Here is a 72,089-nt window from a genome sequence, read left to right as displayed (position 1 = left end):
AAACATGGCTAAAATTTTCAAGATAGAAATCATGACAATATTTTAACAAATACTTAAATGATTTCATGGTTTAATAAGAGAGTTTAATAGATATCTAAATAGTAAGCATTATAAGTGCTTTTTAAAATGTAATTAAAAGTATAACTCATTTTCATTCTGAGAATGTTACCACTTAACTACACCTCACTTAAACATACATACAAAATCCAGAAGCCCTACTCTCTTCTGCTTGTCAGTTACTTTGGAACAAATTACCCCAAAACTTAATGAACAAAAGTGAAAGTGAAAGTGTCAGTCGCTCATTCCTGTCCCACTCTTTGTAACCCCATGGCCTGTAACCCACAAAGCTCCATGCCCTTGGGATTCTCCAAAGAATAATAGAGTGGGTAGCCATTCACTTCTCCAGGGGATCTTCCCCAGTTCAGTTCAGTTCACTTGCTCAGTCATGTCCAACTCTTTGTGATCCCATGGACTGCAGGAAGCCAGCTCCCAGAGTTTACCAACTCCCAGAGTTGACTAAAACTCATTTTCATTGACTCAGTGATACCATCGAACCATCTTATCATCTGTCATCCCCTTCTCCTCCTACCTTCAATCTTTCCCAGCATCAGGGTCTTTACAATGAGTCAGCTCTTCACATCAGGTGGCCAAAGTATTGGAGATTCAACTTCAACATCAGTCCTTCTAATGAATATTCAGGACTGATTTCCTTTAGGATGGACTGGTTGGATCTCTTTGCAGTCCAAGGGACTCTTGAGAATGTTCTCTAAACCACAGTTCAAAAGCATCAATTCTTCAGCACTCAGCTTTCTTTATACTCACATCCATAGCAACTACTGGAAAAATTATAGCTTTGACAAGACAGACCTTTGATGGTAGAGCTGGTTTTAGAAAATGTAGAGGAACCAGAGATCAAATTGCCAACATTAGCAAGGAGTTGATGCAAGGGAGTTCCAGAAAAACATCTATTTCTGCCTTACTGACTATGTCAAAGACTTTGACTGTGTGGATCACAATAAACTTTGGAAAATTCTGAAAGAGATGGGAATACCAGACCACCTCACCTACCTCTTGAGAAATCTGTATGCAGGTCAGGAAGCAACAGTTAGAACTGGACATGGAAAAACAGACTGGTTGCAAATAGGAAAAGGAGTATGTCAAGGCTGTATATTGTCACCCTGCTTATTTAACTTACATGCAGCTTATATCATGAGAAATGCTGGGCTGGAGGAAACACAAGCTGGAATTGCCAGGAGAAATATCACTAACCTCAGATATGCAGATGATATCACCCTTATGGCAGAAAGTGAAGAAGAACTAAAGAGCATCTTGATGAAAGTGAAAGAGGAGAGTGAAAAAGTTGGCTTAAAGCTCAACATTCAGAAAACAAAGATCATGGCATCTGGTCCCGTCACTTCATGGAAAATAGTTGGAGGAACAGTGGAAACAGTGGCAAACTTTATTTTTTGGCCTCCAAAATCACTGCACATGGTGATTGCAGCCATGAAATTAAAAGACACTTACTCCTTGGAAGAAAAGTTATGACCAAACAAGGCAGCATATTAAAAAGAAGAAACACTAGTTTACTAGCAAAGGTCTGTCTAGTCAAAGCTATGGTTTTTCCAGTAGTCATATATGGATGTGAGAGTTGGACTATAGAGAAAGCTGAGTGCCAAAGAGTTGATGCTTTTGAACTGTGGTGTTGGAGAAGACTCTTGAGAGTCCCTTGGACTGCAAGGAGATCCAACCAGTCCACCCTAAAGGAAATCAGTCCTGGGTGTTCATTGGAAAGACTGATTTTGAAGCTGAAACTCCAATACTCTGGCCACTTGATGCAAAGAACTGACTCATTTGTAAAGGCCCTGATGCTGGGAAAGATTGAAGGTGAGAGGAGAAGGGGACAACAGAGGCTGAGATGGTTGGATGGCATCACAGACTAAATGGGTATGATTTTCAGTAAACTCCGAGAGTTGGTGATAGACAGGGAGGCCTGGTGTGCTGCAGTCCATGGGATCACAAAGAGTCAGATGCAATAGCGTGACTGAACTGAACTGAACTGAATGTCTCTGCTTTTTAATATGCTGTCTAGGTTGGTCATAGCTTTTCTTCTAAGAAGAAAGCATCTTTTAATGTCATGGCTGCAGTCACCATCTACAGTGATTTTGGAGACTCCCATAATTAAGTCTGTTACTGTTTCCAGTGTTTCCCCATCTGTTTGTCATGATGATCTTAGTTTTCTGAATGTTGAGTTTTAGGCCAACTTTTTCACTCTCCTCTTTCACTTTCATCAAGAGGCTCTTTAATTCTTCTTCACTTTCTGCCATAAAGGTGGTGTCATCTGCATATCTGAGATTATTGATATTTCTCCCAGCTATCTTGATTCCAGCTTGTGCTTCATCCAGTCCAGAATTTCACATGATGTACTCTGCATATAAATTAAATAAGCAGGGGGACAATATACAGCCTTGACATACTCCTTTTCCCATTTGGAATCAGTCTGTGGTTCCATGCCCAGTTTTAACTGTTTCTTCTTGACCTGCATACAGATTCCTCAGAAGGCAGGTCAGATGGTCTGGTATTCCCATCTCTTTCAGAATTTTCCACAGTTTGTTGTGATCCACACAGTCAAGGCTTTGGTATGGTCAATAAAGCAGAAATAGATGTTTTGCTGGAACTCTCTTGTTTTTTGGATGATCTAACGGATGTTGGCAATTTGATCTCTGGTTCCTCTGCCTTTTCTAAATCCAGCTTAAACACCTGGAATTTCATTGTTCATGTACTGTTGAAGCCTGGCTTGGAGAATTTTGAGCATTACTTTGCTAGCATATGAAATGAATGCAGTTGTACAGTAGTTTGAGCATTCTTCCTGGAGGAGGAAATGGCAACCCACCCCAGTACTTTTGCCTAGAGAATCCCATGGACAGAGGAGCCTGGCGGGCTACAGACCACAGGGTCACAAAAAGTTGGACATGAATGAGCAATTAATACATACTTGAGCATTCTTTGGCATTCCTTTCTTTGGGATTGGAATGAAAACTGACCTTTTCCAGTCTGTGGATACTGCTGAGCTTTCCAAATTTGCCGGCATGTTGAGCGCAGCACTTTCACAGCATCATCTTTCAGAATTTGAAATAGCTCAACTGGAATTCCATCACCTCCACTAGCTTTGTTCATAGTAGTGATGCTTCTTAAGGCTCACTTGACTTCGCATTCCAGGATGTCTGACTCTAGAGTGATCACACCATTGTGAATATCTGGGTCATGAAGATCTTTTTTGTATAGTTCTTCTGTGTATTCTGGCTGCCTATTCTTAGTATCTTCTGCTTCTGTTAGGTCCACACCATTTCTGTCTGTTGTTTTTTATTGTGTCCATCTTTGTGTGAAATGTTCCCTTGGTATCTCTAATTTTCTTGAAGAGATCTCTCGTCTTTCCCATTCTCTTGTTTTCCTCTATTTCTTTGTATTGATCACTGAGGAAAGCTTTTTTATCTCGCCTCGCTATTCTTTGGAACTCTGCATTCAAATGGGCATATCTTTCCTTTTCTCCTTTACCTTTCTCTTTTCTTCTTTTCAGAGCTATTTGTAAGATCTCCTCAGACAACCATTTTGCCTTTTTGCATTTCATTTTCTTGGGGATGATCTTGATCCTTGCCTCCTGTACAATCTTGCAAACCTTTATCCATAGTTCTTCAGGTACTCTATCAGATCTAATCTCTTTTAATGTCTAATCTCTTAAATCTATTTCTCACTTCCACTGTGTAATCATAAGGGATTTGATTTAGGTCATACTTGAATGCGTTAGTGGTTCTCCCTACTTTCTTCAATTTAAGTCTGAATTTGGCAGTAAGGAGTTCATGATGTGAGCCACAGTCAGCTCCCAGTCTTGCTTTTGTTGACTGTATAGAGCTTCTCCATCTTTGGCTGCAAAGAATATAATCAATATGATTTCAGTATTGACCAACTGGTGATGTCCATGTACAGAGTCTTCTCTTGTGCTGTTGGAAGAGGGTGTTTGCTATGACCAGTGCGTTCTCTTGGCAAAACTCTATGAGCCTTTGCCCTGCTTCATTCTGTACTCCAAGGCCAAATTTGCCCATTACTCCAGGTGTTTCTTGACTTCCTACTTCTGCATTCCAGTCCCATATAATGAAAAGGACATCTTTTGGGGGTGTTAGTTCTAGAAGGTCTTGTAGGTCTTCATGGAACCATTCAACTTCAGCTTCTTCAGCTTTATTCATCGAGGCATAGACTTGGATTACTGTGATATTAAATCGTTTGCCTTGGAAATGAACAGAGATCTTCCTATCGTTTTTAAGATTCCACCCAAGTACTGCATATCAGACTCTTTTTACTATGATAGCTACTCCATTTCTCTAAGGAATTCTTGCCCATAGTACTAGATATAATGGTCATCTGAGTTAAACTCACCCATTCCAGTCCATTTTAGTTCACTGATTCCTAAGATGTCAATGTTCACTCTTGCCATCTCCTGTTTGACCACTTCCAATTTGCCTTGATTCATGGACCTAATATTCCAGGTTCCTAGGCAATATTGCTCTTTATAGTACTGGCCTTTACTTCCATCACCAGTCCCATCCACAACTAGGTGTTGTTTTAGCTTTGGCTCCATCTCTTCATTCTTTTTGCAGTTATTTCTCCACTCATCTCCAGTAGCATATTGGGCACCTATCAACCTGGGGAGTTCATCTCTCATGTCTTGTCTTTTTGTCTTTTCATACTGTTTTGGGATTCTCAAGGCAAGAATAGTGAAGTGGTTTACCATTCCCTTCTCCAGTGGATCACGTTTTGTCAGAACTCTCCACCATGACCCGTCCTTTTTGGGTGGCCCTACACAGCATGGCTCATAGTTTCACTGAGTTAGACGAAGCTGTGGTCCATGTGATCAGATTGATTAGTTTTCTGTGATGGTGGTTTTCAGTCTGTCTGCCCTCTGATGGAGAAGGATAAGTGGCTTATAGAAACTTCCTGATGGGAGAGACTGAGGGGGCAAGTGGGTCTTGTTCTGATGGGCAGGGCCACCTTGGTAAATCTTTAATCCAATTTTCTTCCATCTTTTTTCTTCCATCAATTTTTTTTCCCCAACTAGGGATCAAACCCAGGCCTCTTGCATCTCAGGTAGATTCTTTATCATCTGAGCCACATGGAAAGTCCTAATGTACAAAGCAACCATTATGTCCAGGGATTCTGCAGCTCAGGAATTTGGGCAAAGCTGCTTTGTCTCTGCTGCAGGCTGCATAAGGAATGGGAAGCACTGGAGGTGGGGGATTGTGAGCTGACCTTATCTGAACTATCATTTGTTCATGCATCTGTTAATCAATATTTGCTGTCAGCTGAGAAACCTATGCATGACCTCATGTGGCCAGGACTTCAACAAAGAGGCTGGTTCCAAGAGTGAGAATCCTCAAAGAGAACGGTAGGCAGAAGCTTTATTATTTTTTTGTTTTTGTTTTTGTTTTCTGACTTAGGCTCAAAAGTCACACAACATCCGTTTGGCCACACTTTCTCAAAGCATCACAAAGGCCCCATGTTTGAGGGAAGCTGAAGCAGATTCCACTTTGAGGAGTGGCAAAATTCTAGAAAAGAATGTGGGACTGAAAAAATCATCTTGGCCATGAAACTATTAATGAAATTACCTTATTCCCTGAGTTTCCAGGATGGCAAAACCGAGCTGGAAATCTCTGACATAGACTTAGGGTATCCTACAAGAAAATCTGAATTTCATGCTCTATATTATTAGCAATGTCCAAAGCAGACAGACAGCTCATTATTCCCTGTGAATCCCCTGTGAAGGGGACTGTTATAAAAGTTGGTACCAATGTGATGACCTCCACAGCTCCCTCTAACTCTTCAATTAGACACGTCTTTGACTCAGGGTACTTTAGTGGTTCAGAGGGTAAAGAATCAACCTGCCAATACAGGAGACTCGGGTTCGATCCCTGAGTCTTGAAGATTCCCAGGAGAAGGGAATGGCAACCCACTCCAGTATCCTTGCCTGGGAAATCCCATGGACAGAGGAGCCTGGTGGGCTATAGTCCATGGGGATCACAGAGAAGTCGGCCATGACTGAGCTACTAAACAAGAAAAACAACAAACCAGCGTTTACCTGCAGGTCTATGCCCCAAAGCAATGCATCTGGCTAAAGACAATTCTTGGTACTTTCAAGTAGCTTCAGCCACTCAACAGTAATCTGTTCCTCTGGTCTTATTTCTCACTAACCACTATAAAACTGCAAAGTCTATGGACAATATGTGTGTTCTACAACAGATGAAATAGTGAGACCTATAGGAGTCCTAAGAGTTACTGAAAACTATGAGAACTCTACCAGTCTCTCCCAGCCCCTTTGAAGACTATGCAGTCTTATATTTTAAATGGAACTGGTTTGCAATTTGTTGTGGTTTGGAAATCATAAAGGTGCCATTAAAATTGGAGGAATATCCAATACCAGTAGTAATGCTGAAATGAGTGGATTATTCCTAGTTGCTAGACTGCCTTCCATTTTCTGCCTCAGCTTTAGTCTAAGAGTTGGCTTTCCTTGGATGTCTCTTTATTTAGGGTAAGTGTGAAACTGAATACAAACATCTTTTGTATTTTAAGATGACATTTCTCTCCCTGCGAGCAGCTTAGCCACAGGCCAGGAAGGTCACAGTTCATGGTAAAGGGCCAGTCTCCTTACAGGAATCCTAGAACAATGCTCAGCCCTTGCTTTTCTGACCACAGTTATCTTTGATATTGAACTTTGAGGTGACCCTAAAGACAGAAACTGCTTTTGCTAAGTTACAAAATAACTAACAGTTGACAAAATGATCCTACAGGAAAAAAAATCAACTGGGCCTGATACCTGATTTCATCTTTGGCTTCGTCTCTTAGCTTCAGTTTCTTTTTCCTCTCTTGATCCCAACACAGCCACTTTGTGTGCATGCTCAGTCTCTTCAGTCATGTCCAGTGCTTTGCGACTCTATGAACGGGAGTTCACCAGGTTATTCTGTCCATGGGATTCTCCAGGCAAAAATACTAGAGTGGGTTGCCATGCCCTCCTCCAGGGGATCTTCCCAATCCAGGGATCAAACCTGCATCTCCTGCTTGGCAGGTGGATTCTTCACCACTGAGCCACCAAGGAAGCCCAGCATAGCCACTAACTTCCCTTTATTGGTCTAGAAATCTGCTATAAGCTCCACAGCAGATTTTGGTCCTGAAGCTTTCAGATTTAGATATTGTTCTAAGAGAGGTACAAAAATACCTAAGTTGTGACCAAAAAAATATAAATAAATAGAAAATGGGCATAAAGAAAAATAAATGAATAAAAACTAGGAAGAGCTGAAGGCAGTGATTAATATGCAATATGAGAAATGAAATTATGTGTTACATATAGTTTAAGTGTAACTATAGTCCTGATTCAGTGTGATCTCAGAATCTGGAGCTATGAATCAGAAGATGGGCAAGATAATAGAAATAAATAAGAATCTAAAATGAAGAAAATGTGTGTACATCTTCAGAAATAATCAACTTCTGAAAAGAGAGCTTCTAAACAGATTTTTTCAGACTAAATTATCTGCATCTCAGTGCCCAGGCAAATGATAATTATCATTAGAGAACCTGCAGTCCAACTAATGGAAACATGTCAAGGGTAATGTAATCTTTGCAGAGGGGTGGAGGCCTGCAGGCATTCGATCAGCCAAGCAGATGTTCTTATTGTTCACTGGGTAAATGCATCTTTTTCAGACATAATGAACATGTCATTCAGATAATCCAATCCTCCAACTAGACTCTTCAAGTAGAATTCTGATATTAATTTGGTTTCCCAATTGGCCTAGCTTCCTAGAAATGCGAGGCACTAAGTATCCCTGTTAGCGCAGATGGTAAAGAATCTGTCTGCAATGTAGAAGACCTGGGTTCGATCCGTGAGTTGAGAAGACCCCCTGAAGAAGGAAATGCAACACACTCCAGTATTCTTGCCTGGAGAATTCTATGGACAGACCACGGAGTCACAAAGAGTCAGACGCAAGTGACTAACACGCAAGTATCCAGCACCAATAAGCTAATCTGATTTCAACGTGAATTAAATTGTCACTCTTGTTTATATATCAGTCTCTTTCAAATTCGGCTAATGTGACTCAGTCCTCCAGAGCCTGCTAACCTGGGGTAAACTAACAAAACCAAAAGGCTCAACAGGCAAAGCTGAGGGGCAGACTCTCATCCTCTGCAACTCTAATCAAAGTGCAGACTCCAGTTCCAAGCTGGATAGCTGTTCTGCTTCCCTCAATGACTGAATCGTTTTACCAGCAGCATATAGAGGCATGCATTTCATTAACAGGTTATTTCTAATGTTACCTAATGAAGTCCTGCTTCCTCAAGTACTTTTAGCCATAGAATTCTCAAGTTGACTGTTCTAAGTATAGCAGAGGTTGGACTGACTAAATGACCTCTATGCAAAGTGGCTTCCAGTTTTCTCATTGTTCACTGCTGCATACCTAAATATCACACTAAGTTAATTGAAATTATTTCTTGTATCTCCCACTGCATGTCTATTCTTTCATATTTTAAGTATCTCCCTCTTTGGTTACTAACATCACCTATCAGGGGCCAACCAAAGCATACTCTAGTAGTTATTCTACGATCTTCCATTTACATACACACCTAAACACTAAAACCAATTGGCCCAAAAAGTTTTTATGTCACAGTGAGCTGCTTGGAAAAAATATATATATACATACTGCAATTTCATTTTCATTTAAGCTAAGACACAATTTAAATAATTCGTTAGAACAATGACTGTTCATCGCACATCTGCTCTACAAATGGATCTTCATTTATCTTGCTCATCTATTAATTGCTCACCCTTCTTAAGGCAGCACATTCAAGGTACACGTCAAAAGTTCCACAAGTTTTTTCCCCCGACTTTCCCACTGACTCATCGCCTGACCAGAGGCTGCTCACTGAAACTCCCTGGGCTGGTTTCATGATCATGTGTAAAACAGGGTTAATGAGATCTACTTCCCCAGGGCTCTGCAAGAACCAAGTTATGGTTTGCAAAAGGCTTTGTGATTCATACATAAAAGGCTGTACAAGAAAGTAAACTGTCATTGAGCCTTACAAACAGTTTTCATCCCAATTATCTTAAAGTCAGGAGAGAAGGCTATCCTAAGCTTCCAAAAGATAATTCAATTAGCAGGAAGTTCTGAGAATTTTCAAAGCTCAGGTGGGCAGTTGCTAACTCAGGTTTTTTGGTTGTTGTTTTTTGTTTTTTTTTTCCTAAGAATCAGAAATGTCATTAACAGATAAGCGCAGGGAGGAGCAAAACAGAAAGACAGGAAATTCTTGGCTCTGGGATCTGGTAATAAGGGAGTCTGCCACTTTCAAATTACCTGCTGGAATCTGGCTTAAGACAATTATAGATGAAAAATCTTCCTGGTCTTCAGGAAATTGATGCTGGTTTTACACTTCCTAAAGTTGGAACAATGATTTTCATGACTTAGAGGTAAGTAAATTAAAAGTTAATCCTATTAGGCTTGTTGTTATACTCTGTGTGTGTGTGTGTGTGTGTGTGTGTGTGTGTGTGAGTTGCTCAGTCATATCTTTGAGACCCCATGAACTGTAGCCCTCTAGGCTTTTCTGTCCATGGAATTCTCTAGGCAAGAATACTGGAGTGGGTTACCATGCCCTTCTGCAGGGTATCTTCCCAATCCAGGGATCAAACCCCAGTCTCCCAAATTGCAGGTAGGTTCTTTACTATCTGAGCCACCAGGGAGGATACTAGACGATAGTAAAACTGAAAAACTAAATTCTAAATTGTATAGAGCAATGGTGAGATAATTATGCTGTACTTTAAATTTCCTACAAACATCTTAGGAGGAGGCTCTGGGGAAAGACATTATTCATAGCTTGTAGAGTTACAGTGTTTGACATCAACTAATAATTCCATTTAGCTGCACTCTACTTACTTTCACCTTTAAATTATAACCACACTGGGAAGGAGTAAATTTTTTCCTGTTATCATTTGGTGGATTTCCATATTAAAAAGGCTCCTGGGCACTCTTGGCACTGAAAATATCATAATAATAATTAAAATGATTAACATTCACCCTCTTCCAATTAAGACGGTGCCTTAACTGCACTGATCCAGTGATGAATGTCAATGTCTTCGCTATGAAAGACAGACTGTGGCTAAAAGTTAGCAACAAGTAACAAGTGAAAACAAATTTTTTCAACAACCAAAATAAGATGTTCTTGGCCACTAAAATTAATTTTTTTTAACTTTTAAATCAAGGAAAGGCTTCCGGTAGGTTCAAGAAGATCAGGAAACTTCTCCTGGAAAAATGCTAAAATTCCAGTTTCTCAAAAGTCTTGCCAGATTTCCACTACAGGAAACCTCATTGTCCAGGCAATTTTCATAATTTAGATTAAGCAAGCAAAAACATGTATTATCTCAGTTTGTGAAGATTACATACCAAAACTAGACTCTATTATGTAACTAGCTGTGTGACCTTGAGCATTAACCTCCCTCAGTCTCTTTCCTTGTCTGTAAATGGAAATGATTAACAGAACCATCTGGGCTTCCCCTGTGGCTCAGTTGGTAAAGAATCCACCTGCAGTACAGGAGACCTGGGTTCGATCCCTGGGTTGAGAAGATCCCCTGGAGGAGGGAAAGGCTACCCACTCCAGTAATCTGGCCTGGAGAATTCCATGGACTGTATAGTCTATGGGGTTGCAAAGAGTCAGACACGACCGAGCGGCTTTCACTTCACTTCTTCACTTCACTTCAATAGGGCCTGGTGAGGAGACATTTACATGGTCACTAAATAGTTGTTTTTCACTCCCCTTTCTCTTTTATTTAAATTAAATCAAGCCTCTGTTGGGGTCTAATTTTCCCTAAATAAAACTTTCCAGCCTGTTAAAATTATAGTAGATTCTTAATCACATGTAACTTATATATACTTACATGTATATAGCAAGCAATTAATGAAATATAGTGCCCAAATAACTTAGAATACTTAATAGTTACAGTTCCACACTTTTAGATCATGAATGGGACTCAAGTTTCCAACACAAATCCTCAAATTCCATACCAGCTATAATTAAAGTGCATTAGATATATTGCTTCATAGCTATGAGGACCATAAAACAAGAACAAAAATATTTGTCTCACTGGGTTGTTGCTATCACCATGATGACAGGGGTAAAGATAGTCCTTCTAAACTTTATGACCTAAAGTTCTAAAAGAGGATTCCTTAGGTGGTAAAAATTAATACTTCCCTTGGGGGTTTTCAAACATGTCCACAGTCATTCTTTTGACAACAGAGAATAAATAAATGTCCCTAGGGAATATTGGTAGAGACCATTAGGGAGTAATCTAAAGCAGCTGAGAGCCAACACAAAATTTTTTTGAAGATTCATGTTTGGTCTTACTAGAGTGGCAGAACCATCATTATCCTAACAGCCAGGAGCTGATTCTTACTGAAGAAACTTCCTGTTGGGGAACTGCTTTGATAAGCTCTTGGGGTTGAAAGATGACACTTTCAGAGCACCCTTGTCAGCAGAAGCCAAGGCAACAGACAGCTAAACTTCTCTGCCATGTGCATAAGAGGACTTGCTGGGGAGTGGAAGGGGGACATGGAAAGAAAAGGGAGAAGGAAACCACAGAGAACCCAGGTAGGAGGGAAAGAAATTAGCCAACCCAGTATGGCAAGGCTGAGGCATCTCACTGAACAAGAACACAGAACTTCCTCCAAAGATGGTGATGTGAAGGAAACTTCAGGGAGTATCTGTTTTCCAATTTGCACTTGTCCAGATTGTTTATTTATAAAGACCTCTGCTCACTTCCTCCCCCTTTTATGCATCAGGACTTCATACCTGTGTGTGATGCATGGTGTGTGTGTGTGTGTGTGTGTGTGTGTGTGTGTGTGTTGGTAAAGACCTGATTTTCACATATGGTCAACTCAATGTTGACAAAATCAGCCCACATTGGATACTTCTGAAAACAATTCCTGGAAATGGGGTCCCAGAGTCAGGTGTGACCTGAGAATATAGGCCTTAGAATACATTATCTTGTTGTAAATATCTCTGGACTTTCACAAGGTCAGAATGAACTGCTCATAACTTGGTATCAAGCAGCTTTTGAATTTCTAATGTTTTGATTACTGAAGAAGCTTGTTCATTTACTGATAATGTTCATTAAATTTTGGTGAATTGTCTGCCTGCATCTCTGCCTAATTTTTAAGGCACTTTTAAAAAAATTTATAACAGCTCTTTACATATTAAGCATACGAGCTCTGTGACAGAGCTTTGCAATTTTTTTCCCCTCTTTGGCCCTTGTATTTCGCTAGGATCACTGTATTACTGATAAACATTTATGAACTATTTTTATAGTTTTTAGCTTTGTTCTTATGTTTAAACAGACCTTCCACACTCCAAAGGGTTTATCCATATTTTTCACTAGTTTTGCAATAAACTTTTATTTTTAACTCTAGAATTTTTCTGAAATTTAACTTGCTATACATTTATGTAGAATGTTGAGACTGTTTATAAAGGAGGTTAGGTTTTCAGCTCTCTGTTTTGTATCTTCATAATCACATTTGAGTAATGCTAGTTTGTAAAGTGATGTCGGCCCTTTGTGTACCGTCTCACAACTTATGGATCACAACACTGATCTTCATTCTTAACCTGTCCTTAACAGAGTAGGAGAGCTGACAGCTCAGTATTCTGGGCCAAAGCATTTTCAGAAAATAATATTTGACAAACATTTTCAATATTTAGCTCAATTATTTGTTCATATGCTCAGATTCTTTTCTTCTTCAACCCTTTTTCATGATTTATATTCCCTCATATTCAGTCATTTTTTGAGATTTTAAAATCATAATTTTAAATTTCTCATTATTGTTATTTCCTTTTTATCTGGACATCAGTTCTTTTATTTTTGTATTTTCTAACTTAATTATAGTAATTTTTGCCCTCTGTGTAATTTTTCCACTCTCATTTAAAGTTATATACCTTGTTATTCTTTACCTAATTATTAGCTTTTATTTTTATCCTTTGTTATAGAAAAATAGCTCAATATATATCAAATAAATAGCCTAGTTTATTATATTATTCGGATGTGTCTTTGGCATTTATTATTTCCTACTTTACCTGTTAAACACTAAGAAAGGCATATTAACATCTTCTGCTTCTATTAGATTTTTGGATTGCTCTTGAATTTCTAAGAATTTGTTTATATAATTTAGTGATTTTTTTAGTTTGGGGCATAAAAATTTTTACACTTTTAAAAAATATTATGGAACTTCTTTGTCCTGTTTAACAGTGTCACACTGTCAAAAGTTCAGAAATAACAGAAGTAAAACCACTGAATCACCAAAACAGTAATTAGAAAAATTTTGTTCCGCACACACCAAAAAGTTTGCAAACAAGGGCACGCAAGCCAAATATAAAGTGAGGCTCAGGTGGGGTACATTGTTATAAAGCAGCTTACAGAGTAAGTTCATATTCATCACTGTGATTGCTTATATTATTAGAATTTTCTTCAGTAATAGGGATCTGGTTAGTGGTTACCTCATACCAACCTTGGAAAACAGTTCAAGTGTCGCTTATGATTTCCAGAGCATAAGCAAGAAATGACCTACATCAAGCCAATCTTGCAAAGTCAGCTGCTTTCTGGTTTTTTTGTTTTGTTTTTTTTTTGTTTGTTTGTTTTTTTCTGTACAACCAAACTGGTTGAGTGTGCCCAGGGAATTTTCAAAGCTGGTCTCCACTTGTTTTTTAACTATGGTGGATCCTAATCCTACAGATTTACTGTAACTCCAGTTGTTTCATTTGCTTTTTGATTATGTAGATTTTCCTACCTTCTTACTCGTAATCTTTCTCCATTGTTCCATTTTATGTGCACTCATGACAAGAGGTTCTCCCTCAGATATTATTTTGACCCAGTCTAGTATTTACCTTTCAGTAAAAGATAACATATTCACAGCTATTCCATAAATTTGTATTTACTTTTATCATCCCATTTTAGAGCTCCTATTTCAAGCTTCCTTGTTGTTTTCTTTTTACTATCATATTGAGGTATAAATTTTATTTTAATTTATTTTTTCAACAATCCATCTTGTTTTCAAAGCTGTATGTTATCCCCTTTTAAAATATTTAAAGATATATCTCTCACAAAAGCCAAGAACTGCAAATAACCCAAAGTTCACCCACAGTGGAAGACATTAGCTAATGTCTGAATAGACAATGAAATTGTATAAACTAATAAAAGCAAACAAACTGAGCTATCTCAATAACATGGATGAAACAAACTGTTGAAACAAAACATAAAATAATGTATATATTCTATTCATAGAAAGTTCAAAAATAGGCAAGAGCAAACTGTATTGGAGAAGGAAATGGTAACCCACTCCAGCATTCTTGCCTGCAAAATCCCATGGACAGAGGAGCCTGGCAGATTAAAGTCCATGGGATCGCAAAGAGTCAGACATGACTGAACAACTGAGCACAAATTGCTATCCTAAGGCAACGAAAGTTAGGATGAGGGGATGTTAGTGGGGAGGAATGGAATTATATCAGAGAGGAACTGAGAACGCTTCTGGGGAGATAGGAGAAGGCTTTCTTATTCGAGAGGAGGTTACACTGGTGTCACACTGTAATTACCTGCCACGCCTTGCACATCTGTTTTGTGCAGGACTCTGTGTCCATTTTGGGTAGGCTTCCTGGGTAGCTCAGATGGTAAAGCGTGCAAGAGACCTGAGTTTGATTCCTGGGTCAGGAAGATCCCTGGGTTGGGAAGATCCCCTGGAGAAGGAACTGGCAACCCACTCCAGTGATCTTGCCAGGAAAATCCCATGGACAGAGGAGCCTGGTGGGCTACAGTAAATGAGGTCTCAAAGAATCAGACATGACTGAGTGACTAACACTTTAGAACACTGTATAGAATGTTACAATGAAAAAAGATAATCTCACATATAACTGTAATGTTTTAAAAAACTATGTCAGAAAATACATATCTATTTAGTATCTTTCATGTAACTTAAAACACTTCTGTTTTTCCTTGTACCCCACCCTCAACTCCTACTTTCTGTTTTTGTTAGTATTGATATGACTTTTTATTTTTTTTAATTTTTATCACCCTTCAAAAACTATTTAAGACCTATTCAACTGACTTTACACTATAATCACAATAATAGTCTAGATTCCATTCTATTTCATATTTTTTTCAACATTTACCGTTAGTCATATTCTATAAAATAGTCCCATTCTAAACTTGGGTTTTCCTTTTCTTTTTTCTATTTTTTAAAAAATTTCTCCTGGCTTGAAATGAGTACATTATTGGTGGTATACTTTTTTCAGCCAATTAAAATCTGAAAATTGTACAATTATATTCTGTAAATGAAAACTCAATTAAGTAAAAAACTCTAAGGATAGACATATTTCTTCCTCAAATATCTGAATCTTGACTCATTTCTTCTTGAATTCAATGTTTCAGAAGAAAACTCTGAGTGTAAGTTCATTCAAAACACCAGGATCCTTTTGTTACATCTCCAGGATGCATGGAACATGTCATCTTCTTTCTCATCAGTTTCATCCCTTTATTCTCCTCATCTGAATTCTGGAAAAGCTTCCCACTTATCTTCCACATTACGATCCCTTGTATCATAGAAAAAGCTTTTTCATTTTAATCTAGATTCTAACGCAAATTTTAGTCTTTCGCATGCAGATTTTAAATGGGTTATTACGTTTTGATTCTCTTTCTTCTTTTCCTACCTCATCCAACTCATGTTGAATTTTTATGCTCTGTGTCTCCCAGCTAGTTCCCTTTTTAAACTCTGTCTTTTGTTTTATTATCTCATGCTCTTTTTCATATTTTCTAGAGTTTTACTGAAAGCATAAAGAGCCTATTCTTTGTTCTCTTTCCCAAGGAAATTATCTGCCTTAGAAACAAAGCTTCTTTGCCATCCTCTTCCTTTCAGAACTCAGAACATTTGCTTTGGAACCACACTGAGCTGCTCTGATGTGGGACATCCATATTTAATGAGGATACCCTATGCTGTTTGGTTCCCCCTCACTGATTTTTATGTTTCTCTTAGAATGGGCTTTGTGGACTTCAAGCAGAAAGGTTACTTTCTATAAATTACATGTGTAGCTGGCTGCTCCAGAGGCTGAGGAAATGAAGGGGGAACTCTTTCTGGTGGTCTGCTCTACTAAAGATCAGCTTTGGGTCTTCCCTTCTCTTTGCTTCATCCGTAACAGTAGGTTCATGGAGGATCTTACCCAGTCTGCTTTCCCAGGCTGCTGCTTACCACATCAAATAGAAAACTAAACCTTGCCTCATGGGCAGCTTTCTTCTTGATGTGAACCTTGTACGCACTCTAGAGTCTCCTAACACAGTGCTTTCCTCTGCTATGGGTCCACATTGGATCCATGTCCATGAACAAGGGCCAAGAGGACATCCTGAACTTTCTCCAAGGTCCACCATGCCATGCAGGGCTCACTCTCCAGACAAATCACCCGTGGAGCATTTCTGAAAGTATCCATCTGCCCTGTATCCTCCTTGCTTTGCTTCATTTTGGAAAAATCTGAATTAAAAATAAAAGTATTCAATGTTTCCAACTTTTTTAGGGGCTCCTTTCCATAGTGTGCAATGGTGATGCCTGCTTCCTGATCTATTTTTCACAGTTATTGCTAAGGAGATTTGAGATGGAAGTGGTGTGTTATACAAATGGTCACAGCCATTCTTACCTGAAGTTCATAATATACATTTACTTATTTTTTTAAGTAATTTATTTATTTGTTTGTTTTTGGCTGCACTGGGTCTTTGTTGCTGCCCAGGCTTTCTCTAGTCGTGACTAGTGGAAGCTGTTCTCTAGTTGCAGTGTGCAGTTCTGGTTGCAATGGCTTCTCTTGTTGCAGAGCACAAACTCGAGGGCATGGGGGCTCAGTAGTTGTGGCACAAGGGCTTAACAGCCCTGCAACATGTGGGATCTTCCCAGATCAGGGGTCAAACCCATGTCCCCTGCGTGGGCAGACAGATTCTTAACCACTGGACCACCAGGGAAGTCCTAAATATTTTTAAACTAATGAGCCAGAAATTCCTAAGTTTCCCAGGTGGATCAGCCTTGAGGGAAGAAAAACAGTGAGAGAGAGGTACGGTGAACACCCTTAGGAATCACAGTCTTGGTGAGTCTCCAACCTTCCATCTGTCATTGGTGTGAACTATCTTATTCAGTCTGCTTTTAGTTCGGCTTTCAGGTGAGTCACCTCAAAACTTCAAGCTGCAAAATGGTCCAGCTGCAGCAAGGAGCAGTGATGCTTCCCAGAATCTTGTGAAATAACATGATTTGTGAGCAGAATTACCCAGACAATATTTCTCAGGGTTATTTTTCACTCTTCCTTTCTCCCTGATAACGTTAACTCAGACGACTGCGTGGAGTTTTGCAGTGCTAACCTGGAAAAACTGAGAAAGGCAGTATTATTTTTAAATAAGAACCCGCTTACAGAAATATGGTTGCACTGGGTTCCATATTACACTGTGAAAGCATCAGGATGAAGTCAGAAATCTCAAAATGTATGTGATTTGAGCACCCCTCTATAATTCACTGAACAGGATGAGATAGTTATTTAACAACAGGAAAAAACATGATATGCACATTTCAAATGCTTCATAGGGTGAGAAATAATTCCTGGTGGTTTTCTCTTCTCATTAAGTGAGGACATATCTGACCAACTGATGAAGAATAGAGTGTGTGGAAGACGAAGGAAGAACAACTACTCAGCTTCTAGCTGCCCCTGGGCTGATGAAGGAGCCTATATCAGAATGGAGGGACCTACTCTCACCCAGCTACAGATGGTGATGAATCCCTCATCACCTGACTTTACACCCACTGTCCCCAAAAAGCCGGATTCAACTACAATTGAGAAGAGGGCAAGGCATACTCCTCTGCCTTATAGTCCTGTATTTCCAAGTGATCAAATTTTAAAATGTGTCAAAGATTCCTGTTCACGAGTTCTGACCATCAAATGAGCAAAATGAATGGGAATTGCTTCATTGACAATTTAGCCAAAAATAAGATGCTAAACACTACCACCTTCTATGTATTATTTATAATAAGGGTACATAACAAACCCAACCCAGTAATAAATAAGGCTTTATTTTGCTTAGGAGTCTGTGTTGTTGGTTTAAGTCGGGTTCAGCCGCACAGTCCGGGCCTCAGCTGGGCATACTCTCAAATTTGGGAGCAGCTGTTTATTGGCCGATCTCGTATGGCCTTAGCTGGGATGTCTAGAACAATTCAGCTCCGCTCTAAATGTCTCATTCTATAGCAAGTCAGTCAGGCATCTTTTCAGGGCAATCACAGAGGAGCAAGAGAACAAGCAAAAATATATAAGCACTTGACCTCTGCTTTGAGGGCATCACACTTGTTAAAATGCCATTGTTCAAGGCAAGTTACATGCTGCACCCAGAGCCAAGGGGTCGAATAGAACAAACATCCAACCCAGAGCAATGCAGAGGGAGGGGGTACAGAGAGGGATGTGGAATGGAGAGCAACAATTAACGCAATCAAGTTACTGGACTCCTCTAGCCAGTTTGTCTACTGTTTGAGTCAATGAGATCCTGAGTCAACCGGTGACTTAATAACATGCCTAACCCTTCATTTAGGGCCCTCAAATCCAGAACTACTCTCTCAAATAAGAGTAGCTACTCAACTAACCTCAAAACAGTTGAAATTGAGTCACTGAATAATTGTGATTATTATAATCACATTAATTGTGATCATAAATAGATGAAATTTAATTACTAATGTGTAAACAAAATTGGCTCATATCTAGGTAACACATGAAACTATGGTAAGTCCATCTTTGTTCTAATGTTCAACGCAATGCAATATTTTTCACAATGTTCTTGCAACAGCACGTCCTGGAGAATGGTTAAAGTCATGATTGTGCCTTAAGGTAGACACATACAAGCCAGATATAAGCAAAGAAATGATGACTCTATAAAATGACAACATAAAATCAATCTTTAGAAGTACAGTGGCTTCCCAGGTGACTCAGTGGTAAAGAATCTGCCTGCCAATGCAGGAGCTTCAGGAGACTTGGGTTCAATTCCTGGGTCAGTAAGATCCCCTGGAGGAGGAAATGGCAACTTATTCCAGTATTCTTGCCTGGAGAATCCCATGGACAGAGGCTCCTGGAGGGCTACAGTCCATGAAATCGCAAAGAGTCAGACATGACTAAGTGACTGAGCAAGCAAGAAGTGCAGTACAAAAGTCATCAGTGTTCCCTAACAGTATCAAAAATAAATTGGAAATCAAAGGTATATTTCCTCAAAATAGTCATTAGAAATGTATCACCCATTCATTTAACATAAGTGTGTTAAAAAATCCTCATAATTATATCTGCACCGAGTACTTTTGCAGGAAACTCTGTCCCTGTCTTCAAGATAATTGATGTTTGAAACAGAACACTTAGCTATAGGTGCTTAGTTGTCACAGAGATTCGTTTGAAATCAAACTTTGTCTCTGAAAAATTGAGTATGAATTAAATGTTAAACAAATTTTTGAGTTATAATTTAGAGTGAATTTCCCACCACCATTTGCTAAAATGGGAACCACAAATTGCTTGAGATGGTTTCAGTGATTTTTGCAGAAAATAATGGAAGTCAGATTTTTAATATTAATATTCTTACAAAAAATTCAGTTGTAACCTTTCTCAATCATTGGCATAATTCTTTTTTGTTGTTTGTTTCCACTGTCTTTTTCTCTCTTTCTTGATTTTTTAATTGAAGGATAATTGCTTTACAGAATTTTGTGGTTTTCTGTCATACATCAATAAGAATCAGCCATAGGTACACCCATTTACCCTCCCTCCCAGACCTCCTTCCCGTCTCCCTCCCCACCTACCTGCCCTAAAAGCCTGTCACAGAGCCCCTGTTTGAGTTCCTTGAGTCATACAGCAAATTCCCATTGGCTATCTATTTTGCATATGGTATTGTCAATTTCTATGTTGCTCTCTCCATACATCTCCCCTTCTCACTCCTCTCCTCCCACTTTGTCCATAGGTCTGTTCTCTATGTCTGTTTCTCCATTGCTGCCCTGAAAATAAGTTCATCAGTGCCATCTCTTCAGGTTCTATATATATGTGTCAGTATACAGTATTTATATTTCCCTTTCTGACTTACTTCAGTCTGTACAATGGGCTCTAGTTTCATCCACCTCATTAGAACAGATTCAAATGTGGCCCTTTTATGGCTGAGTAATATTCCATTGTGTATATGTACCACAGCTTCTTTGTCCATTCATCTGTTGATGGACATCTAGGTTGCTCCCATGTTCTAGCTATTGTAAACAGTGCTGCAGTGAACATTGGGAAACATGTGTCTTTTTCAGGTTTTCAGTTCCTCAGGGTATATGCCTAGGAGTGGGATTGCTGGGCACATGGTGGTTTTATTCCTGCCTTTTTAAGGAATCTCCATACTGTCTTCCATAGTGGCTATATCAGTTTACATTCCCACCAGCAATGTAAGAGTGTTCCCTTTTCTCCACACTCTCTCCAGCATTTATTGTTTGCAGAGTTTTTGATGATGGCCATTCTGACTGGTGAGAGGTAGTATCTCATTGTAGGTTTGATTTGCATTTTTCTGATAATGAGTGATGTTGAGCATCTTTTCATGTGCTTGTTAGAATCATTGGCATGATTCTTAATTTAATCATTTGGTCTGATCAGATGAAATTCTGGCTGGCAGGGTCATGCATGCCTGCATGCTCAGTCACTCAGTCATGTCCCACTCTTTGCAACTTCATGGACTGTAGCCTGCCAGGCTCCTGTGTCCATGGCACCTTCCAGGCAAGAATACTGGAGTGAGTTGCCATTTCCTACTCCAGAGGCTCTTCCCAACCCAGGGATCGAAACTGTGTCTCCTGCGTCTCCTTCATTGGCAGGCAGATTCTTCACCACTGAGCCACCTGGGAAGGCTGGTAGGTTCATAGAGATAGTTAAATGAAAACTGATTGGATTTTGCATCTCTCTTTGTATTTCTTGCCTCTATGATCCATAAAGTCAAGTCATGGTAATGAGAGTTGCTTCCAACCAAAAAGACTTTGAATAAAACAGTTCTATCAAGACTACAGAATTATACTCCATTCCTGACCCAAGCCTTTTCTGGCAAGTTACCTGTGAAGTTTTCCTTCTCTTTCTTAATCCACTTTGTCTTTATCTCCAAGCCAGAATAGAACTCTTTCTGAATGAAACTGCGGCACTGCAAATTTTAACTCCCTTTTTATTTTATTTTATTTTTTGAGACTTAACTATGGAAGCAAATCACATAATGTGGTCTGATAAGAGTCCTAACAGCCGTAGGCACCCTTCATCCAGTTTCTCTTGTTATCAGCACACAGGTTGTTTTAGACATTCAATTCTGCTGAGGCGCTTTCAGGGGCCATAGGAGACAGCAAAGTCTCCTCATCCACAGAGGATCGTATGAAACACCAGGAATGTAAAGGCTTTTCAGCAATCCTCAAAGGAAAAATGGAAAGTTTCTTTCTTTTGTACTGCTGAGACATCCCCTGCCTTTCCTCCATTTCCAGTCCCAGCTATCATATGAAATGAACAAAATCGCAAAAGTAGCTTTTTGTAAGAGAGGGTCCATTGTTTCCAAAATCTAATGTTAGTGCAATTTGAATAAGCATTCAAATAAAGATAAGGAACCAGCACCATTAGAATTTTATGGAAACGTATCAGGAAACAAAAAGGCAGATTTGTGGCTTCCTGCTCTTAAACAAAAAAAGGGACTTAACTAATAGCTAAAATGTACCAGAATAATGAAAACAACAAGTCTTAATTTCTGTCCTTTGCTTCCACTGCCAAATACCAGTGGAAGTGATTTTTGTCAACTGCTGTTTCTACATCCTGCCAAGCCTTCCCTACATTAACCTAAGTAATGTTGATAAAATTGTTCTTTTGAAGATCAACATGACTACTTTACATTTTTTCCTTACTTTATTATAAAGTACAGCACACAAACAGAAAAATGCATGAAAGAAAATGTCAATAATGTATCACAAAGAAAACAGTTGTAGATTCCCTGGTGGCTCCGACAGTAAAGAATCTACCTGCAATGCAGGAGACCCAGGTTCAATCCGCCAATCAGGAAGATCCCCTGGAGAAGGGAATGGCAACCCACTCCAGTATTCTTGCCTGGAGAATTCCTTGGACAGAGGAGCCTGATGGGCTACAGTCCACGGGGTCGCAAAGAATTGGACAGGACTGAGTGGTTAACACTTTGGCTTTTCACCACCTTCCAGGGCAGGAAACTGAATATTGTCAGCATCCCAGGAGCCTTCCCGCCTGTTCCTTCTCAATAACAAGGTCTCCCCCTCCCCAAATATGCTCTTTGTCTTCATGCCTAACACTGGAGTCCAGTGTTCCCTGTTTTTCACATTTTTGTGTATGGAATTATGTTTCCATCTTGTTACTAAATTGTGTCTAACTTATGTCACTCAGCATTCTGGTGGTGAGATTCAGCCATGCATTGCATGCAAGGGTAGTTCATTTATTTTTTGTTGTACAAGTATTTGCACTGTATGACCAGCTATTCCACAATTTTATTTACCCACATGGCACAAAGTGAAGAAGAACTAAAGAGTCTCTTGATGAAAATGAAAGTGGAGAGTGAAAAAGTTGGCTTAAAGCTCAACATTCAGAAAACTAAGATCATGGCATCCGGTCTCATCACTTCATGGCAAATAGATGGGGAAACAGTAGAAACGGTGGCATATTTTATTTGGGGGGGCGCTCCAAAATCACTACAGATGGTGATTGCAGCCATGAAATTAAAAGATGCTTACTCCTTGGAATAAAAGTTATGACCAACTTAGAGAGCATATTGAAAAGCAGAGACATTACGTTGTCAACAAAATTTCATCTAGTCAAGGCTATGGTTTTTCCAGTGGTCGTGTATGGATGTGAGAGTTGGGCTATAAAGAAAGCTGAGCACAGAAGAATTGATGCTTTTGAACTGTGGTGTTGGAGAAGACTCTTGAGAGTCTCTTGGACTGCAAGGAGATCCAACCAGTCCATCCTAAAGAAGATCAGTCCTGGGTGTTCATTGGAAGGACTGATGCTAAAGCTGAAACTCCTATACTTTGGCCTCATGATGCGAAAAGCTGACTCATTTGAAAGGACCCTGATGCTGGGAAAGATTGAGGGCAGGAGAAGGGGACAACAGAGGATGAGATGGCTGGATGGCATCACCAACTCAATGAACATGGGTTTAGGTGGACTCTGGGAGTTGGTGCTGGACAGGGAGGCCTGGCATGCTATAGTTCATGGGGTCACGAAGAGTCAGACAGAACTGAGCAACTGAACTGAACTGTTTATATGCATTTAGGTTGTTTCCAATTTTAATAGTAATAGATATTTGAACATTTCTTTTTCTTTTCCTCTATAACTTATTATAAGATATTGAGAAGGGTTCCCTATGCTACAAAGTAGGACTGTGTTATTTATCTATTATATATATATTGTTTTTGTACAGTCACTGAAGAGTATCTGACTCTTTGCAACCCTACAGACTGAAGCTTGCCAGGCTTCTTTTATCTTCTGGGGCTTGCTCAAACTCATGTCCATTGAGTCGGTGATGCCATCCAACCATCTCATCCTCTGTTGCCCCCTTCTCCTCCTGCCTTCAATCTTTCCTAGCATCAGCATCTTTCTTTTCCAGTGAGTGTGTTCTTTGCATCAGGTGGCCAAAGTATTGGAATTTCAGCATCAGTTTTTCCAATGAATATTCAGGGTTGATTTCCTTTAGGATGGACCGTTTTGATCACCTGACTGTCCTAGGGACTCTCAAAGAGTCTTCTCCAGCACCACAGTTCAGAAGCACCAATTCTTCAGCACTCAGCCTTCTTTATGGTCCAACTCTCACATCCGGACATGATTACTGGAAAAATCATAGCTTTGATGATATGGACCTTTGTCAGCAAAGTGATGTTCCTGCTTTTTAATATGCTGTATAGGTTTATCATAGCTTTCCTTCCAAGGAGCAAATGTCTTTTAATTTCATGGCAGCAGTCACCATCCACAATGATTTTGTATATGCTAATCCCAAACTCTCATTTATCCCTCCTTCTCCTTTACCCTTTCAGTTCAATTCAGTTCAGTCGCTCAGTCATTGCCACCTCTTTGCGACCTTTACCCTTTGGTAACCATAAATTTGGTCTCTTTGTCTGTGAGTCTGTTTATGTTTTGAAACATTTCTATAAACATTTCTTTTTACAGTTTTATAATGCACACGTGCATATGTATCTGCTAGATAATTAGGAGTAAAATTTCAGGAGCATGAAATATACATATATTAAGACTAATAGAGAACTAGCAATTGTACTAATGCCTGCTTTTGTCAGCAGTAAATGGAAGTTGTTGTTCCAGAGACTCTCTTATATTTGGTACTGTCAGCCAGTGTAGCTTTACCACTTTGGGATAAACATTTTACCTCACTGTATGTTTAATTTGCAATTATAATTTATATTTATATAGTTATAAATATATAATTGTTATATAAATATATAACTGTTAATTATAAAGCAAAGCACTTTTTTATGTATGTTCATTGGCCACTGGATATCGCCTTTTCTAAAATGCCTGTTCAACTCTCTTAACTATTTTTCTATTGTCACGTTTTCCTTATTGATTGCTGGGGATTCTTTTATAATCTGAATATAAGCTTTTTGTCAGTTACTTGTTAGGGAAGTGTATTCTGTCACTTTTTTATTAGTTTCTCCATGACATGTCTTAATTTTGATATCACTATAGTCTTGCCTTTCCTAGAGTCTTAAGCAAATGAAATAATATATTATGTAGTTAGTTGTGCTGACATAATATTTTTAAGATCTATTTATGTTGCATGCATTAATATTTTACTACTTTGTATTTCTAAATAATATTCCATAATATGGAAATACCACGATTTATTGTTTGTTTATGCATTCACCACCTGTGATGTTTTTGGGTTTATATGTACCCTTCTATTTGTCTCATTAATTCCTCATTTTTTTCTTCTTTTTTTATTAATTATTTTAATTATTCCATTATTTTGGTCACTATTATCTTGGTAGTACTATCTGCCCTTGCAACTTTTTGGTGACTTCCTTAAAGGTGACAGTACTCATCCTCCAGTTATCAAGTCTAATGGGCGGCTGCGACCTGACGCACTAAGCGCAGGTGGCTGCGACCTGGCGCAGTAAGCGCCGCCAAGAGGAGTTACCCCACGTCCAAGGTCAGGGGCAGCGGTTGAGAGTGCCAGGCTGTGACGGTGCAGGAACAGCCAAGAGGAGCTACCCAAGTCCAGGTCAGTGGCGCCAGGAGGAGACACCCTGCGTCCGAGGCCAGGGGCGGCGGCCGAGAGGAGCTACCCCACGTCCGGGGTCAGGGGCGGCTGGGAGAAGCCACATCATGCCTGAGGCCAGGGGCGGTGGCCCTGAGGAGCCACCCCAAGCTGGAGGCCAGGGGCAGCGCCCAAGGCCAGGGGCGGTGGTCAGGAGAAGCAACCCAAGGAGTGGTGGCTACGCCAGTGTAGGAGGGCCTAGAGGAGCTATCCCACGTTGAAGGTCAGGAAGGGTGGTGGTAAGGAGATACCCTTGTCCACAGTAAGGAGCAGCAGCTGCGCTTTGTAGGAGCAGCTGTGAAGAGATACCCCACACCCAAGGTAAGAGAAACACAAGTAAGATGGTAGGTATTGCAAGAGGGCATCAGAGGGAAGACCCACTGAAACCATACTCACAGAAAACTAGTTAATCTAATCACACTAGGACCACAGCCTTGTCTAACTCAGTGAAACCAAGCCATGCCCACAGGGCAACCCAAGACAGGCAGGTCATGGTGGAGAGGTCTGACAGAATGTGGTACACTGGAGAAGGGAATGGCAAACCACTTCAGTATTCTTGCCTTGAGAAAACCATGAAAAGTATGAAAAGGCAAAATGATAGTATACAGAAAGAGGAACTCCCCAGGTCAGTAGGTGCCCAATATGCTACTGGAGATCAGTGGAGAAATAACTCCAGAAAGAATGAAGGGATGGAGCCAAAGCAAAAACAATACCGAGCTGTGGATGTGACTGGTAATAGAAGCAAGGTCTGATGCTGTGAAGAGCAGTATTGCATAGGAACCTGGAATGTCAGGTCCATGAATCAAGGCAAATTGGAAGTGGTCAAACAAGAGATGGCAAGAGTGAACGTCGACATTCTAGGAATCAGCGAACTAAAATGGACTGGAATGGGTGAATTTAACTCAGATGACCATTATATCTACTACTGTGGGCAGGAATCCCTCAGAAGAAATGGAGTAGCCATCATGGTCAACAAAAGAGTCCAAAATGCAGTACTTGGATGCAATCTCAGAAACGACAGAATGATCTCTGTTCGTCTACAACGCAAACCATTCAATATCACAGTTATCCAAGTCTATGCCCCAACCAGTAATGCTGAAGAAGCTGAAGTTGAATGGTTTTATGAAGACCTACAAGACCTTTTAGAATTAACACCCAAAAAAGATGTCCTTTTCATTATAGGGGACTGGAATGCAAAAGTAGGAAGTCAAGAAACACCTGGAGTAACAGGCAAATTTGGCCTTGGAATATGGAATGAAGCAGGGCAAAGACTAATAGAGTTTTGCCAAGAAAATTCACTGGTCATAGCAAACACCCTCTTCCAACAACACAAGAAAAGTCTCTACACATGGACATCACCAGATGGTCAACACCGAAATCACATTGATTATAGTCTCTGCAGCCAAAGATGGAGATGCTCTATACAGTCAACAAAAACAAGACCAGGAGCTGACTGTGGCTCAGATCATGAACTCCTTAGTACTAAATTCAGACTTAAATTGAAGAAAATAGGGAAAACCGCTAGACCATTCATGTATGACCTAAATCAAATCCCTTCTGATTATACAGTGGAAGTGAGAAATAGATTTAAGGGCCTAGATCTGATAGATAGAGTGCCTGATGAACTATGGAATGAGGTTCGTGACATTGTACAGGAGACAGGGATCAAGACCATCCCCATGGAAAAGAAATGCAAAAAAGCAAAATGGCTGTCTAGGGAGGCCTTACAAATAGCTGTGAAAAGGAGAGAGGTGAAAAGCAAAGGAGAAAAGGAAAGATATAAGCATCAGAATGCAGAGTTCCAAAGAATAGCAAGAAGAGATAAGAAAGCCTTCTTCAGCAATCAATGCAAAGAAATAAAGGAAAACATTAGAATGGGAAAGACTAGAGATCTCTTCAAGAAAATTAGAGATACCAAGGGAACGTTTCATGCAAAGATGGGCTCGATAAAGGACAGAAATGGTATGGACCTAACAGAAGCAGAAGATATTCAGAAGAGGTGGCAAGAATACACAGAAGAACTGTACAAAAAAGATCTTCACGACTCAGATAATCACGATGGTGTGATCACTCATCTAGAGCCAGACATCCTGGAATGTGAAGTCAAGTGGGCCTTGGAAAGCATCACTACGGACAAAGCTAGTGGAGGTGATGGAATTCCAGTGGAGCTGTTTCAAATCCTGAAAGATGATGTTGTGTAAGTGCTACACTCAATATGCCAGCAAATTTGGGAAACTCAGCAGTGGCCACAGGACTGGAAAAGGTCAGTTTTCATTCCAATTCCAAAGAAAGGCAATGTCAAAGAATGCTCAAACTACTGCACAATTGCACTCATCTCACATGCTAGTAAAGTCATGCTCAAAATTCTCCAAGCCAGGCTTCAGCAATATGTGAACCATGAACTTCCTGACATTCAAGCTGGTTTTAGAAAAGGCAGAGGAACCAGAGATCAAATTGCCAATATCTGCTGGATCATGGAAAAAGCAAGAGAGTTCCAGAAAAGCATCTCTTTCTGCTTTATTGACTATGCCAAAGCCTTTGACTTGTGGATCACAATAAACTGTGGAAAATTCTGAAAGAGATGGGAATACCAGACCACCTGACCTGCCTCGTGAGAAATCTGTATGCAGGTCAGGAAGCAACAGTTAGAACTGGACATGGAACAACACACTGGTTCCAAATAGGATAAGGAGTACATCAAGGCTGTATATTGTCACCCTTATAAGCTTATTTAACTTCTATGCAGAGTACGTCATGAGAAACACTGGACTGGAAGAAACACAAGCTGGAATCAAGATTGCTGGAAGAAATATCAATAACCTCAGATATGCAGATGACACCACCCTTATGGCAGAAAGTGAAGAAGAACTAAAAAGTCTCTTGATGAAAGTGAAAGTGGAGAGTGAAACAGTGGCCTAAAGCTCAACATTCAGAAAACGAAGTTGATGGTATCCAGTCCCGTCACTTCATGGGAAATAGATGAGGTAACAGTGGAATCAGTGTCAGACTTTATTTTTCTGGGCTCCAGAATCACTGCAGATGGTGATTGCAGCCATGCAATTAAAAGACACTTACTCCTTGGAAGAAAAGTTATGACCAACTTAGACAGTATATTCGAAAGCAGAGACATTACTTTGCCAACAAAGGTCCGTCTAGTCAAGGCTATGGTTTTTCCAGTGGTCAGGTATGGGTGTGAGAGTTGGACTGTGAAGAAGGCTGAGCGCCAAAGAATTGATGCTTTTGAATTGTGGTGTTGGAGAAGACTCTTGAGAGTCCCTTGGACTGCAAGGAGATCCAACCAGTCCATTCTGAAGGAGATCAACCCTGGGATTTCTTTGGAAGGAATGATGCCAAAGCTGAAGCTCCAGTACTTTGGGCACCTCATGCGAAGAGCTGACTCATTGGAAAAGACTCTGAGGCTGGGAGGGATTGGGGACAGGAGAAGAGAACGACAGAGGATGAGATGTCTGGATGGCATCACTGACTCGAGGGACGTGAGTCTGAGTGAACTCCGGGAGTAGTGATGGACAGGGAGGCCTGGCGTGCTGCGATTCATGGGGTTGCAAAGAGTCGGACACGACTGAGTGACTGAACTGAACTGAGCTAATGTTACTTGGCGCTTTTTCTCTTTTACAAACCAATGCAAAGAACTTGGAAGATTTTAACTTGACTCATTCCCCTTCTACTTATATGATATGGTCATATTTTCTTATAAGTTTCTACTATTTTTTAACATAGTCAGTATTCATTTAAATCTGTTTATTTGTTCCTCATTTTCATTGTACTTTATTTCTCTCTGTATCTCAGATTTTGAGCCTGAATAATGTTCTTTCTGTCTTTGGTGTAGATTATGGGTGATAAATTCTCCTAGTTTTTACTTATCTGAAAAATGCTGTTTATCTCTTTTTGGAAGGTATTTTCACTGAGTATAGAATTCTCCACAGCAGTTATTTACTATGAATGCTTTAAAGATAACATTTCATTACCTTCTAGCTTTTGTTGTTTCTCTTCTGAAGTCAGCTTGTCACTCTAATAGTTGTTCCCTTGAAAGTAATTTGCTTTTTTCTCCTCTGGATGCTTTTATTACTTGTCCTTTGTTTTTGATTTTCAGATGTTATATTATGACAAGTCTATGTTGGTTTGTTTGTTATTTTTCCTGTTTGAGGTCTATAAAGATGACTGAATATGTGACAATATGCTTTGCTAACTTTGGAAAACTCTCAGATCCACTCCCTGTCACCAACTGCTTCTGGTCCATTATCTCTCTTCAATACTCCAGGGCCTCCAAATCATTTTTTCACAGTGTTGTTTACACTATATTTCCTAATTTTAACTCTCCATACTGCACTTTGTATTTTGCAGTTGTACATTTTCTATGTGGTTCTTTTCCATATGGAATTGACTTTAATGCAATAGGAATTGAGAAAATTCAGAGTGTGACTTCAGTCCCTTCAAGGACTGGCTGAATTCCAGCTCACTCTGACTCTTGTTTTGGGTTCTCAATCCAAAATAAGAAAATTTACCCTGTCCCACCAGAAAGTCCTGGACTTTAATTTTCTTGTTCTCAGCTACAGATTTCTTAAAAATTTTTGCATAGTACCTCAACTTCTCAAGTATCTCTTCCAGGTTTAGCCCTAAATTTCAGACTCACCTTTCTGAGGGAGTTAACCTAGTTGTTTCTCTAATGAATTCAAACAGATAAACCATTTTGTAATATTTTATTCATATTTTCTAGTTCTTGGTGTGAGGTTTAATCCAACTTACCCTGTTCATCATTGCTGGAAAATAATTTATTTGGTTTAAAATTGAATATTCCTTCTATAATCATCACTCTAATCCTCTGAAACATTTAATTTTATTGCTTAATTTAAGACTTTCTTTTCACCTCCATCAAACTGTGCATTTCTAGTTTCCATCTATAACCCCTATGTTTCTACATGTACTCTATACTCCTTATTTATCTCTCAGGACTTTGTTTTCCCTTTATATGCATTCTTTTGAACCTGTGTCTGCAAGGATAAATAGTTCTTCATACATACCCTTCAAATTTATCTACTCTTACAGCTGCAGCTATGTCAACAACTTCCACCACATCCTCTTCGGTCCTGAAATATCATTTGTGCTTATGTCTCATATTTTTAACTACATAGAGGTCAACTCCATTGAGATGCCCAGTCTTCATGTCTCATTAAATTTGTTGGTCACCTCCCTCCCAACTAAACTATTTTGAAGGGGTGCAGGACACCAGGAAGGGGGGAAAAAAGAGCATAAGGAGATGATTCCAAGTTTGCTTTCTTGGAAGATATAAAAGTACTTCCCTTTGATGTTAATCAATTGTCTGGGAAGAAAGCTGTCCTGGGGAGATAGGTACTATGCATATCTTCTTTTTACTCATCTTCCGTCCTCATCCCCCTCCTTCACCACCACCTCCATTAGAAGTATATCTTGAGTAATGCTTTCATAGTATTCTTCCTGTTGCTGTTGTTTGGTCATTCAATTGTGTCCAGCTCTTTTACAACTCCATGGACTGTAGCCCACCAGGCTCCTCTGTCCATGGAATTCTCCAGGCAAGAATACTAGAGTAGATAGCCATTTCCTTCTCCAGGAGACTTTCCCAACCCAGGGACCAAACCCAGATTTCCTACATTGCAGGCAGATGCTTTACCATCTGAGCCATCAGGGATGCCCAGTATTCTTCCTAAAACACACTATTACTCACATGACTCCAAATATGAAGAATCCATCTGAAGAATCATCTTCTGTGCCAAACAACTCTGCCTAATTTTCAAAACAATTTATAGTGTTTTTATTCTACCTAGCCATTGTTCATAATGCAATCTCTGTTCCAATCAATACACTTCTGCAAAATACTTAATTTTATTGCCTACTCTCCAATTGTTCTTTATGCTGGTCTCAAGACTGAAAGGTTTTCTCTACTTCCCTAAACTTTTATTAGTCTTAATTATTCTTCACGTTTCAATGCAAGTTCTGCCTCTGCCACAAGGCCCTCTGAAAGTATATCAGCTCATGCTTCTCCCAGCCTTCTCTCAAAAACCTATTACAGGAAGATAATATCAGCAAAAGGAAAACAGAAATTCTAGTTTTTGTCCATCCCAGAAACATTCGATTAAAAAACTATTTCCCTGCAAGAAAACACCTTCACAAGATCCAAGGATTCCAGGTAAGGGATTACAGCACCTAAGCATAGAAATAAGGAAGGACTCACTGAGGAGGGTTGGAGAGATAATTCATGCTCCCCCGGTCCATCACAGGTCCCCCAAGACCAGGAAGCCCAGCATGAGACACCCTCCCTGGTAGAAGACACCCTCCCTGGTAGAAGGAGAGTGAAGTGAACACGAGACTTTCCCTCAAACCCCAGAGCCTGCCTATCCCATCGTCAGGCTTACCCTTTCAGTCCTAGGTAACCCTCTGCAAGTTCCCACAAGCCCTCAGTTATCCCACTGCCAGCTAGCTCCCATGGCCTCCAGGTTCTCAATCAGCCCCTGCAATCTGGGCTCCAGGTGGGCACCCACGAACCCAGACTTCAGTCTGGGCCCAGAACCAGGCCAGCTGCTGTGGAGAAAGGCTTTCAGCTCACTCCAGCACCAGTCAGCCTCTGTGATCTCAAGTTCCAAGCCAGCTCTCATGGCCCCAGTATCTAGGATGGCTCCCTCCAAACCAAGCTCCCGGTCGGTGCTGTCTGGGCCCCTACCCAGACTCCAGACCCACCCCATGAAGATCCATGAACTGTCTGACCAAGAATTCAGAATCATCCTCTTAAAGAAATAGCATGAACCACAAGAAAACACAGGACAATCACATGCAAAAGGATGAAATTGAATCCCTATCTTAATACTATTCCAAAAAATTAACTCAAAATGCACTAAAGACTTAAATGTAAGACCCCAAACTATAAAACTGCTAGAAGAAAGGATAAGGAAGAAACTCCTTGACATTACTCTTGCAAACGAAATTTTAGACACAGCACCAAAAAATACCAGCTAAAAAAGTGAAAATCAGTAAGTGGGACTACACCAAACTAAAAAACTTCCACACAGAAAAAAAAAATCAGAAAAACACAAATTCAACCCATGGAATGGGAAAAAAATATTTGTAACTATCTATCTGATAAGGGGCTAATACCAAAAATATATAAGGAACTCATACAACTCAAGAGCAAAACAATAAACAACCTGCTTAAAAACTGGCAGAGGACTTGAACAGACATTTTCCTGAAAAAGATACATAGACGGACAGCAGGCAAATGAAAAGATGTTCATCATTAATCATCAGGTAAGTGCAAATAAAAACAAGATAGAACCTCACACTTGTCAGAATAGCTATCATGAAAAACACAAGATACAAGTATTGGGAAGGGTGTGGAGAAAAGTGAACCCTGTGTGCTGTTGGTGGACGTGTAAATTGATGCAGCCACTGTGGGGAACAGTGTGGTTTCTTTAAAAAATTAAAAATGTAACTACCATATGATCTAACAACCCCATTTCCAGGTACAGATCCAAAGAAAATAAAACCATTATCTCAAAGAGATATCTATATCCCTATGTTGACTGTAGCATTATTTACAACAGCCAAGAGAGGGAAGCAACCTAAATATCCATGAAACTGGGGAATGGACAAAGAAGATGTGGTATATATGTGAAATGGAATATCACTAGACCACAAAAAAGAAAATCCTGCCATTTGCAGCAACGTGGATGAACCTTAAGGGCATCATGCTAAGTAAAATAAATCAGACGGAAAATGATAAATACAGTATGTCCTTACTTTTATGTGGAATCTAAAAAAGCTGAACCCATCAAAATACAATGATGGTTGGCAGGGGCTGAGGGTGTGGGAAATGAGGACATGTTCAAAAGGTACATATCCCAGCTACAAAATGAATACGTTCTGGGGATTTAATGTATTAATCCTACTGCTGCTGCTGTGCTGCTGCTGCTAAGTTGCCTCAGTCATGTCCGACTCTGTGCAACCACATAGATGGCAGCCCACTAGGCTCCTCTCTCCCTGAGATTCTCCAGGCAAGAATACTGGAGTGGATTGCCATTTCCTTCTCCAATGCATGAAAGTGAAAAGTGAAAGTGAAGTCAGTCGTGCCTGACCCCATGAACTGCAGCCTACGAGGCTCCTCCATCCATGGGATTTTCCAGGCAAGAGTACAGGGTAACTATAATTACAGTATTATACCATACACTATAAAGAAATAGATCTCACATGTCATCAACTTGAAAACAAAAGGTAATTATGTGAGAAAATGAAGATGTTAGCTAATCTTATCATGGTAACCATTTTGCACTATGTATGTGTATCAAAGCATCACCTGCTCATTCTCTCTCCCCCATATAACTTTAGCTCAATGAGTAGTAGCACTAGGAATTTATGGATAAATAATAAAAAGGAAAGGGAGAGATGTCTTTAGTCTTGCATGATTTCATAGCAAGGTATGTAAAGGTACTTAAATCAGACACTAATCAAAACTAACTAAAGCATCAAGCAATCCATTACAGAACCCAATTCCTTATTTTAATTGAATACATCAGACTCCTCAACCTATCTGCCTATAAAGCGAAAGTCTCTTCTGGGTTCATACACATTTACTTCAGTTTCTGCTGCCCTTTTAGACACAATGCCTATGATACTATAAAATGTTATGAGACAGGTAAAGAAGCAGAAAACATGACCCATAATGAAGAAAATATGCTCAACAGAATAAAGCTACAATAATCAAGGTAGCATGATATTGCTGAAAGAATAAAGAAACAAATTAATGGAACAGAATAAAGAGCACAGCAGTGTGGGTGTGCACGTGCTAAGGAACTTCAGTCATGTGCAACTCTGTGCAACGCTGTGGACTGTAGCCCACCAGGCTCCTCTGTCCATGGGATTTCCCAGACAATAATACTGGAGTGGATAGCCATCCCCTTCCCCAGGGGATCTTCCTGACCCAGGGATCAAATTCAGGTTTCTTGCATTTCAGGCACGTTCTTTACCACCTGAGCCACAAGGGAAGTCCAGCAAATAGTTCAATTCAGTTCAGTTCAGTCACTCAGTCGTGTCCGACTCTTTGCGACCCCATGAATCGCAGCATGCCAGGCCTCCCTGTCCATCACCAACTCCCGGAGTTCACTCAGATTCACGTCCATCGAGTCCATAATGCCATCAGCCATCTCATCCTCGGTCGTCCCCTTCTCCTCCTGCCCCCAATCCTTCCCAGCATCAGAGTCTTTTCCAATGAGTCAACTCTTCACATGAGGTGGCCAAAGTACTGGAGCTTCAGCTTTAGCATCATTCCTTCCAAAGAAATCCCAGGGTTATCTCCTTCAGAATGGACTGGTTGGATCTCCTTGCAGTCCAAGGGACTCTCAAGAGTCTTCTCCAACACCACAGTTCAAAAGCATCAATTCTTTGGCGCTCAGCCTTCTTCACAATCCAGCTCTCACATCCATACATGCAAATAGTAGACCCACATGAATACTGTCGGTTGATCTTTGACAAAGGAGCAAAGGCAATACAGTGGAGCAAAGGTTGTCTTTTTAACAAACGTTGCTGGAACAACTGGATATTCACATGCAAAAATAAAATAAAATAAAATGAATCTACACATAAACCTGGCACCCTTCAAAATTAACTCAAAATGAATCACAGACCTAAATATACACACAAAACTATAAAACTCCTTAAAGATAACATAGGAGAAAATCTTGATAATCTTGGCTATGGCAATAATTTTTTAGATTCAGCAGCATAGGCATAATATACAAAAGGGATAAAATTGATAATTTGGACTTCATTAAAATTAAAAACTTCTACTCAGTAAGGACAATGTCAAGAGAAGAGAAGAGTGGGAGATTCCCAAAGACCGAGAGATAACACTTGCAAAAGACACATCTGATAAAATACAGTTATCCTAAATATAAAAAGAACTTTTAAAGCTCAATGCTAAAAAAATGAATCACTCGATGAGCAAATGACCTGAACTGACACCTCACCGAAGAAGAGATACAGAGGCAGAAAAACTTATAAAAAGATGTTCAATGTCACGTGTTATTAGAGAATTGTGAATTAAAACAATGAGCTACCACTATATATCTCTTCAGTTCAGTTCAGTTCAGTCGCTCAGTCGTGTCCAACTCTTTGCGACCCTATGAACTGCAGCACACCAGGTCTCCCTGTCCATCACCAACTCCCAGAGATCACTCAAACTCATGTCCATCGAGTCGGTGATGCCATCCAGCCATCTCATCCTCTGTCGTCCCCTTCTCCTCCTGCCCCCAATCCCTCCCAGCATCAGGGTCTTTTCCAATGAGTCAACTCTTCGCATGAGGTGGCCAAAGTACTGGAGTTTCAGCTTTAGTATCAGTCCTTCCAATGAACACTCAGGACTGATCTCCTTTAAAATGGACTGGTTGGATCTCCTTTCAGTCCAAGGGACTATCAAGAGTCTTCTCCAACACCACAGTTCAAAAGCATCAAGTCTTCCATGCTCAGCTTTCTTCACAGTCCAACTCTCACATCCATACATGACCACTGGAAAAACCATACCCTTGACTAGACAGACCTTTGTTGGCAAAGTAATGTCTCTGCTTTTGAATATGCCATCTAGGTTGGTCATAACTTTCCTTCCAAGAAGTAAGCGTCTTTTAATTTCATGGCTGCAGTCACCATCTGCAGTGATTTTGGAGCCCAGAAAAATAAAGCCTGACACTGTTTCCACTGTTTCCCCATTTATTTGCCATGAAGTGATGGGACCAGATGCCATGATCTTAGTTTTCTGAATGTTGAGCTTTAAGCCAACTTTTTCACTCTCCTCTTTCACTTTCATCAAGAGGCTCTTTAGTTCCTCTTCACTTCCCACCATAAGGGTGGTGTCATCTACATATCTGAGGTTACTGATATTTCTCCCGGCAATCTTGATTCCAGCGTGTGCTTCTTCCAGCCCAGTGTTTCTCATGATGTACTCTGCATAGAAGTTAAATAAGCAGGGTGACAATATGCAGCCTTGATGTACTTCTCTTCCTATTTGAATCCAGTCTGTTGTTCCATGTCCAGTTCTAACTGTTGCTTCCTGACCTGCATACAGGTTTCTCAAAAGGCAGGTCAGATGGTCTGGTATTCCCATCTCTTTCAGAATTTTCCACAGTTTATTGTGATCCACACAGTCAAAGGCTTTGGCATAGTCAATAAAGAAGAAATAGATATTTTTCTGGAACTCTCTTGTTTTTTCCATGATCCAGCAGATATTGGCAATTTGATCTCTGGTTCCTCTGCCTTTTCTAAAACCAGCTTGACCATCTGGAAGTTCACGGTTCACGTATTGCTGAAGCCTGGCTTGGAGAATTTTGAGCATTTCTTTACTAGTGTGTGAGATGAGTGCAATTGTGCAGTAGTTTGAGCATTCTTTGGCATTGCCTTTCTTTGGGATTGGAATGAAAACTGACCTTTTCCAGTTTAGAAGAGACAAGACACAATAGGAACTCTAATTCTTGCTGATGGAAATGCAAAATCATACAATGACTTTATTGGTTTGGTGATTTCTTACAAAACTAAACATACTGTTATTGAACAGTCCAGTAATTGTGCTTCTTGGGATTTACCCAAATGAACTAAAAGCTAATGCCCACACAAAAACCAGCCCACAGGTGTTTTTTTATAATAACTTTGTTCATAATTTACAAAATGAAGAAGCAACCAAGGTGTCTTTCAGTGGGTGAATGGACAAATAACTGGTATATCCAGGCAACAGAATAATGTGTGTGCAAATGTGCTCAGCCACTTCAGTCATGGTGCACTTTTTGCGACCCTATGGACTGTATCCTGCCAGGTTCCTCAGTCCATGGGGTTCTTCAGGCAAGAGTACTGGAGTGGGTTGTCATGCCCTTCTCCAGGGGATCTTCCCAACCCAGGAATTGAACCCAGGTCTCCTGCATTACAGGTGGATTCTTTACTGCTGAGTCACCAGGGAAACCCAACAGGATAATATTCAGTGCTAAAAAAGAAAGGAACTATCAAACCACAAAAAGACATTTGTTCAGTAGCTAAGTCATGTGCAACTCTTTGCGACCCCATGAACTGCAGTGTGCCAGGCTTCCCTGTCCTTTACTCTCTCCTAGATTTTCCTCAAACTCATGTCCATTGAGTTAGTGCTCCTAAATAACATCTAATCCTCTAAGCGTCTCATCCTCTGCCACCCCCTTCACCTCCTGCCCTCAATCTTTCCCAGCATCAGAGTCTTCCAATGACTTAGCTCTTTGCATCAGGTGGGCAAATATTGGAGCTTCAGCTTCAGCATTGGAGGAGACTCAAATGCATATTACCAAGTGACAAAAGCCAAACTGAAAAGGCTACTTACTGTATGACATTCTAGAAAAAATGAATAAAAGAATAAAAAATCAGTGATCATCAGAGTTACTCAGGATAGAAGCAGGATTTACCCCCAACTTAGCAGTCAACCACTGCAGCCCCAACCGTGCACCCTAAGGAGACTCACAATCAGAAGCACTGTATCCTTGCCCCAGATGGCTGAGGAGCACATCAAAGAAGTAATTTCAATAAGCCCAGATTTCGCATTTTCCCATACATGGAAAAATGCTGAATTCCTTAACTTGAGATACCTGATTTTCTTCAACTAACTGCAATTTTTGGATGTTTCAACTACCTGGTCTTTTGTTGCAAAAACTCTTATCTTTGCCTTGCCTCTTTGGAGCAGTCTCTCAGAGTTATCTGAGTTCCTATATTCCAGACTTAAGCCCTCAGAAAGTCTGCCAAACAAAATATCAGTTCAGTTTAGTCGCTCAGTCATGTCTGACTCTTTGCAACCCCCATAGACGACAGCACACCAGTCTTCCCTGTCCATCACCAACTCCTGGAGCTTGCTCAAACTCATGTCAATCAAGTCAGTGATGCCATCCAACCATCTCATACTCTGTCATCTCAGCTTTTAGACTGTGGTTTGTTGGTTTTTTTTTTTTTGTTAGTCAAGAACAATCTTCCATAAAAATATAATGTCAGGTGGCATAGTGGTAAAGAATCCACCTGCCAATACAGGAGATACAAGAGACACGAATTTGATCCCTGGATCAGGAAGACCTCTTGGAGTAGGAAATGGCAACCCACTCCAGTATTCTTTCCTGGAAAATTCCATGGACATAGGAGCCTGGTGGGCTACAGTCCATGGAGTTGCAAAGAATCAGACACGACTGAGTGCACACAAGTCCTCAGAATGTTCACCAAATAAAACCCAACTCTTAACTTTTAGGTTGTGCTTTCATTTTAGGTGAGAACAATCTGCCATGAAGATATAATGTCAGAACAATAATACATATCAGAAACCAGCAACAGATGCCATGTACATAAAAATTTAAGAAATGATCATAAGGACAGTTCAAAAAGGAGAAAATGGATGGATGACTCAAAACAGAAATGCTGTTGGCTTAACTGACAACCAATTTAGAACAAGAAGATTACTTTCATATCTCACAATTTTTGACTATCTAAAGCAAATCCAGATAGTTTAAAATATAAGTGTTTATTTTTTAAAAAGAAATTTAAATGCACCTAGAGTGGGAAACAACATTCAATTTCAGAAGTGTCTGGCAATGGAAACCTTTTAGTAAATGATTCATGAATAAAAATGGAACTGTACCTATGGGCTATGTTCCATCCCTATAGAAGCTAGAAAATGGATGGTTGTAAGTTTATACTCTAGTTTGAAACAATTGAGTATAAGGTGTGAATTTTACCCTTTTTCCTTTCCTCTATAGCAGCTAATACAGTGTTGAGATCTACACATTAAATTTTCAGTAAATTCACCATTGACTGATTCACCATTGACTGATTCACCATAAATACCATGCTTCTTCTTAGAAGGCAAGAAAATTCGCTTGTGGGATTTTCATTTAAAAGAATTATGCTATTCATCAAAATTTTCACCCTGCCATCTGTTCTCAACATTACTTTATTTCAAACTAGGTTTAGCATAGCAGAGCACATGAATTTTACATTAGAAATGAGAAGGCTATAAAAGTTTGTTTTCTAAACTATATTCCATAGTAAATGCTTATTTTGAAGACCTTGTGTGCATGTGGGTTTATCACTTAAACTACTTCCTATAAAGGTGAGGATCAGCAAGATTTAGAGTATCACTTACATTGCACAGCATGTGTGTTTTTATATACTCTCAAAATGAATTTCTCTCTTTAAAAAAAATCTAAAATAAGTAAATCATTAAGTCACAATTTAGCAGTATGTGTCTCAGAAGTCCTGAGTCCCTGGCTTGCCCTCTGAGTGGTTTTAGGCTTACAATTCAGAAGACTAGAAAATGAGTTATTAAATCTAGATTTTAGATTCTAAAATATTGCTATAAGCAGAGTCTTCTACCTTCCAGATTTTAGGCATCAATAGCCTGCCTCTTTTGAAATGGAATAAATAGGACGTGCAGAAATGGTCTGGGATATCTGGAAAGACTATGTACTTGAGATATCTCATTTATACATATTAATAACTAGAAAGTCGTTTGAGTTAAAATTATTTTTCTATAAAATGCAACTATATAGTGGGAAAGACAGTCATATTAGTTAGACACATAACATCTAATATCTGAAATCTTCAAAGAAAGGAATAAAATTTTATATTGGAGAGAGGCCAATGTTTACAAAAAAAAAAAAGAGGATCATTTTGGGGCACAGAACACAGTCAGAAGAGGCTGCTCTGGAGCAGGGAGGGAATAGCAAGAAGTGGTATTCCAATGAGAAACTAAAGGGCTCCAGAGTTCAGGAAGCAGAACAGAAAAGTTGCTGGGGAGTGGACATGGTGAAGCTGAATCCAGCATCTGTAGGCTAACAGCAAATTCATTCTCAGAGCCTGAAGAGCTTTGGGTGAAGTAGACAAGAATAGGCTTCCCTGGTGGCTCAGACAGTAAAGAATCTGCCTCCAATGCAGGAGACCCAGGAGACATGGGTTCAGTCCCTGGGTAGGGAAGATCTCCCTGGAGAAGAGAATGGCTACCCACTCCAGTATTCTTGCCTGGAAAATCCCATGGACAGAGGAGCCTGGCGGGCTACATGGGGTCGCACAAGAGTCAGACACGGTTGGGCTACCAACACTCACAGAAAAGAATAGCTTTATTGCTTTGCCAGGCAATGTAGGCCACAGCAAGCTGATGCTCTCAAAACTATGTTCCAATCTGAATAGTGAGGAGTTTCAAAGTAACGGTTCAAAGAGGGTGTGATTAGCTCATGAATATTCTTCTGATTGGTTGACATTGAGGTAAGCGGGAGTCAGAAACATCAACCTTCTGGTTCCAACTTTTTTTGGGTCTCTGTGCTTATGAGCATGCCTGCTCAGTCTTGTCCAGCTCTTTGTGACCGCATGGACTGTAGCCCTCCAGGCTCCTCTGTCCATGGGATTATCTGACAAGAATACTGGAATGGGCTGCCATTTCCTCCTACCAGGCGATCTTCCTGACCCAGGGATCAAACCCATCTCTCCTACACCCCCTGCATTGACAGGTAGATTTTTTTTTACCTCAGAGCCACCTGGGAAGCCCATGCTTGTGAGCTGCATACCATTAACTTCTCCCACCTGGTAGGAGTTTCAGTCTCTGCATAAAAGCTCAAAGACAATGTTCTGTGTATCCTTTGAGGGAAAACCAGGACCCTGTCCCAAGGCGGCACTAATGTTTCGTTTGACTCTTCCTCCCTTGTCTCTGTGTCCCCTCCCTTCCCTAAATAGCAGCTATTCAAACCTGCCTGTTGGAACTCAGGGAAGTTAGTGGAGGGTGACATGGGGGGCAAGACTTCCCTGATGATCCAGTGATTAGGAATCCACCCACCAATGCAGGGGATGGATACAGGTTCAGTCCCAGGTCCGGGAAGATTCCACACGCCTCAGGGCAACTAGGCCAGTGTACCACAACTACCACAGTGTGCGTGCCATAGAGCCTCCCCCCAAAAGAAGAGAAGCCGCCACAGTGAGAAGGCATGCAAAGCATCCAGAGAAAGCCAGTGCATAGCAGCGGAGGCCCAGTGCAGCCAAAAGTAATAAATCATTTTATTTAAGAAAAGGAAAATTCTTTAAAAAAATAAAATGGCAAACACAGAAAGGCTTTTGTGCCCAGGACCCCTACACAGTCCTGCTTGGTATCAGTGGTAGAAGGAAATAGCTGAAAAGATCACTGTGGGACAACTATGACTGCCCAAAGTCCATTCCAAGCCTGACTGTTTTGTAGCTGCAAGGTTTGTTTGAGGCATTGAAATTCTCTTTGGAAATGGATTCTAAATATATTTAAACCATTTGTTCTCAATAGGTGGGCAAACACCAGCAGTGTAAGCATCATAAAAGATGGGTTAGGAATGCAAAGTATTAGCTGGCTCCCACTCAGTCTTACTGAATCAGATACTTTAGGCATAGATTTCAAGAGATTGTTTGAACAAGCCCTCCAGGTAATTCTGACACTCTCTCAAGCTTCAAACAATCACTTCAATTCAGTTCAGTCACTCAGTTGTGTCCAACTCTTTGCAACCCCATGGACTGCAGCACACCAGTCCTCCCTGTCCATCACCAACTGCCAGAGTTTACTCAAACTCAGGTCCATTGAGTTGGTGATGCCATCCAGCCATCTCATCCTCTGTCGTCCCCTTCTCCTCCCATCTTCAATCTTTCCCAGCATCAGGGTCTTTTCCAGTGAGTCAGTTCTTCACATCAGGTGGCCAAAGTATTGGAGTTTCAGTTTCAGCATCAGTCCTTCCAATGAATATTCAGGACTGATTTCCTTTAGGATGGGCTGGTTGGATTTCCTTGCTGGCCAAGGGACTCTCAAGAGTCTCCTCCAACACCACAGTTCAAAAGCATCAATTCTTTGGCACTCGGCTTTCTTTATAGTCCAACTCTCACATCCATACATGACTACTGGAAAAACCATAGCTTTGATTAGACAGACCTTTGAACAATGGTTTAAACCATTTGTGGAAATCCATTCTCTTTAGAATATGAAATAGCCCAAACAAACAGCACACAGCCTTCTCACAGAAATAATTTTAGGGTCCGGAGTGGGTCTCTGGTCTGATCTAAACTTACCCAACTGAAGAGGTTTTTCTCTTTGTGTCCCCTGAGGAAAGGGACGATGTAGCATTTAGCCCAGTTGCCTCAACAAGAGAGGGAGCAAAGCTTCAAAGATGCAAATTCTCTCAATGGCAGAGAGGACAGATTAAGAGAGCTTGTTTTTGGTGACACTGTTGGACATAGGATCCTCTAACCTAAATCCCACCCTGCCTGTGGACTGCTCACAACCCAGTAAACTTCCTGATTATTTAAGTTTATAGAAGTCAAATTTCTGGAATGTTCCCTAACTGCTAGTTTGTGGGCATCATTATATCTGCCACAGACTCTGGCGTTGACAACAGTATGATCAGACCACCCACGATGGCAGTTTTCTTGCTTTCTATGCACCTCCTGCTCGACCAGTCCCTGCCTTGCATGCCTCTGTGCTAAGTCGCTTCAGTCATGTCCAACCCTATGGACTGTAGCCCACCAGGCTCACCTGTCCATGGGATTCTCCAGACAAGAATAATGGAATGAGTTGCCATGACGTCCTCCAGGGGATCTTCCCAACCCATGGATCGAACCTGTGTCTCTTATGTTTTCTGCATTCTCCGGCAGGTTTTTTACCACTACCGCTACATGCCTTACCTACTCCCTACTCATCTGACTGATCTTCTGCCTTAATCATTGAGCCTAATCAGTAAGGACCTCTGTACTTGCCCCTGGCTCCAGCTCTCAATTGTTCTAATCTTTAGATCAGAACTATCTTTATTCTGTTCAGTTCAACTCAGTCGCTCAGTCGTGTCTGACTCTTTGCAACCCCATGGACTGCAGCAAGCCAGGCCTCCCTGTCCATCACCAACTCCCAGAGTTTACTCAAACTCATGTCCTTCCAATCATCTCGTCCTCAGTCATCCCCTTCTCCTCCTGCCCTTAATCTTTTCCAGTATCAGGGTCTTTTCCAATGAGTCAGCTTTTTGCATGAGGTGGCCAAAGTATTGGAGTTTCAGCTTCAACATCAGTCCTTCCAGTGAACACCCAGGACTGATCTCCTTTAGGATGGACTGTTTGGATCTCCTTGCGGTCCAAAGGACTCTCAAGAATCTTCTCCAACACCACAGTTCAAAAGCATCAATTCTTCTGTGCTCAGCTTTCTTTATAGTCCAACTCTCACATCCATACATGACTACTGGAAAAACCATAGCCTTGATGAGACAGACCTTTGTTGGCAAAGTAATGCCTCTGTTTTTTAATATCCTGTCTAGGTTGGTCATAACTTTTCTTCCAAAGAGTAAGTGTCTTTTAATTTCATGGCGTCAATCACCATCTACAGTGATTTTGGAGCCCAAAAATATAAAGTCAGCCACTGTTTCCACTGCTTCCCCATCTATTTGCCATGAAGTGATGGGACCAGATGCCATGATCTTAGTTTTCTGAATGTTGAAGTTTAAGCCAACTTTTTCACTCTCCTCTTTCTCTTTCATCAGGAAGTCCTTTAGTTTTTTTCACTTTCTGCCAACTCTATTCTGATACCTCATCAAAGGCCACGACCCTCTTCTGGTTTCCCTGGTAACTGATGAACCAATTTGACCTCAATACCCCCTATAATTGGTAATCTTCCTCTTTCTCTGAGAGCAAAGACTATTGCCACAATCTTGCTTTGGACAAGAAAGACACCCCAATCCATTAAACCATTGATGTCTCTGTCACTGACTCAGCTTTTTCTTCAGTTTTGAGGTTGAACAAGTACAGAGCTTATAGGAGTGAGGGGTGCAGCCCAACAGCGACTTTGACCAAATGCTCAGACATTCAGGTGAAAAGTTAATTGCATTATGGGGAATTCCCATACAACGGAATTCCAAGCACAACAGATGTGAAAATTAAACAGACATTCCCAACTACCTAACAACCAATAAAAGTGGTTGAAAACTGAAACTCACTTCTGAAAAGAAAAATAAAAAAACATCCTTGCAAAAGACTAGATCTATGTTCTAGATCTATATCCTATTTCTGGCCCTAGATGTTCTCCTTCTCCTCAACATATATGATGCACAGAATCACTAAATAAAATCTGAAAGTTCTCAAAGGTCAAATAATGATGAACAAGATAGCATAAGAATTACACATTACACAAATGTTATCAATAAACCAGAGGCAGCAATGGAAAGACATGTATTTCCTCGATTTTTGGAAGTATCATGACTCTTCCCAGAACTAAAGCAAGAGGGAGAAATGAATGTGTTATATAGAAACAAACTATAGAACACTAGTTTCATTATATGTCTTGAAATTAAGCTAAACACTGAAGGAAGCATCATTTAATTTTTATCAGCATTAGTAAACACAGCGTTAAAACTTTAGTGTGAAAAAAAGAGGATTTTCATGTTATTTGTGCATAAACAGCCAAATATTTACTCTCCTGGCTTTTAGTCTTTGACACTTCTCACCTGATAGTAGATACATAATGCCCTGATATTTGCTTTTGATGTTGCTAGAGAGTATCTGTTGTACAGAATTGTAAACACTGCTGCTGGTTTTGACATTTAAAGAGCAGGTGGTCTGATATGAAATGCTCTAGATTTCTAAAACCTGGCAGCTTGGGTTCCACACCTGAATAAAGGGAAGGAAGAGCAGGTTAAATTTTCTGGCCTCTGAAGTTTTCCAAAGGGTAAACTTAATTTAACAGCATCCGCAGTTGATGACTGGGGATTGGGAGGGGAGAAGTTCCCTGGAGCATTAAGGAGGCAGTACTACAGTCATGGCTGCCCACAGGGCATGGGTGCTGGCCAGAACAAGAGTAAGATGCATGTAAATGTCTTGCCAATTAGTTGGTTGCAGCAAACTGCAAGAATTTGATTGAGAAGTAACACTTCAACTATTTTAGAAATAAGTGCTTTCTTTCATGAGAATCCAGGTTATAAAAACAAAGTGATGCATTTGATTCATACAAGAGGCCTCTTTTCTAATGCTTTTGCTACTCAGAACAAAAAAATTTTTTTTTTAATTCTTAAGTATAGCAAACTATATTTCCTTACTGAAGCACAAAATGGCACAATTTAACTTAAAATCTTGAGGCACCAACCCTAAGGACATTGTTGTATTTGATGAGACTCAGTTTTAGAGAGCTGAGGACCATTCTCTCCAGGACCACTGCATATTTGTCATTGTCACTTGCAATTTTCCAGATGGCACTAGTAGTAAAGAACCTGCCTGCCAATGCAGGAGATGTAAGAGATGCAGGTTCAATCCCTGGGTCAGGAAGAGGACATGGCAACCCACTGCAGTATTCTTGCCTGGAGAATTCCCTGGACAGAGGAGCTTGGAAGGCTACAGTCCATGGGATCTCAAAAGAGTTGGACATGACTGACGGACTGAGCAATTTGTTCGCTTGCTATATGCCAGACACTGCTTTGACTCATTTAAACCTCAGAAGTACCAAACGAGGTGTGGGTGCTATAACTTTTATCCTCAGCAGATAAGAAATCAAAGGTACACAAATACTAGATAAGTTGCTCAAAGCTACCTCTCTAGTGACTGGCAGAATTCGGTTTGGATCTGATCAGTTTTGTGCTCCACGCTCCTAGACTACTATGAAACACTGCTTTCCCGGTGACAGATAATTCTGACTTGCTCTAAGTGCACCAACACACTCAGCTTTCACAAAGCAGTGCATAATCTTCCCGTATTCTTCCCAACTGGCTGCCTTTAAATTTATCTGAGCCAAAGTCAGCTTGGGTGGGCGCCAGAAAGCCCTTGTCAGATTGTCCTTTTTCCAGCCCTCTGCACCCCAGGTGCACCCTCCCACAGTCTTTGGTGGCCGAAGCACAAGATGCTCTTTTAGTGTCATTCCAAGTTCAACAGTTCTTACTTTGAGTCCCCAAGCTGGAAGCATGGAGGGGAATCCTACTTTCCTTAGATTGGAGCATCCACAAGGCAAATAAACTTAAATTGCTTCTGCCTGCCACTCCTGGCATGATTCTGCTGTGTTATGTGAAGGCAGGTGGCACTAGTGGTAAAGAACCCACCTGCCAATACAGGGAGACAGAAGAGACACGTCTGGTGGGGAAGATCCCGTGGAATAGGGCATGGCAACCCATTCTGGTATTCTTGCCTGGAGAAGCCTGCCGGGGGCCAGCGTGAGGAATTCCGCCCATGGCAAAGGTCACGAGGAAGGAGGCTTGGCATATGCAAAGGCGTGATCAAGCCTCAGGAAACCCCCTGTTCCCGAGCATCTAACCCCAAAACCAGAGTCTGTTTTATGCTCTCACCTACACCTCTGACTTTACGGGGGGCTCTCCCCCATAACCGTTTCTCTTGGAGAAGGAGTAAACATGCAGCTCCAAGGCGATAAAAATTCTTGGGCATGACAAGAGTGTTTCAGCTTACGGACTCCTCTGAAGGTTATCTAGCCCACTTGTATAGGTTTGTCCGGCCACATGTGATTGCTTACAGCCTCCCAACCTGAGAGGCACGAGATGTTTTAGAGTTACTAAAGGCAAATTCTTTTGGGGAGTTAGAAATTATTAGTATAGTTGGTTAGGAATTATATTGGTGAAGGGTCTCTTCATTTGTTGTGTCAATAATTGCTGCTAATTCCCTGCTCTGGGTGGGACAAGGATGTCTCAGGTCAAACCTCTCTGCTGACAGACTAGCTTGTGTGACAGGATTATCCATACTCCTGCCACATGATTGTTTACTACCTCTCAACCATAAACAGCACAGAGAGTTTTGGAGTATTTTGAGAGTCTTAATTAGCATAGGACTTTTTCTTCTTGTTGAGTCAATGATTGCCGCCAGGCCTCCATATCCTTAGGCACTTGGGAATATATTAATCAATGTATTTGGAATATAGCAAAGGAAATATAGTAGTTTTTGATGTTAGCAATACTAGACTTTTTGAGTTAATGGATTTTCTCTTTTGTAATAGATCACTGTACTTTGTTATAAATCACTGTGTCCTTGCTATGTAAAAATGTAACTCTATCATATCTTAAGACTAAATAGATCTTAAGGGGAGCATTGGTGAAAGGATTTTCATTTGTTGGGCTGATGTTTGCTGCTAAATCTCCATGTTCCCTACCCTTATAATGAATATAACTAACATATAGGAGAAATAAGTATTAACCCTTAAGCATATAAGAGAAATAAGTATTAACCTTTAAGATTAATCTTGTTAACCTTGGGTTAAATAAATTCCTTTCTTGATTGTAACTCACTACACCCTCACCCTATAAGAATGTAACTTTATTTGGAGGGTGGTGCCTGGTTTAAGAAAAAACACCCTTGGAAGAAATAAGTCTTTTGGTTATTAGAAAGAAAGGATCATAAAATTCCTAAGACCTTTTTATGTGAAGCACCTGTTTTTGATAAAGGTCAGGACTGCTGACCCCCACGTGACTCTGTATTCATCCCTATGTGTAACAAAAGGTATATAAGCAAACCCAAAAATAAAGACATCGGATCAGTTTCCAGAAAGACTGATTCCCCCATGTCGCATATTTCTTGCTCCCATTTTTCTGGCTGAATTCCCATCTGGAGCATGGATGCTATTCCACGTAATCCAAGTTATTCAGCCTCTTTTTCTCCACTAATCTTCCTACTACACTATCCATTTCTAATCTCTCTATATCTGTGATTAAATATGTATTTTTCCAAAGACGCCAACTCCGTCCCCACCTTCAAATCACCCTGGATCCACCGGGGCTGGACCCCGGCAGAAGCCCACGGACAGAGGAGCCTGGTGGGCTATAGTCCATAAGATCACAAGAAGCTGGACACAACTGAAGCTACTTAGCACACACCACACACACGCACATGTGAAGGCACACTTCCCACCACATGCTGGTGAAGAGGAAAGATATGGTGATGATGAAATAAAGAACCTGTAATAGGGTTCTCCAGAGAAACAGAACCAAAGGACATATATAGATATTTACTGTGTGTGTGTGTTAGTTGCTCAGTGGGGTCCGACTCTTAGCAACCCCACAGACTGTAGCCCACCAGGTTCTTTCCTTCATGGGATGTTCCAGGTAAGAATACTGGAGTGTGTTGCTGTTTCCTTCTCCAGGAGATCTTCCCAACCCAGGGATCGAACCTGGGTCATCCACATTGCAGGCAGACTAGATATGTAGAAAGAGATGTATTAGGAGGGGTTGGCTCATGCAACCATGGAGGCTGAATCCCACAATCCACCCATTTGTTCTATTCAGACCTTAGTGCATTAGATGACGCCCACTTTCACTCAGTCTGCAGATTCAGTGCTAACCTTGTCCAGAGACTTCCTTGCAGACACACTCAGAGAACATGCTTTACCAGCTGTCTGGGTACCCTTTAGCTCAGTCAAGTTGACACATAAAATTAACCATACAGAACCCCAACCTACAAAACTAAAGAAGCTGCTCATGCAATTCCGTCAGGTTTATAGATTCCATGTCTACAACAGGGTTCAAATCCCTGGCTCTAGCACAATGCTGAGTTTCTAGTTGCAAGACTCTAAGGCAATACTCCAGAGCGATTCTCTTCATTTTTTTAAAGAAAACAATACATTCACTGGTTCTTGAGAAGAAACCACCTGTTTAGTGATAGCTGGAGGGGGAAGCTGAACATCGACGTGCTTCACTGTATTTCAGAAGTGCCTCCCATGTGGATCTGCGACCTACCAAGGAGGCACTGAGTGTGTCCTTTTGCAAGAGCTTCAGCATAAAAGGAAGCCAAATAGATCCCTTAAGAAACCACCTGGCCATCCCCATGGTCTGACTCAGCCTAGCGTGGGAGAGAGAACATGGCCTGTGTCTAAACATAGTTGCCAACTCCTCTTTTTCCAGTTTCTATGTAGCTCTGATATCTTGCTTAGTCAGTCCCCTTCTGTAGATCTCAGCTTTCTCATCTGTAAAATAAAGGATTTTGTTCAGTTATCCTGAAAAATCCCTAAACGCTCTATGGTCACTTACTGTTAGATCTGGCATTGAGAACTGATGATTTGGACTTGAAAGACTCCTTGGGGTTGATGCTAAGACTGGATAATCCTTAGACTAGACCTCACCCTGCAGGAGAAGGGAACCCCAGGCTACAGGAAACTGAACAAAAACAATTACCAGCTTTTGTCTGCATTCCCTTAAATGCTCAAGGCAAGATGGCAAAGGTGCTATTGGAACAAAACACATAGAAAGAGTGAGGGACTATTTCCACCTGTCCCAAAACTCACTCAACCTGACCACAGCAATAAACAGACTAAATTTAGTTCAGCCTTCATTTCCAAGAAGAACCAGGAATCAAGCAGATGCCAGGCCCTGGCACTACCGAGGGGCTCAGCTTCCAGGGACACGGTATCCCTGCCACCCTCCTAGACTTAGCCAGGTTCACACAGCGTTGCCTTCCTCATCTGCAAAAATAAACAAGTGGTGAGTGATCTTCTTCAAGGGAAATGGCCTAGTTCACATCACACAGTGCCAGGCAGAGCCTGGACCAGGATGAGACAAGCAGGTGCCTACGTCCAGAAATTTAAGGAGACAAGGTCGCGATGGTGCTCACCTTGCACTCAGGATCCAAAAGTGAGAGGCTTCAGGAAAAGATGCTCAAAGTTGCTAATTATCAGGGAAATGCAATCAAGACCACAAGAGTTATCACCTCACACTTGTAGGAATGGCCATCATCAAAAGGCCTACAAGTAACAAATGTTGGCTAGAATGTGAAGAAAAGGGTACCCTTGTGCACGTTGGTGGGAATATAAATTGGTGGCACCACTAGGGAACAGCATGGAGATTTCTCAAGTTCAGTTCAGTCAGTCGTGTCCAACTCTTTGCGACACCATGAATCGCAGCACGCCGGGCCTCCCTGTCCATCACCAACTCCTGGAGTTCACTCAGATTCACGTCCATTGAGTCCGTGATGCCATCCAGCCATCTCATTCTCTGTCGTCCCCTTCTCCTCCTGCCCCCAATCCCTCCCAGCATCAGAGTCTTTTCCAATGAGTCAACTCTTCTCATGAGGTGGCCAAAGTACTGGAGCTTCACCTTTAGCATCAGTCCTTCCAAAGAAATCCCAGGGCTGATCTCCTTCAGAATGGACTGGTTGGATCTCCTTGCAGTCCAAGGGACTCTCAAGAGTCTTCTCCAACACCACACTTCATAAGCATCAATTCTTCGGTGCTCAGCCTTCTTCACAGTCCAACTCTCACATCCATACATGACCACTGGGAAAACCATACCCTTGACTGGACAGACCTTAGTTGGCAAAGTAATGTCTCTGCTTTTGAATACACTATCTAAGTTGGTCATAAATTTCTTCCAAGGAGTAAGCGTCTTTTAATTTCATGGCTGCAGTCACCATCTGCAGTGATTTTGGAGCCCCAAAAAATAAAATCTGACACTGTTTCCCCATCTATTTCCCATGAAGTGATGGGACCGGATGCCATGATCTTTGTTTTCTGAATGTTGAGCTTTAAGCCAACTTTTTCACCCTCCTCTTTCACTTTCATCAAGAGGCCTTTAAGTTCCTCTTCACTTTCCGCCATAAGGGTGGTGTCATCTGCATATCTGAGGTTATTGATATTTCTCCTGGCAATCTAGATTCCAGCTTGTGTTTCTTCCAGCCCAGCATTTCTCATGATGTACTCTGCATATAAGTTAAACAAGCAGGGTGACAATCTACAGTCTTGATGCACTCCTTTTCCTATTTGGAACAAGTCTGTTGTTCCATGTCCACTTCTGTTGCTTCCTGACCTGCATACAGGTTTCTCAAGAGGCAGGTCAGGTGGTCTGGTATTCCCATCTCTCTCAGAATTTTCCACAGTTTATTGTGATCCACACAGTCAAAGGCTTTGGCATAGTCAATAAAGCAGAAATAGATGTTTTTCTGGAACTCTCTTGCTTTTTCCATGATCCAGTGGATGTTGGCAATTTGATCTCTGGTTCCTCTGCCTTTGCTAAAACGAACTTGAACATCAGGAAGTTCACGGTTCACATATTGCTGAAGCCTGGCTTGGAGAATTTTGGGCATTACTTTAGTAACATGTGAGATGAGTGCAATTGTGCAGTAGTTTGAGCATTCTTTGGCATTGCCTTTCTTTGGGATTGGAATGAAAAAATCTAAAAAAAGAATTACCATATGGCCCAGCAATTCTATTCCTGGATATATATATCTGAAAGATACCCATACCTCAACGTTTGTAGCAGCATTATTTACAGTTGCCGAGATATGGAAGCATCCTAACCGCCCATTAACAGATGAATGGATAAATTATATGTGAGATACAAATATATATGTATCTATATATATGGAGTATTACTCAGTTATAAAAAAGAACCAAATGTTGCCATTGTAGTAACATGAATGGACTTGGAGGGCATTAGGCTAAGTGAAATAAATCTGATAGAGAAAGACAAATACTGTGACATCACTTATATATGGAAACTATAAAATATAACAAATAAGCAGCAGAATCACAGATATAGAAAACAATCTAATGGTCATCAGTGGCAGGGTGAGGGGCAACATACAAGTGGGGGAGTGGGCAGTACAAATTACAGGGTGGAAGATGGATTCAAGGATGTATTGTACAACACAGGGAATATAGCCAATATTTTGTAACAACTGTAAATGGGAAGCAATCTTTAAAAATTATATAAAAACTTAAAAACTTTTAAGTGAGTGCTTTCTTAAATGCTGTGCCCTGGATCCCTAGCTGTCTACTTCATGCACAGGTGGAGTCAGCACTTACACAGCCTTGCTTTCTTTAAGTTTCACCTCTAGTCACCTGCTTGTCTCATCCTTGTCCAGACCTGCTGCTATGTGACGTGAAAGAGGCATTTACTTCTAAGGACACCAGTGGTTGTTTGTTTTTGAGGTCTACGGACATGAGTTTGAGTAAGCTCTGGGAGCTGGTGATAGACTGGGAAGCCTGGTGTGCTGCAGTCCCTGGGGTCACAAAGAGTCGGACACGACTGAACTGAACTGAACTGAAGGCAGCATTGAGTACATCTGGCTGAGTCCAGGAGGGTGGCAGGCACACTGCGTCCCTGGAAACTCAGCCCCCAAGTGCTGTGCCAAGACCTGGCATCCGTTTGATTCCAGGGTCTTCTTGGTACTGAAGCCAAACCAAACTCCCCTGGTCCTGGTCCTAGGTTTTACAATTATTCAATAGGGACTTATGGACTTGAAATTCCTCACTCTTCTTTATGTTTTTATTTCTCATGATGGTCATTTTAAACTACTGCTCAAAAAAACAGGGCTCAACTCAGATTCATTTTTCCAAACCTTGAAAGAGCAATTCTTTCATTTTAGTGTGCATAAAAAAGTGCATGAAAATCACTTGTGGAGCATCTTAAAAATGCATATTCCAGCTATAGTAGTTTGCTGGGGCTGCCATAACAAACAGACTGGTTGGCTTGAGCAATAGAAAAGTATATTTTCACAGCTGGGAAGGCTGAAAATCCAAGATCACAGTGTTGCTGGCTTGGGTCCAAATTTCCTCCTCCTACAAGGATACTAGTCAAATTGGATTAGGGCACCCTAAAGGTTTCACTTTAATGCAATGACTTGTTCAAAGACCCCTGTTATGGTCAGATTATGAGGCCCTGGGGGTCAGGGTCAACATATGAATTTGGATAGTACATGATTCAGTCCATAACACCAGCACACTCTATCCCTTCACATTTTGATCTAATACATCTGAGATGGGACCAAAGATTTCTTCTGTGTGGTTTTGTTTCATGTTGTTTTGTTGTTTTGTTTTAAACAAGCGCCCTTATGATTCTGATTTCACAAAATACAGTTTGAAATGGATGCCATTTTAGGCCCATTTCTCCTGAATTTTCCTTGGGCAACTCTCCCTGCTTTCTTTCCTATTTCATCAGTTTCCCATGCTCACTTTCTCCATCAGTCTATAAGTTTGGGGCTTGTTGTCCTCTGCCCTGGAGTTTCAATCTATAGCTAATGTCCTTAACAGCTCTTTCAAAGTACACAGGAGCTAATGAAAACAAATTTCATCAGTACAAACAAACAAATTTGATTTGTTGGTGAGTGGCTTCCCAGGTGGTGCTAGTGGTAAAGAACATGCTTGCCGATGAAAGAGGCATAAGAGAAGCTAGTTAGATCCCTGGGTCAGGAAGATACCCTGGAGGAGAGTATGGAAACCCACTCCAGTATTCTTGCCTGGAGAATCCAATGGACAGAGGAGCCTGGTGGGTTACAGTCCATAGGATCACAGAGAGTCAGACACAACTGAAGCGACTTAGCACACACGCCCTGCATCTCAGTGATTGAGAAGCAGAATCAGAGAAAAACTTCAACAAGAAATAAGAAGCCAAGTTCCAATCTACCTTCAGAACCAGTCTCCTCTGCATTCATATAGGAGATGCAGGTTCGATCCTGAAGTCACGATGATCCCCTAGAGAAGGAAATGGCAATCCACTCCACTTTTCTTGCCTGGGAAATACCATAGACTGGTGGGTTACAGTCCATGGGGTCACAGAGAGTTCGACACAACTTACCAACTAAATAATGGCAATAATGGGTCTTACAGAGAAAAGTTGCCAGCAAGGTTCCTGAGAGAAAAGAAATCTCCATGGGGTTTAGTAGAGTGCCTGCCTCGGAGCATCCCCCACCCCAACAACAGCCCTCAGGGCTCCCACATGAGCCCCAAGTTGCTCATAGCACTCAGCTCTGGGCTAGCTTCCAACAAGGAAACGCACACCAGTTCCAGCCAGTTGGACTTGTTCTTCCTTCAGCTGCAGTGCACACTGACCCCTGGGAATTTCAAAAGAATACTTTCCAGTAGATTCCATGGATCCTGTGATTCCAGTTTGGCTGCAAACTGCCAGCGCAGCGTTTTTCTCCAGCTGGCAGTAACCCAGACCAGGAAGCAAAACACCCAAACCCAGCCACATTTCCCTCCTGAAACTTTTGAACAAGAGCCTATGAATTAATCAGAATCTTAAAGGAACAGTTCAGTTTGCCTTTTAATAAAATGATTGGATCTAGAGGTCTTCTATTTCCTTTCCTCTCAATCAGACTGTATCTCCTTAGACCACAGTGTTCTGCCTACAGCACAGTTAACTCAAAAGAAACAATTTTCAATGGAATTTCAAAAGTATCACAATGAGAATCATTTATGATTTCAGACTTTGTCCGTTTGGATCAGATTAGAAGAAAGATGTTTGCAGTGTTTTGATAAGGAAAATCAGATGCAAACCCAAAAACAAGTCAAAGACTATTTCTGATTTTAAAATATGAGATATTAAGATGTAGCACATGATAAAATTCAGTCTATGTGTCAAGAGGTTTTCTCAAAGAGGTTTCCTTCTCCCAATTCAATCATCGTCTGTTCCAGATAAGGAGAGAGCAGCAGTTCAAGGATGTTTTCAAAGATACACTGGAAAGATTCAAAAATGCCAACCTATAGGAAGTCATTGATGGGGCCAGGTGGATAGAAGGAAACCACTTCAAGGATGTTAACAGTTTATACATCCAAGACAATAGCGGGAGTAACCAGGGTGGCTCTTTTTTTGTTGCGGGGGTTCAGAAGTGCACCCCTCCACACCTCCACACTTTGGCTTGGGGATTATTTTGATCTAACGGCTTCCCAGGTGGGTCAGTGATGAAGATCCGACTGCCAGTACAGGAGACACAGGCGATGTGGGTTCAATCCCTATGGCCGGAAGATCCCCTGGAGCAGAAAATTGCGATCTACTCCAGTAGTTTTGCCTAGGAAATTTTACAGACAAAGGAGTCTGGCGGGCTGTACAGTCCATGGGGTCAAAAAGAGTTGGACACGACTGAGTGGCTGAGCACACACACATTATTTTGAGCTAAAGACAATGGAGACCCTGTGAGCTTAGGAGAAACTATGGCCTTTCCCTAAGCCAAAAAAATTTATGTCTTATTCTTTTTTCATTTGTTTGGAGAATAGTTGCTTTATAATGTTGTGTTAGTTTCTGCTGTACAGCGAAGTGAATCAGCTATATGTATATGTATATTCCCCCTTTTTTGTATTTCCTTCCTATTTAGGTCCCCACGGAGTACTCAGTAGAGTTTATTGAGCTACACAGTAGGTTCTCATTAGCTATCTATGTTATACACAGTATCAGTAGTGAATGTATTTTGATGCCAGTCTCCCAATTCATTCCCTTCCCCACCTTGATGTCCATATGTTTGTTCTTTACATCTGTGTCTCTATTTATGCTTTGCAAATAAGTTCATCTGGACCATTTTTCTAGATTCCACATATAAGCAATATTATACTACAATATAGTATATATTACAGTATATAATATTACATATGATATTACAATACTTGATTTTCTCTTTTTGTAAGCCAGAAGAATTGAACTTGGGGATTTCTCCCAGAAATAATGTTATCACCAGAGATGAATTTTATCTAAGAGACCCTATCCATATGACATGGCAACTGTGTAATTACTGAACATTTGCTCTTCTTTTTATCATCCTATCAATGACCTCCTGTCCTTGGACCCCATGGGTCTCTATCTTGTTCCTTAGCTCGGGATTGCCTACATACCTCGTTTTACCTTTCTGTCTGAACCTTTCATGTATGTGAATTTCTCAGGTATGTGGATTCTAGTACATGTGAAATTAAATTTTATCTTCTTCTACTCATCTGTCTCATAGCAATTCAATTCCTAGACCAACTAGAAGAGGCTTGAAGGGTCAAGTTTTCTTCCTTCCAAAGACTGCCAAAGAAAGCGTATCCCATGTGTGATAATTCGCTAGTCCCAAAATGCTCTCCCCAGACACCTCCACTTACACATGTGTCCAAGGAACTAGTCTGAAATATTTATGGGTTTTTCTCCTTTCCCTTCCCTGCTTCCTACCTTTGAAGGCTGTGTGACGATGTGATGACCAGCCCAGGAACAGCTGTGTTGTAACCATCACAGGATAGGCATGAAGTGAAAAGCTACCACATTAAGCCTGGTGGATTCAAAGCACAGAAAGAAATTGAGTACCTAATGTATTGCTGAACCAATAAAACAGCTCTGAGATCCACCTGTCTCCAGACTTCTTGTTAATTAGACAGTGAATGTCTTGTGATTTAAGCCAGTGGTTCTGAAAGTAAGTGACCAGGAACAGCATTATCTGAAGAACTCAGGGTCATAACATTGTACAGGAGATGGTGACCAAAACCATCCCAAAGAAAAAGAAATGCAAGAAGGCAAAGTGGTTGTCCAAGGAGGCTTTACAAATAGCTGAGGAAAGAAGAGAAGTGAAAGGAAAGGGAGAAAGGGAGAGAAAATCAGAAAAGCCAGTCAACATTTTGGTCTTTTTTGATTGAAATGGTCTCTTTCCAGTTTAGTCCATTCAAGGTCAAGTTCCTATAAAAGCTTTGGTTTAGACGGCACCATCTGGATTGCTCAGCCTCTTTACGTGCGGTGCCTTCCTTCTTGGCACTTCTCTCCTGAAGGTGGGCAAACCATGTGATTATCTGACAGTGGGGTTCAGGGGTCTTCTGGCTCCTATGATCTCTGGGCCAATGTCCTTGTCCACCTGGATATGCTCCTCTTGCTGGCATCTGTGACAGGATTTGGTGGCAAGTGTGACCCAACGTCTTGCTCCTCTTGCTGTGTAGAGTACCTTGTGGTTGGTTTTGGCTTCCTGAGATCCATGACCCTGCCATGCCCTCCACACAGTGTCTGTCCTTGGTTATACTGTGACATCACCCTACCCTCCAGGTTGACATACATACAGGAGACTCTGTATCTTATTCATCCCATGAACATGTCAAGAAAATGAAATTCCATCTGCATCTTGTTTTGAGCCATAAAATTTACTTTGCTAGTCTAGTTCAGGGTTGGGGAAGGAGAAAACTTTGAAATAATGTCATTCCAGAATTTTTAGAGTCCTTCACTTATCTAACCAGCCAAAGACCCTACATCAGTGATTTCCAGCTTGGAGTGATTTTGCTTCCTAGGAGATATTTGGAATGTCTGGAAACTTTTTTGGGGGGGAGGGGGCGGGGGGAGGGGGCAGAGGGAGGGGAGGTACACTGCAAAATATGTGAGATCTTAGTTCCCTGACTAGGAATTGAACTCAGGACCCCTGCAATTGGAGCACGGAATCTTAACCAATGGACCATCAGAGAAGTCCCTGGAAATATCTTTGGCATCACAACCCAGGGAAAGGCAACCATTGCTACTGATATCTAGGGAGTAGAGGCTGAGGATGCTGTTAAACATTCTGTCATACACTGTGGTGGGCAGCTCCCAAGGTTCCCATCTGCTCTGTGTCATCTCCTCCCCTTGAGTATGGAGAGAATCTGTGAATATGATAGGATATTGATCCTGTAATTAAGTTACATTATATATCAAAGGGCATCCCCAGTGAGTTGGTTAAAAAAAATCCACGTGCAATGCAGGAGGCACAAGAGACACTGGTTCAATTCCTGGGTCGGGAAGATCCCCTGGAGAAGGAAATGGCAACCCACTTCAGTATTCTTGCCTGGAAAACCCCATGGACAGAGGAGTCCAGGAGGGCCACAGTCCATGGGATGGATAACAAAGAATCAGACATGACTGGGCATGCCTGCATATTCTGCATAGCAAAGGGAACTTTGCAGCAGTGACTAAGACCCTTAATCACTTTATGATTAAGCAAAAGGGAGAATACCCTGCGTGGGCCACATATAATCAGGTGAGCCTTAAAAGAGACAAGGAGCAACAGCAGACACATTCCTATTCACCTTGAAGATGTAAACACTCCTGTTAAGAACTGCCTATGGGAGGGGCTCCAGGAACTGAGGGCAAATCTCACTCACAGGCAGGAAGAAAACAGAGAGCACGGTCCTACAGCCTTAAGGAAGAGGACCTCAAACCTTGATTTCAGCCTGTGAGACCTAGAGTAGAGAATCCAGCTCTGCTGCAAGTACACCTCTGACCCAGGGGAACTGTGAGATAATAAATGCCCATGGTTTTGGACAACTTGTTATGCAGCAATAGAAAACTAACAGAGAAACACAGGACAACCACTCAAAACAAAAGAATGTTATCTAGCTGTAATTAAGATTCCGCATATTTAGTGGCAACTAAAGATCCCATGTGCTGTAGCTAAGACCCCCACATCCAAATAAATAAATAACTGATTAAAATATGCTTTTAAAAAATGTCAGCAGTGTCACTGTTGAGAAACGCTTTCCTTTTCCTCCTCATGCATGCTTGGTTGTGTCCAGCTTTTTGCAACCAGCCAGGCTCCTGTCTGTGGGGTTCTCCAGGCAAGAATACTGGAATGGGTTGCCATGCCCTTCTCCAGGGGATCTTCTGGACCCAGGTATCAAATCCCCATGTTTTATGTCTCCTGCTTTGGCAGCTGGATTCTTTACCACTGGGCCATCTGGGAAGCCCTTGAGAAATCATGTTTTATAGGAAAACATGTGTTCCCCCATGCCTCTCTTTCCCCTAAATTACTAAAAAATTAAAAGAGAAAACATCTGGACATTTCACTTTCTCAGGATGTATCCCACATCCTGAGATTATTTTACTCCAGGTCAGCAAACTGTATCATGACCTGCACGGAGTGTGGGGAGAGGAGCAGGTAGCCAGGGGGCTCTGGAAAGACTGGAATCTCCTGGAAGGGCAAAGTTGCAGAAGGTGAGGCAGCTGGGGGATCTGGAAGAGGTCAGAGAGGTCAAATGGGAGTTAGTATTAAGTTCTGGTGCATGAGATACAATGAAGTATGTTTAGCCCCTGTGATGTGTGCTGCAAAATCTTTCCTCCTTGCTAACGCTGAGGGACGTTAGATTTGCTTTAGGGTGTGCAACAAAGTACTGAAGACGCCAGCGTCCTGCTTTGTCATGAGAAGGAGGGTGAGAACAGAGACCTTCCCCAGTCACATCTCATAGAAGTCTCTGAAAACCTGTTCGTGTAAGCACTATTTATTACGCCAATTATTATCACTTTTATGGATGAGGACCTTGATGCTAACAGATGTTGAGCAATTTTTTTTTAAGTAATTCAGCTAATAATCAGCTAATATAAGGATGCTCAGCACTGGCGCCTCGTATATTTTGGATTTCTCAGAATTCTCAAGGCTCTATTAACCCCATCTTCATTACGTCCGTAAAGAGTCCTGTATATAAGGGGTACTCAACTCTAGTTACACTAGAAAGATACAGGGAAATTTCACAAAAGACTGAAGTTCCTGTCCTTCCTCCTGCTTCTCCATCCCCATCCCCTGACCCCAGAGAATCTAACCTCATTGCACCAGGGTGTGGTCCGAGGCCTGGCGTGTTGTACTGGCTCCTAGTTCCTGTGTGATTCTAACATGGACTCAAGAGTTAAGAATCATCACTCTTAAAATGCAATTCTCTTTATTCTATACATGATTAGAATACATCTAGGCCCATTTATTCCTCTGGGATTTCTTCAAATAATTTCTTTTTCTCAACTGAGCTGTCAATGATTGCATCTTCCTATTTATTTTCCTAAGAACCAGGCTTGGTTGTTTTTGTTCACAGGAAAAACATACCTGAGCAAAGTAGCTACCAAAGGCCAAGAAGGGAGGTACCAGTGTGAAGAGAAGCATTACTGTATTTCGGGGCAGGAAGCCCTTGGCATTTGCAGATTCTTCACCTATTTAATCTTGTTCACAATCGTCATGAATAAAGAAAAACAATGAAAAGCAAGTCTTCAATCCATGTGAATGGAATATATTGAGACTCTGCCTTATCTCACATCCCTTCAGTTCACTTCAGTTCACTTCATTTCAGTCGCTCAGTCGTGTCCGACTCTTTGCGACCCCATGAATCGCAGCACGCCGGGCCTCCCTGTCCATCACCAACTCCCGGAGTTCACTCAGACTCATGTCCATCGAGTCAGTGATGCCATCCAGACATCTCATCCTCTGTCGTCCCCTTCTCCTCCTGCCCCCAATCCTTCCAAGCATCAGAGTCTTTTCCAATGAGTCAACTCTTCACATGAGGTGGCCAAAGTACTGGAGTTTCAGCTTTAGTTAGCATCATTCCTTCCAAAGAAATCCCAGGGCTGATCTCCTTTAGAATGGAATGGTTGGATCTCCTTGCAGTCCAAGGGACTCTCAAGAGTCTTCTCCAACACCACAGTTCAAAAGCATCAATTCTTCGGTGCTCAGCCTTCTTCACAGTCCAACTCTCACATCCATACATGACCACTGGAAAAACCATAGCCTTGACTAGACGGACCTTAGTCGGCAAAGTAATGTCTCTGCTTTTGAATATGCTGTCTAGGTTGGTCATAACTTTTCTTCCAAGGAGTAAGCGTCTTTTAATTTCCTGGCTGCAGTCACCATCTGAAGTGATTTTGGAGCCCCAAAAAATAAAGTCTGACACTGTTTCCACTGTTTCCCCATCTATCTCCCATGAAATGATGGGACCGGATGCCATGATCTTCGTTTTCTGAATGTTGAGCTTTAAGCCAACTTTGTCACTCTCCTCTTTCATTTTCATCAAGAGGCCTTTTAGTTCCTCTTCACTTTCTGCCATAAGGGTGGTGTCATCTGCATATCTGAGGTTATTGATATTTCTCCCGGCAATCTTGATTCCAGCTTGTGTTTCTTCCAGTCCAACGTTTCTCATGATGTACTCTGCATAGAAGTTAAATAAGCAGGGTGACAATATACAGCCTTGATGTACTCCTTTTCCTATTTGGAACCAGTCTGTTGTTCCATGTCCAGTTCTAACTATTGCTTCCTGACCTGCATACAGATTTCTCAAGAGACAGGTCAGGTGGTCTGGTATTCCCATCTCTTTCAGAATTTTCCACAGTTTATTGTGATCCCCACAGTCAAAGGCTTTGGCATAGTCAATAAAGCAGAAAGAGATGTTTTTCTGGAACTCTCTTGCTTTTTCCATGGTCCAGCAGATATTGGCAATTTGATCTCTGGTTCCTCTGCCTTTTCTAAAACCAGCTTGAACATCAGGGTTCATGTATTGCTGAAGCCTGGCTTGGAGAATTTTGAGCATTACTTTACTAGCATGTGAGATGAGTCCAATTGTGCAGTAGTTTGAGCATTCTTTGGCATTGCCTTTCTTTGGGATTGGAATGAAAACTGACCTTTTCCAGTCCTGTGGCCACCGCTGAGTTTTCCAAATTGCTGGCATATTGAGTGCAGCACTTTCACAGCATCATCTTTCAGGATTTGGATCAGCTCAACTGGAATTCCATCGCCTCCACTAGCTTTGTTCATAGTGATGCTTTCTAAGGCCCACTTGACTTCACATTCCAGTATGTCTGGCTCTAGATGAGTGATCACACCATCATGATTATCTGGGTCATGGAGATATTTTTTGTACAGTTCTTCTATGTATTCTTGCCACCTCTTCTTAACATCTTTTGCTTCTGTTAGGTCCAGACCATTTCTGTCCTTTATCGAGCCCATCTTTGCACGAAATGTTTCCTTGGTATCTCTATTTTTCTTGAAGAGATCTCTAGTCTTTCCCATTCTGTTCTTTGATATTTAAATATTAAGAAAGATCATAAGGATTTATTCTTGGTGTATTTTATTTATCAGGAACTGTATTTTTCCTTCATTTTAAGGAGTCTTGGGAGAGGATTGATGGAGATTAAAATGCTCAGGTAAAATTAAAATCAACCAATCTGCAATCACGCTTACAGGGAATATGAGGTGCCTGGGTTTTTCCAGTCACTATAATAAGTATATAACCACGTGAACATATTACAGCATCCTTTGTAATCTCAGAAATCAAAACCAAAACAGTATTCGTCTCAAGTAACCAACCCCACTCTATGTTTCGTGGAGTCATACTTCTAAAGGTGAGCACAGCAGCTGTACAAAAGGAAAGCACCCACATCCGCAGCCCACCTGCAGCAAGCCTGGAACCCTGGCGCTGCCCCTGCCACAGCACAGTGTGTGGGTACCACAAACCCATGAAATAAGATCTCCCATTCAGGATCCAGCCTGGACAGAAGGCATCACAGATCATTGATGTCAAAACCTACAGCATACTACTCCACCCTGTTTCATGCATCCCAACTCTGACTTCACACTTGCAAGATTCTATATGGCATTCTCTGAATCTGGAATTTTTGTGAGGCATAGGAGGCAAAGGAGGTGAGCCTGGTCATAGCAATGATAGTAGCTAATGTTCACGAAAATACGTCAGACTCTGCACTTGGCTCTCCACACATCTGTCGTTTAATCTTTGCCAATAGCCCTGTGAAGCACATGATAAGGAAGCTGGGACTGGGGCCTGGAGAGGATAATATGTTCCCAGGGTGACAGAGTATGCAATATCAGAGCTGAGACATCAATTCAGATCGCCTGGTTCTAGATTCCTTAGCTCCTTCCCACGGATAAGAGTGTGCATGGTACAGAAACTTGCAGGGGTTCGCTCAGTACTTCTGGCAAGCAATGTTTCAGGCAAGTTAGACCTAACTTCACGTGATGCCCAAGAAGAAAAATGCCCATGAAAGAATTTTCCATTTTAAAAAACAAGCATTAGGCTAATTGGTGGAAACACAAGTTCTGAGGAGGTCTTATGTTGGGACAAGCTTCCCAGGTGGCGTTAGTGGTAAAGAACCCACCTGCCAATGCAGAAGTAAGAGATTCAGATTCAATCCCTGGGTCAGAAATATCCCCTGGAGGACAGCATGGCAACCCACCCCAGTATTCTTGCCTGGAGAATCCCATGGACAGAGGAGCCTGGCAGACTTTAGTCCATAGGGTTGCCAAGAGTCAGACACTACTAAAGTAACTTAGCGTGCACACACACACGGTGGACCATAAGAAGAGGATCAGTGGTTACCCTCTACCTGGCCTTCAGGGCCTTCCAGGCTAGACCCATCCATCTTCATTTCTCTTTGTCTCCTGTGGTAAAGAATTCACCTGGCAATGCAGGAAATGTAGAAGATGTGAGTTTGATCCATGGATCTGGACGATCCCCTGGGGCAGAAATTGGCAACCCACTCTAGTATTCTTGCCTGGAAAATTCCAAGGACAGAGAAGCCTGGTGGGCTACAGTCCATGGAGTCCCAAAGAGTTGGACCCGACTGAGCACTCACACACCTAGTTACTTTGTAAATGAAACAGGTAGGTATTCCTTTTCAGCCGAAGGGCTCTCGAAGAAATCACTGTTACGCAAAGTCACTGTGATTTGTGAAATTTGGGAACCTTTGTCTTAAGGGCAATGTGAAGTCACAAACATGTCCTAAAGAGAGCGATGGTCAAATTTGTGTTTAGAATAGATGACTCCAGGAACAAGGTGGAGAGCAGATTATTTGGAGGTGGGCAAAATAGGTATGGAAACCTAGATGTATGCGTGCTTGCCAGTCGTGTCTGACTCTTTGCAACCCTATGGACTGTGGTCCACCAGAATCCTCTGTCCATGGGGTTATCCAGGTAATAATACTGGGGTGGGTTGCCATTTCCTCCTCCAGGGGATCTTCCTGACCCAGGGATCAAACCTGCGTCTCCTGCATTGCCAGGTGGATTCTTTACCACTAAGCTACCTAGGCAGTCCAAATAACTAGGTACGTAACTGGGGTTCCCTGGTGGCTCTGACAGTAAAGAATCCACCTGCACTTGCAGGAGATCTGGGTCAAGAAGATCCCCTGGAGAAGGGAATGGCTACCAACTCCAGAATTCTTGCCTGGAGAATTCCATGGAGAGAGAAGCCTGGCAGACTACAAGCTACAATTCATGGGCTCGCAAAGAATCACACACGACTGAGCAACTGAAAAAAAAACTTAATAGTAGTAGTTTCCATGGTGTCCAACAGATTCCTCCAAATTTGAAACATTTCACGATGTTCTCCACATTTACCTTGGTATCCTGGTGTACTGCAGCACAGAGTTAGGAAAGGCCCATTGAAACTCACACTAAAGCCTTAAAGTAGCCACCTATGTTCTGCAAATTCTCTCCTACTCACCTGCCCAGCCTCGTGTATTTCAGTTGCTCCCCACTTCTCAGGTTCAGAGTTGTCTCTAGACTCCTCATACACACCACTGAGAACCTTTCTAAAAGACTTTCCCCATGCCATCCAGCCAACTCTTTGATTAAGCAAAACCCTAATTCATCAGCTCCACCAGCAATTTCTTGGAGAACACCTGGTGTCAGCCTCCCTCCCTGGGTCAACCCCTGTCATCACAGGCCCTCCTGGAACCTTGAAATCCTGCCTGTGTTTGTTTCTTTAATGACTCTCTGACTCACGTCTGTCTGAAAGCTCTGTGATGCCAGGGACCACCTCCCAACCATTACCGATGAAGCATCTAGCAGTTCTATCAGTGAGTCCAAACAGTGGATATGCAAAACATTGTTGTTGAATGAATGAATGAATTGCCACATTTTTGCACAACCAGCCTTCTCAAATGCCTTGCTTTCCTTCTTCTGGACTTTTATTCTCACATGCAACTATAGTGCTTTCCTCTTTCTTAGACCTCCTATTCCAATCCCAACATCATTTGTTGCTGTTCAGCTGCTAAGCCATGTCTGACTCTTTGCAACCACTTGGACTGCAGCACACCAGGCTCCTCTGTCCTCCACTATCTCTCGGAGTTTGCTCAGAATCATGTCCATGGAGTCGGTGACTGTATTTAACCACTGCATCCTCTGCCTTTCCCTCAATATCTTACTCAACATGGCTCACACTGATCGCGTGCTTCTCAGAACATTCACTCTACCTGCACTCTATACCCTAATCTTATGCATCCTCCTTGTCCTCAAAAGAGTTAGCAGCTTTCTTGAACCAAGGGGGACTCCTTCAAAGCCTCACATTCAGTAGGGGTGCAGTTAACACCTTGGGACCCATTACTCCAGGTCTTTTGTTATACTTATTTATTTGATTGCAACAAGCTTTAGTTGCATCAAGCAAACTCTTAGTTACAGCATGTGGGATTTAGTTCTCTGACCAGGGATCGAACCCAGGGCCCCTGCATCAGGAATGTGGAGTCTTAGCCACTTGACCACCAGGGAAGTCCACTCTAGGTCTTTTTCTTGAGGAAGAAGATAAATAAATGTAGATTAATGTGTCTTCCCTTCACTATGTGAGTGAAAATACTAATCGTACTTCCTTCTCCTCCCTCCCCTAGGCTGACTCCCAGCTTTCTTCCACTCTCCTTAATAGTCTCCACTGGAAACCAGGACAGGAAAACCCAAAGATTTCATACTGAAAGCTCATGAAGACTCTTAATATCATCACATTCAAGCCTTGTAACAAACCTATGAAATCCCCAAAGAGGATATTATCATCTCAGTTTTACAAGGAAATGTGAGCTCCAGTAGATAAAAGGATGAGCCTAAAATTACTGCAGACATTTATGACAAATTATTGTTCAGAAATATTTACCCCATCCTTCACCTCGCTTTATTTCCGAACCCTTGGCTTTAGGTCAATGTTGTGACTTTCCTTGGCTAAGACAGAAATGATGCTGTGCAAGTTCCAAGTTTTATGCTGCTAAGTCACTTCAGTCGTGTCAACTCTGTGCAACCCCATAGACGGCAGCCCACCAGGCTCCCCTGTCCCTGGGATTCTCCAGGCAAGAACACTGGAGTGGGTTGCCATTTCCTTCTCCAATGCATGAAAGTGAAAAGTGAAAGTGAAGTCGCTCAGCCATGTCCGACCCTCAGCGATCCCATGGACTGCAGCCTACCAGGCTCCTCCGTCCATGGGATTTTCCAGGCACGAGTACTGGAGTGGGTTGCCATTGCCTTCTCCGTCCAAGTTTTATATGGCAGTATATATTTCCACTTGCTCCCTTGTTATTCCACCAACAACTAGCCAATATGTATATTTCTTAGAAGAATGAATGAATGAATGACTTGACTGAGATCAAATAACTAGTAATTCAAACTTGGAAGATTTTCTGAATCCCTGTCTCTTGCTTTTTTTATTTCTCATGTTTCTCTCCAGCTGGTGAAGAATTAGCAATCTTAAAAGAGAATATTTAAAAATTTGATAGAAAATAGACATAAGAGGCCAAAAGTAAAGGAAACAAACTAGTTATCTGGACAAAAGAAATAATGCAGTCTTCTGGGCTCCCGTGTGCAAACAATGCCCCATGTCATCGGTTGTTTTTCAGTCCCTGAAACAAAAGAGATTTCATCTGAACAGGAAGGACATGGGTTATATTTGAAAGAAAATTTTCACACCGCAGGAGTTTTAAGCTTAAAACTATGCCTCCAGGGAAGTTCCCTGGTGGTCCAGTGGCTAAGATCCTGTGCTCGCAATGCAGGGGACCCAGGTACCATCCCCGATCAGGGAACATGCTACAACTAGAGACACCTCAGGCTGCAAAAAGGACTACAATCCAGTGCAGCCAAATTAATTAATTAATTTTTTAAACAAAAATCATGCCTAAAAGGTATCTAAGAAATCTGTAGTAGTTCCCTATAGATTTTTTTCAAAATAATATATATATTCATCTTTCCAGAAAGTTTTAGGCTAGTGCCCTGACATACACATGCAGACAAGGATTAAGCTAGTTCTCTAACTTCTTAAAACAAGCACAGATTTCTAGATACAAGCCAAGATTCAAGCTCAGTAAATGCAGCTAAGATCCAGGAATCCATATTTTTGGAATTTCCCCCAGCATTCTGCTACGCACCCAGGTTTGAGAACCTCTAGCTTATATGGGAGGAACTTGACCACAAGACTTTTAGCAGTAACTTCAGTGCAGTTTCGTGTTTGTCTCAAAGTATCTTGTGAACACTAGTGTCTATTAAGCTATCTGTAATGGATGGAAGGAAGACTTCAGAGGAAAAAGATAATGAAACAGTTTTACTAAAATATGTTTTACAAATTTGTAATGTAAATTCAGTTATAATTTCTGCAAGCAATGCATTAATTTCTTAATTGTCCAACTTGCTTCAGATTAGATTTAGTTAACAAGCTGCAGTTTATCTCAGCTATAAGGTTCCTAGTTTCCAATCTTTCTGTTTTACTCTTGAGTAAGTTTTCTTTTTGATGTTGTTACTACAAAGGTTGCATTTTTCCCTCAGTAATGAATGTGAATTATTCAAAGGAATCTCCTTTAAGTAAAAGAGGAAACATTTTTAAAGTAATATGAATGGTAAAATTCAAAATAATGTAAATGTGCTGTGCTTTGTCACTCAATCACGTCCAACTCTTTGCGACCCCATGAACTATAGCCCACCAGGCTCCTCTTTCCATGAGGATTCTCCAGGGCAGAATACTAGAATGGGTTTCCATGCCCTCCTCCAGGGCATCTTCCCAATCCAGGGATCAAACCCAGGGATCAATCCCAGGTCTCCTGCTTTGCAGGGAGCCACCAGGGAAACCCAGGAATACAGGAGTGGGTGGCCTATCGCTTCTCCAGGAGGACTTCCCAACCCAGGAATCAAACCAGGGTCTCCCGCATGGCAGACAGATTCTTTACCAGCTGAGCTACCTGGGAAGCCCAGTGATTGCTATTGTCAGGATTAAACTCAGATCTCCTGGTTTGGGGGCAGGGGGTGTGCGTGTTGGACAAGTAGTAACACATTCTCAGGTCTGACTTCTCATGTAACAGTTGTCATATCATTTCCACTCAATGACATCATGATGCATCTCATTCCTTCCCAAGTGAACTCAGGGGCACTTACTGGTAAAGAGAGTGGTTAGGGACTTCCCTGGTGGGCCAGTGGCTAAGACTCAGTGCTCCCAAGGCAGTGGGGCTGGGTTTGATCCCTGATGCCACAGCTAAGACTCAGTACCACCAGATAAACAATAATTAAAAATAAAACACAGTGGTTAGCAAACACAGGACCTCCAGATAAACCACCCCTCCTCTAAAGGCGAGTTCCGATTTCTCCTGGAAAACCGTTTGAGAACTCCCTGACATCCTATCTTCAGATTTACACTTGGCAATATGTGCCTTGTATTCAGCCAAGTCTACTTCAATAATACCACCACTGGGCTTTTGCAGGCAAGTTCCAAGTCACATCAAATGCTTCGTACATTTGTAATTTCCCTTGTGAAGTGCTGGGATAATCACCCAGGAGATGGAAGCTAGCTCATTAGCTTTGATATTCAGCAGTTCACATTAACAGCCGTGGTTGATAATAGACTACATTCCAGATAAATCAGGTAGTGGCTTATGTGTCATGGAACAAATATCATGAAACCCCAGATGAAATGACTGTTCAACAACACATTAAATCTGGTGGCAGTTTATATGTCTAAGAAGTGAGCTGTGCCCACATGCAATCAAGCAGATCGTTCCATTTCCCCAAATCCATAAATTCTAATGCTTCCCTTTTTCCTAAACTCTCCTGAACTCATACTACCTCACTCAGTCATAAAAATAAGATATTTTCCCTTACTCACAAATCTCAATGGACTTTTTTTTACACAGGACATGCCTCAACTAAAATCTTACCTTATTATAGTTAGATTTATTTTTTTTTAATTTAGTAGAGTAATAGGAACTTTATCCAAGAAACTTGAGGTTTTGTTCAAAAAAAATTGTCTAATCTTGGTGACTAATTCCATTTAATAAAGCTTGGCTACCTTTCTCCCATATGGTACATACTCTGAAGTTACTTTTCTTTGTATGGAAGAATAGCACATTTAGTTACCTGGTTTCCCATGTTATAGCTGATTAGAAGCATGAAAACAAAATAGTTTGAGGGGATAAAAGCTGAACAAAGCAGACATGCTTAGAAAAATGAAAAATACAACCTCTAGGGAGAAGAGAAAATACTAAAACAAAGGATGATGAGAATCAAAAGCATAATTCACTATACCAGTTAGTCTAACGCCAAGTAACCCAATATTCTTCGGTGGCTCTGAAGGCACCAGAAATTACATAATACCAAATAATTTTTGTACTTAATAATAATCTATATAAGGGTGCTCATCACACAGTATTCATAAAAAGGAAAAAAAATGTTGAAATAGACTTATCATCAAACAATGGAAAAACTATTAGGTAAATTATAAAGTTCCATTCAGTTGACTATTCTATAATCTTTAAGTGGTGTTAACAAAGAAATTTTAAAAAGATAACCATAAAAGCATTCTGAAAAAAGTTGAAACCATGTCCTATAAATTCCATTCAACCAAGCTGAGAAGTATAATAAATTCAAAGATACTGTTCAAGATGGTTAAAATTTTAGAGGTATAATAATTAAAGAAACGCAGTTTAAGTCCTCATAAAATCCATATGTGTAATAATTCAGTTTTTCAAGATGCAAGCTAAATAATGCTGTCCTAGAAAACGAGCTAATCATAATGTGACTTGTTCTTAGATATTTCCTAAGCTTTCTTAAATTTATCCTAGTAAAACAATAACTACTGCTGCTAAGTCACTTCAGTCGTGCCCGACTCTGTGCAACCCCATAGACGGCAGCCCACCAGGCTCCCCCGTCCCTGAGATTCTCCAGGCAAGAACACTGGAATGGGTTGCCATTTCCTTCTCCAATACATGAAAGTGAAATATGAAAGTGAAGCCGCTCAGTCGTGTCCAACTCTTAGCAACCCCATGGACTGCTGCCTACCAGGCTCCTCCATCCGTGGGATTTTCCAGGCAAGAGTACTGGAGTGGGGTGCCATTGCCTTAATTTTAAATAGAATTTTTAGATACAGCAATCACAGCAAAGATGGCTTTTGCCTTAAAAAGACATAAGAAATACTGAAAATAAAGTTTAAAATGCCAATAGTATGTTTAACCACATATAAGAATCAGATGGCTGGATGGCATCCCCAAAGCAATGGACATGAACTTGGGCAAACTCCGGGAGATGGTGAGGGACGGGAAGGCCTGGTGTGCTACAGTCCACGGCGTCGCAGAGTCGGACAAGACTGAACAATGATCAACTAGAATCAGAAGCATGTTGCTTCACACAGTATAGAAAAGTCTGAGTCACAGACAGGCATTTATCATCACAACCATATACTGTCCATCTGTGATGGAGAAATTGCAGGACCTCAAATGTCCCCTCCAACTCTTACTGTCTATAATTCGAAGTGTCCCACACAAGGGAAAGCCTCTTGGGGGAAGTTCATCAACATGAACAAGATGAATGAACTCTGCTACCTCTATTACAGCTACTCTGTACTATTTTAACTTCTTAACATTTATTTCTTTGCTGTTCTGGAAGTTTCCAGGCACTGTTTATTTTCGCTCTTAACAAGCCTACACAGGTTCTAGCTATGGCTTTTTCCACTTAGAACTATCAGTGGTCAAATGATTTGCTGCATTATCTTATTTTGTTCAGTATGAACTGTGGTGTTGGAGAAGACTCTTGAGAGTCCCTTGGACTGCAAGGAGATCCAACCAGTCCATTCTGAAGGAGATCAGCCCTGGGATGTCTTTGGAAGGAATGATGCTAAAGCTGAAGCTCCAGTACTTTGGCCGCCTCATGCGAAGAGTTGACTCATTGAAAAAGACTGATGCTGGGAGGGATTAGGGGAAGGAGGAGAAGGGGACGACAGAGGATGAGATGGCTGGATGGCATCACGGACTTGATGGACATGAGTCTGAGTGAACTCCGGGAGATGGTGATGGACAGGGAGGCCTGGTGTGCTGCGATTCATGGGGTCGCAAATGGTCGGACACAACTGAGCGACTGAGCTGAACTGAACTGAACTGAACAGAATTTATATACCGTCTAGTTCTTCATATCACCTATTTCAGAATTAGGAACTCTACTACACAAACATTTCTGTTGTCTTCATTGTCCTACATTTACTTCTGCTATTTACCCGAGAGTTCTATCTAAATATTTTAAATTGGTACATCTCAGGCAGCAGAGTTGAAGTAAACTCAATTCCAGTGGATATAGGTTGTGAATAATTATTATGCCCATACCAGTGCATGCCAGCTGAGTGTGAGCCCCAGGTCAGTCCAAAATGCTCCAAAATATTACAGTTTCAGTTTTTTTTCTATCTCTTTTGGACAAATGAATCTTCAGGAGATGTCTTTTATTTTCCCCTAATCTGTAACTCTTTTCCCCACATGGTTTAGTACTACACCTTAAGCAATACTTTTTAACTGTCTCTATTTATAAGATGCTAGTCCCGGGTTTCAGCAGCATTGCTCTTTCAGGCTTCCCAGGTGGCTCAGTGGGTAACGAACCTGCCTTCTAAGCCAGAGATGCCGGAGATATGGGTTAGATTCCTGGGTCAGGAATATCCCCTGGAGAAGAGCATGGCAACCCACTCCAGTATTTTTGCCTAGAGAATCCCATGGACAGAGGGCTACAGATCATGGGGTCACAGAGAGTCAGACATCACTGAAGCAACTGAGCACAGTCACAATTATGTGCCAATTAATTAGACGACCTAGATGAAACAGACAGATACCTAGAAAGACACAAACATGCCAAAACTGACTCAAAAATGAATTGAAAATCCAAACAAGCACATAAAAGTAGAGAAATTTTGGAATTGCCCAGGGGGTTCTTTTCCATGAGCAGACATATCCTGTATTCACATACAAAATAATAAAATTAGGCCCCTACCTCACACCATATGCAAAAATTAGCTCAAAATTACCTAAATATAAGAACTAACACTATAAAACTCATGGAAGAAGACATAGGCACAGTTCTTTTATTTTGATTTGGGGCTTCTTCATGCATTGAGAACTAGCCCCTTGTCTGACAAATGAATTGTAAATAAGTTTCCAAGATAAGCATTTTTTGACTTTGCTCATGGCGGTTTTGCTAGGCAGCAATTTCTTATACATTTATGGAACTAAATTTAATCAGACTT

Source organism: Ovis canadensis, chromosome 1 (assembly GCF_042477335.2).
Source record: "Ovis canadensis isolate MfBH-ARS-UI-01 breed Bighorn chromosome 1, ARS-UI_OviCan_v2, whole genome shotgun sequence".
Classification (NCBI taxonomy): Eukaryota; Metazoa; Chordata; class Mammalia; order Artiodactyla; family Bovidae; genus Ovis; species Ovis canadensis.
The sequence above is the reverse complement of the archived record's forward strand: the minus strand, read 5'-3'. Positions refer to the sequence as shown.